The sequence below is a fragment of the Vigna unguiculata genome, chromosome 3 (genome assembly GCF_037176805.1).
Source record: "Vigna unguiculata cultivar grain cowpea cultivar isolate G323 ecotype 2 chromosome 3, ASM3717680v1, whole genome shotgun sequence".
NCBI classification, from domain to species: Eukaryota; Viridiplantae; Streptophyta; class Magnoliopsida; order Fabales; family Fabaceae; genus Vigna; species Vigna unguiculata.
This window is the reverse complement of record NC_140794.1, coordinates 27,587,444-27,659,532: the sequence shown is the minus strand read 5'-3', so window position 1 is coordinate 27,659,532 and position 72,089 is coordinate 27,587,444. Positions and strand designations below refer to the sequence as shown.

At 34.3% G+C, this 72,089-nt stretch overlaps 2 protein-coding genes and 1 pseudogene across 2 annotated transcripts; all 3 read left to right on the top strand.

Annotated features, from left to right (window-relative positions):
- Positions 1-988: 988 nt before the first annotated feature.
- Positions 989-4,309, top strand: LOC114176962 (phosphoglucomutase, putative / glucose phosphomutase). Its single transcript, XM_028062164.2, has 7 exons — positions 989-1,624; positions 1,812-2,075; positions 2,216-2,732; positions 2,830-3,029; positions 3,444-3,556; positions 3,659-3,799; positions 3,879-4,309. Exons 1-7 carry the CDS (start codon positions 1,004-1,006, stop codon positions 3,958-3,960), a joined length of 1,938 nt encoding a protein of 645 aa, XP_027917965.2. The 5' UTR covers positions 989-1,003; the 3' UTR covers positions 3,961-4,309.
- Positions 4,310-21,201: 16,892 nt separating this feature from the next.
- LOC114176291 (anthocyanidin 3-O-glucosyltransferase 5-like) lies at positions 21,202-23,180 on the top strand. The gene has a single exon (XM_028061275.2). It carries the CDS (start codon positions 21,479-21,481, stop codon positions 22,919-22,921), a length of 1,443 nt encoding a protein of 480 aa, XP_027917076.1. The 5' UTR covers positions 21,202-21,478; the 3' UTR covers positions 22,922-23,180.
- Positions 23,181-56,511: 33,331 nt separating this feature from the next.
- Positions 56,512-63,727, top strand: LOC146887659 (uncharacterized; annotated as a pseudogene).
- The last annotated feature ends 8,362 nt before the right edge of the window (positions 63,728-72,089 follow it).

The following is a 72,089-nucleotide window of genomic DNA, read 5'->3' as shown; positions in this document are numbered from 1 at the left end:
GCAATAATGACATATATAAAATAAATAAAGATTTGTATAGAAATGAGAAAACTTTTCAAATAAACTATTACATGACAGTAGTAAGATTAATCTCTAGGTAAATAAATTCAGAAAAATTATGTAATGAGACAGAAAATCTATAATTTATAGACTATATACTAATGAATAACTTAATTATACTTTATTATTTTACTTGTGGGGATCTACACCTCTTTTAACACAGGTCTTGAAATACATGACAATAGAATCGCTCAATCTCACCATCATCTTCTGAATATGACTGCTATAATTTCTTTCCCAAAAGCTTTTCTTTTCTATTTTTGTTCATGGTTTGTCTTGACAGATAAACATGGTGTGTGTGTGAACCAAAACTTACATTTAAAAACAAAATAAAACTGTCCACTATCAAGTAGATATTAATTATGGTTCTCAGAAACATGCAGAGACTCCTAATTTCTGGTGGTCCTTTCTAAGACTTCACACCAGATATAGCCGCAGGACTTTTACAACTTCAAAATCTACTACTGCTACTTATAGTTTCTGCTCATGGTATCTTGAGATTCATACCACACAGTCATTTCCTGTCTATTGAAGAATAGGAATTTTGTGCATAAACATTTGATTCCACAGTTTTTCATCAAATCAAAAACATGTAAAGAGAAAAATTCAGTTCTGGTGCTGTTAAATCCACTTACTGATAGTAATTTTTTTGAATTTCAGTTGACCCTAGCCACAAACTCGGTCAATTTTTTGTGTTTGAACCATGGAAGTGAGTAATGACAAATAACCATAAATTTCACGAACACGTTTTGGATACACAATAGCATATGCAGAATATACCAGGTTCTCAGTTTATTAAGAAAATATCACATGCAACTCAATCAATTAATGACACAAAAATTGGCATGAAGACAAAAACATGTACAAAAATCTTGGGAGTTTGTAAGTTTGTTAAAGATATTTCTTTGTTCCTGAGATATTGGATTTGTAAGGTTATGGTTTAATGCTACTGCGTTTACCTTATCTCCCGAAGCTTGATTTTTTTTATTCAGACAAATCAAGTGTGCCAAGAAAACAAACAATGGCTGCTTCTACTTCTCCAAACTTCTCAACACCTTTGCAAAAGAACACTCACAAAACAAAGTTTCCTTCATCAGCAGGGAAGAATATACTGCATAACAAAGTTGGGTTCCCATTTTCTGCGCCATTCAGTAAATCCGTAAGTGTGAAATCCATTGGCACTGCGAAGTATGATGAAGTTGTGGTGGATGAAGAGTTGGACAAGATTAGAAGGCTTCAGAATGGTTCAGATGTTAGAGGAGTGGCATTGGAAGGTGAGAAAGGAAGAAAAGTTGACCTTACTCCACCAGCCGTTGAGGCAATATCACAGAGTTTTGGGGAATGGGTAATCAAAGGTTTAGAGAAGGAACGAGGATACCCTGTAGAGAATGTGAGAGTGTCTCTTGGACGTGACCCTAGAATCACAGGGTCAAAACTTAGTGTTGCAGTTTTTTCAGGTCTTGGTCGTGCAGGTTGCATGGTGTTTGACATGGGACTAGCTACCACACCAGCTTGTTTCATGAGCACAATATTGTCTCCATTTTCCTATGATGCTTCAATCATGGTAGGTTACCAAAATTTGTAACAGCAACAATTTCTAGTTGGTTAATGCTTCTTTGTTTTGAGTCCTGATTCGGATTTTCTACAATCCATGAACTCAAATGAATGCTGCTTATGATACTAAACTTGAAGACTATTACTGAGGCTTATAACACAAATGCTTGAAATTAACTATGCATTTTGTGATGCAGATGACAGCTTCCCACTTGCCTTATACCAGAAATGGTCTGAAATTTTTTACAAAGAGAGGTGGATTGACTTCAACAGAGGTGGAGGAAATATGTGATAAAGCTGCTCGAAAGTATGCAAATAGGATGGCCAAAGTCTCAACTTTGCTTAGTGTTCTTCCAAAAAAAGTTGATTTTATGAGCACTTATGCAATGCACCTACGAGAAATCATCAAGGAGAGAATCAATCACCCTCTGTATCCTGACACTCCACTTCAGGGATTTCAGGTTTCACTGATTAATAGATAAATAGTCTTTATTTCTTTAACTCATTCTATCCTTCCTTATTTCACTACATTCAGCTCATAGAAGCTACAATGTAAGTATCTTTCACACTCTGATTGGAATGAAATTATCAAAATATGCAGATTATAGTTAATGCTGGAAATGGGTCAGGAGGATTCTTCACATGGGATGTGTTGGACAAACTTGGCGCAGAAACCTTTGGGTCTCTGCATCTGAATCCTGATGGGATGTTTCCGAATCACATTCCAAACCCAGAGGACAAAACTGCCATGGCACTCACCAGAGCAGCAGTGTTAGAAAGCAAAGCTAATCTTGGAATAGTTTTCGACACTGATGTGGATCGAAGTGGGGTGGTTGATAACCAAGGGAACCCCATAAATGGTGACAAACTCATTGCTCTCATGTCTGCCATTGTGTTAAGGGAACATCCAGGAACAACCATAGTCACCGATGCTCGTACAAGCATGGCACTCACCAGATTCATCACTGATAGAGGTGGTCACCATTGCCTCTACCGTGTAGGATACAGAAATGTCATTGACAAAGGAGTTCAACTTAACAGTGATGGAGTTCAAACTCATCTTATGATGGAAACATCTGGCCATGGTGCTCTCAAAGAAAACCATTTCCTTGATGATGGTGGGTTCAACTTGATAAGATCCGTGCATGTTTTAGTTTCATGGTTTTCATTTCCCATGTTGTTGTTCACCATGTTTCTTCTTCCTTTTTCGTCAAGGTGCTTACATGGTTGTGAAGATTATAATTGAAATGGTGCGGATGAAGCTCGCGGGATCAGATGAAGGGATTGGGAGTCTTATAAAAGATCTTGAAGAACCCTATGAATCAGTAGAGCTTAGGATAAATATTATCTCTGAACCACAACATGCTAAAGCTAAAGGATCAGAGGCCATTCAAACATTTAGAAACTACATTGAGGTATATTATATATGTTGGAAGAAAAATATTATCAGTATAATCTCTAATACACTACTTTGTTGGATATCTCTTTGCTGATTAAAGATAAAGCATATTTACAAGTAGATGTTAATCTTATCTTACAGATAAGGTTGAATTAAGTTTAAAATCTATATAATAGTTATGTAAACTCTATCTTAGTAAAGATTTGAGTTTAAAATCCACATCTTAAAGATACTTTAATCACTTTCTTTTTCTACTTTTGAAACATAGCAAATCATTGTTTCACTATAATCTCTCTTACACTAACTTTAAAAGTCTTGAACTTACAATAAAAATTGTAGTTTGTTCTTTGTTTTCAAAATCCATGTTTCATATTTGTATCACAAAGTGATGATCATGAATGCAAAATATAAAGAGTTTGTTTGTGTGCAGGAAGGGAGGCTCAGTGGGTGGGAATTAGACTCATGTGGTGATTGTTGGGTGAGTGAAGGGTGTCTTGTAGATACAAATGACGATCCAGCTCCCATTGATGCTCAAATGTACAGGTAGAAACAAGTTAAACAAAGTTCAAGCAGTTCAACAATTCTTATTTTATATATATCTTTATGATTTTCTAACCAAAACTAGTTTTGTTGTGGCGAATTCAGGGCAAAAGTGTCAAACGAGAGACATGGACAACATGGTTGGGTTCACATGAGGCAGAGTATTCACAATCCTAACATTGCTGTGAACATTCAATCATCTGTCCCAGGAGGTTGCTTGTCTATGGCACGAGCTTTCAGAGATGAGTATGTCATTTCACCACTTCAACAATGTTTTTAACAGCATTTGATTTGGTTAGTTAACTTTGCTTATGCAACATTGCAGGTTTCTCAAAGCAAGTGGAGTTTATACATTCCTTGACATCTCTCAAGTTGATAAATTTACTGAAAATGGCTCCATAGCCTGATTTTCTGTTAATGAAAAATGTTGGGAGTTCAGGATGAACAGCTTCATCAAAGCTCAAACTTTGTATCATTTCAACATGATATTAGTTTTGTAGTGAATTATTTTAACATAAACTTAAAGAATAAACGGAACAGAAAGAATATGTTGGACCATCAACCTCACCCCATATGTCCAAACACGTATATCTGAAGAAGCCTTTCTGGTTTAAGGATTATTATGGGCTTCAGAGACAAAAGTCCATCTTTGCTTGTGTTTTCCTGGAAGGGACTTATACAAGAATAAATCTATCTTGCCATGGTATGTAACTGTAATGTTCCTCACGCAATGAATGAAGAATCTTAGTTTTTAAATTTTATTTTCTTTTATGAGTTAGTGAATCACTCGAAGCACTAGAAAATCACATGAATGAGATAACAATAACAACACTTTTGAGCTTAGAAAATGAATAAAAAAATTGAGGAAGAAAAGCATTGATGGTAGAAAGTAGGCAGACAAGGAGAAGGTTGAAGGATCTAAATACCAAAAAGAGGAAAAATTCGAAAGGCGTAGCTACTCACAATAGACACAACCTTACCTCAATACACATAAATGATGGAAGCTCACAATAATCAAAGGAATGGATCCATATACCACACTTTTGCTCATACTTTGTTACCAAAAATGGACATTGTCGACATCCTTTCATCGTTTGGATCATGGAAACTCCCTTCCACCTAGTTTGAAAACTATCACAATTCAACTAATATGACAGATCTATTGATCTTGATGAACATGTGGACGTCTACATTACAAACTCATCCTCAATGTGGTAGGGTGTCGTCTTATGTCTAGTCTTTCAAACCTCATTCAAAGGCATCGCCTTGAACCGGTTCACATGGTTACTGATATACACCATTGATTGTTTTGACACATTGATTATGAATTTCGACTCACAGTTTGCCACAAGTAGGTTTTATCGTCTAACCTCCATTTTATTGGTGAGTATTTGATAAGAGAAGGAGGACTCATTGATCATTAGCATTACCAAGTTTTTATTTTAGTTTATCTTTTAATTTTATTTCATATTTCAAGTTTTATTAAATAAAAGTGGAAAAGATAAATTAATGGATTATATTCTGCAAATAAAGAGAAATCTCAGAGATTTGGAAAGATTATCAACAAAATAGGTGGAATATTAAATAGTGAATCATTATCAACAATATCAGCTATCCACAAGGTTAGTTACTCAAAGTACGAGTTAGAATAATTGAAGAATAATTCAAAGATATAGAATCTCCAAATATTGAAAGATATATATATATATATCAAGAAATATCTCTTAGAATTTATTCAAGGACCAAATCAAATATAAATTTTAGGCCTAGTCCAATTATGAAAGTCTATAAATTGAAGGTCTAGCATAGGCAAAACACACACTTAGAGAGAAAAAACTTTATTTCTCTACATTTGAAGGTAGAAGGGCATTTTGAAGGCTGGAGGCATTCAATTTCAACATCAGTCTTGTATTCAATATGTCTAGGAGCAGTTAACTCCCTCTTTCACGGGGACGATATTTAGACTTGTTCACTTTATTACTTATACGATTTGGTACATTTGTCAACACATAACAATCCTTATGGATGTTATAAAATTATTTGGCAACGTAACTTGTTAAGAAGTGGACTTTAAGTCTAATTCTATCTCATAAAATTGACTTGTAAGGTGAGGTTTATATCAACTTATATATTGTAAACTGGTTGCATCTCTAGTCAATATGAGACTTTCAAAACACCTCCTCACACTAAGCCATATACATTTCAAGTGTGAAACTAGGCATTAATGGGTGATCTAATAACGCCTGATAGGGAATGGAACAATCGACCTAACAAACAACAACTTTTTGTTAGGATAGGGTTTAACTCATGACTATGGTACCGTGTTAAGAAATGGACTTTAAACCTAACTCAACCTCACAAAACTAGCTTGTAAGATAAGGTTTTCATCCATTTATATAATAGTCTTATCTCTAGTTGATGTGAGACTTTCAATATAACTATAAACACAAGGAACCTAAACCTCTCAAAGTGGTTTTGAACCACATGGTCAATGCTCTATGTAAAAACGAAAGATGATTTGAATGTATGTCTTATTAAACATTGGAGATAGGTATATATACATAAATAAACCATCTAAATGAGGTATGTAATTACGCACAAAATAATTACAAAAGATTTAATAACCTTATTATAGGGATTTGATTAGCTTAATTTAGGAGATTAATTACTAATTAGGTTAATTGTAGAAGAATAATTTGAATTTTATCACACATCCAAAGTCGAAGCGAGATTCATGGACCCTTAAGCTAGTCCAAAAATCATAAAAAAGAATTTGACATAGGCCTTTGGTGAAGATATTAGCTATCTAGTGGTGGGAAGGTACATGAATAACTTGTGCCTAACTGTGTGCTACCTTTTCCCAAACAAAGTGAATATATCCATCTCAATATGTTTTGTACGCTAATGTTGCACAGGATTACCAAATAGATAAATGGCACTAACATTATCGTAGTACACCAAAGTGGCCTGAGGGAGAGGAAAATGAAGCTCCAAGAGAAGATTGTAGAGCCAACAAGATTGAGAAACAACGTTTGAAACACCTCTGTATTCAGTCTCTGCACTAGAATGAGAGAGAGTATGCTGAAGCTTTGAAAACCAAGAGATGAGGTTGTCACCAAGTGAATGTGAGATACTATATGTCTCGATCAACCTAAACTAACTCGATTCGACTTCAACTTAAGCAAACATGTCCAGATTTAGCCAACTCGACTACATTTTTTAATTTGGGCTGACTTCGTGCTGACTTCGTTCGATTTTTTGGTGTCGACCGACTTGGCTTTACCTTTTGTTCCGGGTCGACTCAACTTGACCTTTAGCCCAACCTAACTTGTTCCTGAGCCAATGTGGCTTGATTCTTCACCTCAAGTCAACTTCGACCCAAGCCAACTCGAGTCAATTCTTTGATCCAGGTTAACTTGGCTCAATCTTGGGGCTATGATGACTCGGGTATAACCTTCGATCCAAGTCGACATGCCTCAACCCTCGACGTTCAGGCCGACTTGCCTCGATCTTCAACTTAAGTAGACATGTTTCAACCTTTGACCTAGTCTTACTTGTCTTGACCTTCAACACGAGTCGACTCAACTTAATCCTATTAATCATATTAACTTCGCTCAATTATTTGGTTTGGACAAATTTGGCTCGAACTTTCAACCCAGAGAGATCCAGCTTGATTTTTGGTCCTAACTAACTCAATTCAACATAGATTTGATTGAACTAATCCTCAACCACCTTGCCTCAACTTAGATGTGTGCATCTTGATTTTAGATTTTCAAAATCAAAAATATGATTGAAAGATAAATCAAATATAAATCTAATTAAATGAATTGAGTTTAAAATTAAAAATATGAATTTGAAATAAGTCTTTTTAAACAAACTTAAAATAATATAAATTTAGATTATTACGGATTAAATTTCACACTAATTTTTTTGCCCACCTTACATGAATGAAACAATAATACAGATTCTATAAAAGTAATCCCATTGTATTTTTTCACGTGCATGAGGTTTCACGTGTTATTAGTGTTTAGTTTGGAAATTATTGTTGAAATTAAATTTCAGTGCCAACCAACACCATATAAAAGAGTTTTAATATGGTATATTCTTTTATAATTTCTAAACACTTAAAGTTTAAACTTACTAGTACACGTATTAGGATCTCGGACATAAATTATAATAACTATCACTAGTGGCACATGTAAAGTGATGTTATTTATTTTGGCAAACCAATATAATCTGTAGTTGGTGTCAACATTAAATAATTGATTAATTTTCTATTATGTTAATGGGTGTGTGATTCAGGGACATTCAAAGAGAAGAGAAATTGCATAAGTGTGTGGTGTTGTTGATACAAACTCCACTTGGAAACAGATTGCAATTTTCTCTGCCCTTATCGATGAAGTTTTGGTGGTTAAATTAATGTTACCTTTTTGATTAGTCGATTGAAATACTGATAAAAAATTATTTATTTATAGTAGTTGTTGCAAATATTATATTAAACCGGAGTCAGGTTTGACAATCTAAATTGAATTGGTGTGTGATCACGAACCATTACAATATTGATTTATATTTCTATTCTTACTGGGATTTGGTATCTCAAAGACTAGTGGCATGTAAATTGTTTTGCAAGCAAGTCAGTTTTAATATAGAAAAATCTATCAGTAAAAGACTCTAATGTTTAAATAAATAAGAAAACTAAGCATCCTTATTAGAATGTAATAAAAAGTATGAATAAGACTTAAGTTACTCATAAACATATATAATAAAAGAAAATGATATTTTTACAACTAAATAATTATTTCACAAATACTCATTATAGATAAAACTGCTGAGGTTTAATTGTGCATTTAAACTTCCTTTGTGGGCCGTACAATTACCATATTTTACCAATTTTCTAAATCTTTGTAAATAGAAAATAAGACTTTGGTTGCTTTAGTTTTCAGCTGTCTTATTTTATAAGTCGGATGTTAAGAACTTTTTCTTACATGTTTTATACAAAAATGGTTGAATTGGGTTGTTTCTTGTGATTTTTTTTTTTTTTTTGCTCTAATTCTCATGTAGCTAATGTTTTATTTACTAATTTCTCTAAGATTTTTTGTTGATGATCACGGGAAGCTAAACCTCATATTAGAGTGCCAAGTCCTAACTGAATTTGTTTAGTTCTGTTTATATATGAAATTCGATAGATACAAATTTACAATTAATGTTTCTGGGGGAGAACGAACACGTAAAATGATTATTAATTTTCTATCATTAGGCGAAAAGAGTCAGTTTTTATGTGCAGGTTCGTTGCTAGGAAGAGTAGGCACATTAAATAATTTGAATTTTCAGTTTTGTCTGATTAAATGGGAAGAAAATGTCAATTTTCATTGTCGAGGTTATGAGTTGCTATAAAATTTGTAATTTTAAAGTTTTTTCGTAATTTCTAATTGTGTGCTAATACAATGATACTTGAATTACATGTTGCACATGATTTCTTAAAAGGATTTTTCTTCCTTAAGGAAAAATGAAGAAAGCAATAAAAAAAAATTTAAATACACATTTGGTTTATATTTCCGTTATTTTTTCTAAATTTGGTGTTCATTTTCAGTTTGTGTTGAATTAGATTCTCATTTTCGTCAAATTTTGGTCAATTTGATCTTTTTTACTAACGGTGGTTAAATAGTTAACATTTTTTAACCGTGCACGTCACGTGTCAACTCTTGGTTTTTTTGAATTTTTTAAAATTTTTATTTTATCTTTTTAAATCTTTTTTAATTTTAAGAAAATTGACCATATGTGTCAAGTCATAATTGTGTCACGTGTTAAAGTCAGAATCACATGTCAGTTTGTGATTGTTTTATTTCTTTTCTTTCAATTTAATTCCTATATTTGTTATTTTTATTCAATTCAGTCCTTATATTCATAATTTTTGTTCAATTTAGTTCTAGTTTTTGTTAAAATGAGGTAATTTTATTCCTTTTAAATTGAGACCAAATTTATTTTTTTTATAAATATTATATATTTATTTTTAAATTAACATTATTATTAATTATTTTTTAAATTCAATTATGAATTATTAGATTTAATTATAAATCAAATATAATTCTTAGATTCAATTGTCAAGTAAACTATGATTATTTAAAATATTATTAAAATATAATTATTAAATATTTTAATTAAATATATTAACATATGTAAAATTGTTATTTAAATATAAAAAATTTAATATTTTTATTGGGTTTTAGATATTAAAATCTAAAATGTTAGTTTTATAAATAAATATTGGTATACTTTTCTAAAGTATTTCTAATAGTTTGTAATAATTTTAAATATATTTTAAAAGTATTAGTATTTTAGAATATAAATATTAGAAGAAAATATTTAATAATTATATTCTAATAATATTTTAAATAATTGTATTCTATTTAACAATTAAATTTAAGAATTATATTCAATTTATAATTAAATCTAATAATTTATAATTGATTTTCAAAAATTTATAAAAAATGCCAATTTTAGAAAAAAATATTGTATAATATTTATAAAAGATATTAAATTTAGTGTCAATTTAAAAGGGACAAATTTGATTCATTTTAACTAAAATTAGAACTAAAACAAATAAAAATAATGAAAATAAGAACTTAATTGAACAAAATAACGAATATACCACAAACTAACACGTGGCACAATTATGACTTGACACGTGGATAATTTTTCTAAAATAAAAAAAATTTATAAAAATAATATAAAAATTTATTAAAAAAATTAATAAAAATAATATAAAAAATTCAAAAAACCAAGAATTGACATGTGTCATGCACTTTTAAAAAATGTTAAAACTATTTAACCATCGTTAGTTAAAACGACCAAATTGACCAAAATTTGATGAGAATGAGGACATAATTGAACGTAAAACGAAAATGATGACCAAATTGAACATAAACAACAAAAATAGGAATCAAATATATATTTAAGCCTAAATAAGTAACGAAAAACTCATTATATTTCAAAACAACAAAGAACACAAGTATATATAAAAGAAAACAAAAATGACTAGAAACAAAGCAACACTAGAAACAAAAACAAAAAAAATGCAAAAAGGTAAGACAAGACTCCAACAAACACTAAATGATACAAAACACTTCATGATAGATGAAGACAGTAGACAATAGATAACACAAAAAACAATTAACTTAGATGATACTCCGCTTTATCAACTCCTCTCAAATTAGAAAAATATATTCAACATTCCCAATATGGAACATAAATCTTTGAAAGTAACAGCTTGGTGAAAGTGTCAACTATCTAAAGGGCCAAAGAAATAGGAAGGAGTTTAGTTAAGTTGTTTTTGATCTTCTCTTAAACAATGTGACAAATGGTACTTTAATTGCATCTTGCACATGAGTTATTGGAAGGACCTTTCTTCCACAAGCAAAAATGAGAAACAACAAGAAGAAAAGAAAGCAAAGAAAACTGAAAAAAAAAAAAAAAACTCATCCTATTCAAAACAACAAAGGATACAAATATATAGAAAAGAAAAAAAACAGAAATGACTAGAAATAAAAAAGCAAAACTAAAAATAGAAACTGATAAAAATAAAGCCCAAAAGATAAGATGAGACTCTAGTGAATGTTAGACTATATAAAACACTAAATGCTAGATGAATACACTAAAAGTTAGACTATACAAAACACGAGACAATAGATGAAGACATTATATGCTAAACGATACTTGACTTTATAGTGTGCCATTATATATTTTCAAATGGGTTCTTAACAAAAAATAATGTAATTTTTTTTAATTTTATTAGTGAAATAAAGTTGTCAAAACAAATCATCCTGCCCGGCTCAGCCTGACCCACCAAGGTTGGTCATTTAGTGAGCCAACTCAACCCAACTCACTTATTGATGAGTCCAAAAAAATTTGAACCCAACTCAATCCACCACAGGTTTGCGGGTTAAACGATTAGCTCGCTTAATTAAAAAAAAATGCAATTTTGTTTCTTCAATCCAAAAAGCTAGATCACAATTGTAATCAAAATCTAAATAAACTTTAATATAATCCAAATTACTAAAGACAGGTTGCAACAAATTGCTACATTTGGGAAGCATGGACCATAGAGGCATTCCCATCCACAAGGGCTTCGATAACCTGAAGGAGGCCTTGCCAATAACAAATTCAGCACTACATGGACGTTAGAAAAGAAGTGTCAAACTAATGCCTAACCACATGACCCTCATCAAGGAAACAACATTGGACCCAACAAACTTCTTGGCGAGGCAAAAATTTTGGGTTGGAGAATCTAGTAAGAAAATTCAAGTGCTCCCGAATTGTAGAGCTAAGGAAGGCGTGGAGGAAGGAAATAGGAGGCTTCTCAGGACAGTGTTTCATTCAGTCTGTAAATCTTTATCTGATGAGAATATACAAAATTGTAATAAATTGTTTTGGTCTAAAAAATGCTTCTCGGGTGGTTCTGAGTATGTTAGAATCTAGGAATTAGCAAAAGAACCAGGTGTTAGATTCTTAGGCGAAGAGGAATAAATCATAAAGGAATTATAAAACATAGAGACTAGAGATAGGAACCAGGGGAAAAGAAGTAAAGGGGAAAATACAATTGCAAATGAAGATAATTAGTATAAATATTAGAGGATTAGGAGGGGATATAAATAGAAATATTTAAAAGGAATCATAGACAATGACGCGGTAGAGATGGTATGCATTCAAAAGACTAAGCTACATGATTTGCAATCGTTTAGTTGTTATAACTTATGGGGAGATAAAAATATAGACTAGGTGAACAAAAAGACAGGGGGAAACTTATAGGGGTCCTAACAATGTGGCATAAGGACAAATTCAAGTGCGTACGACAAGTTAAAAGGAACATGTTCATAGGTGTGTTGGGTGAGTATTATAATATTGTTAATGGTAATCCAATCCATGTGGCTATATTTAATGTGTACTCATCTTGGGTGTGAAATTAATGAAAAAGAAAGTATATGGGAAGAGTTAGTTAAAATAAAGGTCGGGGAAGAATGTAAGCAATGGTGTATTTTGGTAGATTTTAATGCGGTGAGAAAAAAATAGTGAAAAAAGGGGTTTAAATTCAAGAGGCGGTACTACAACAAGAGAAGTGAAAGGGTTTAATAATTTCATTGAATCTGTGAAAATGTTGGATGTACCCTTAATTGGAGGAAAGTATACTTGGTATAGGGATAATGGTACAACTAAGAACACAATCGATAGGGTGATGGTCTGATAGAAAATAATACATCAAGGGAAGACAAGTATTTGATCATTGTGCTTTATTGTTAAAACTGGTTTCAATTGATTGAGGGCCTAGGCCTTTTAAAACCTTAAATATATGGAATTCCAATCCAACCCTAAAGCAGGTGGTAAGAGGTTCATGGGAGTCATACATTGGGAAAGGGAACCCAAGGGTATAGTGGTGAAAGAGAAGTTAAAAAAAGCTTAAGTCTGATTTAAAATCATGGAATAGAGATGTTTTTGGATTAATAGGAATAAAGAAACAAAACCTTATATTAGAGATAAGAGACTTAGACAAGAAAGATGACGAAAGCAGTTTAGAAAAAGATGATAAGTTAAAGTGAATGAACCAGTAAATTAAAATTGCTTTTAGAAAAGGAAAGTTCATTGTTAAATCAAAAGACAAGGATTAAACGGCTAAAACAATGGGACACAATAAGTACTTCCATTAGATGGAGGAGGATTAAGAATGAATTAAATGTGGTGGATATGAATGGTATGTGGTGTGAGAATCCATTTAAGATAAGAGAGGAGGTAAGGCAAGTCTTTGAAAAATGATTTACTACAGCTAATAAACTTTTAGAAAGGGATGCTTTGATACTTGGAATTAGAAGGAAGATGAGGATGATGTTTTTTCAGTTAGGTTTGCCTATAATAAGTTGCAAGGAAACTTTGAAGTGGAAGAGGATAAATTGTTTAAAATGTTGTGGAATACAAGGGTAATCTTGAACACATAATTATTAGGATGGAGGATATTCTTGGATAAGCTACCAACAAAGGTTAAATTAATTGTAAGGGGGTTCAACTACAACATAGTCTATGTGAGTTGTGCTTAGCATGTGAAGAGAGTGTAAAACATTTATTCTTTTCTTGTAAAGTATCTCAAAAAGTGTGGGACATGTGTGATAGTTGGTTGGGGATGAGCTTAGTGCATCATGTTAAAGCTAGGGTCAATTTTCAACACTTCCATATTGCGTACCTTAATAGTAGGAAAAATACTATGTAGAGAGGTATGTGGTTAGTAATTGTTGGGAAAATTTGGAAACATAGGAATGGGGCAATCTTCAAGCAAAGGAAAGTTGATCTTGAAGATATATTTAGTCTTGCTCAAGTGACAACTTGGGCATGGATAAAGCATAAAATCTTTTCTGTAAAGTTCTCATATAGTGACTAGTATCCTTCCCTCTCTATGTGCTTAAAATATCTTTGATATGATAATTTCTATGTTTTTAAGTTTGTTAGGTGAGTAAGTGCAGGATTTCTTTAGAGGAAGGGACCAAGGTTCACAAGAAGTGGGATGACTTTATTTTGAACTTAATTTGAAACTCTTATTGTGTTGTTTGGAAACATTGGAGAATAGAAAACTGGTGTGCACATACAACTATATTTCTATTGAACTGTGGATCACAAAGCTATATTTTGATATGTTTTGTCTCTACAGTGCATATGATTGTGATCATTTCAAAATATGTTGGTTATCCCTGTTTTTGTTTTGGCCATGATGTCAAACTTTTGTATCTATTTGTATCTATATGTACAAGTTCTGTATCTTTTGTAAAGGGTTAGAACATCTCATCAAGTATCCTACTTTAATTATTATTTATTCTTTGCCGATAAAAAAATATTTATTTATTGATAATACTAATTTTCTTGTGGCGCAAAATAGGTCGTTTAATATATATATATATATATATATATATATATATATATATATATATTATATATATTTTGAAGAATAAGTTACAAATTTAATTTTATAACTTATTTCAATTTGTAAACAAATATATGAATAATCAATAATATTTCTACAAAATTTAAATTAATTTGTAATTGAATGTTTGACCTCAGACATTTAAATGAGGAAATATAAATACTTGCACCATATTGAAATTAGTGTAAAACTTATTTATTGTGTAAGGCATAAACAATGTATGCTTTTTTATACATAAAACATTTAGTTAAGAATATAAAGTCATTCTATTTTCACTTAGCCTCGAACACATTAAGTTTTTACACTACAAAAATAATTATTTTTAGTGGAGGTTATATTTGGCGTTTATGGGGGTTTTAACCCCCACTAATGGCTTTACCAGGGGTTTGTAATTCCCCTAGAAGAGCCAGCGTGGCTAACAGATTACTGGGGGTTTTTAACAACCCCTGGAAAAGCACAACTTACTTGGGGTTTTTAAACCCCCACTACTGCCTGGGGTTTTTGAAAACCCCCACTACTACCTGAAGTTTTTGAAACCCCCACTACCGCTTGAGGGTTTTTGAAACCCCCACTACTGCTTGAGGTTTTTTGAAACCCCCGGTAATGTCTGGGGTTTAAAACCCCAACATTGTCTGGGGTATATAAATATATTAAATTATATTTTAAAATTATTTAGTTTGATTTTATTAATTGTTGATTTCTAATCAGACTTATTTAAATATGATAATAAGAAGTAAACGTGTTTTACAAACTCATTAAATTTGACGCCCAAGAAGCAAAGTGATCAAACTATTTACAATTATAATACAGAGAAAAAAAGGAACAAATCTGAAAAAGATAATGAAACATTCATATAATATTCAACTTTAGGTACTTTGGCCACATAAACTAAATAGCCATGCCACGTTAAAATAAAAAGGCAAAGATTATTAACTAGACATAGTTACTACAGACAACATAAAGTAATAATATAACTAGTATGGTCATAAAATCCAACAACAATTATCTCTCCCAAGTCTTCCACGAAATTATGCATTGTGATCTCAGAAACACTTTGCTGAAAAGAAAACTAGAAGTAAATGAACAAGAAATTTAAAATTAGAAAATAAATAAATTGTAAAAAGAAATAGGTATATAAGCTGATAACAAGCATACCTTAAGTGCAGGTAAATGTAAATGTAGAATTGAGAAAGTCATCAACCTCGTTAGTTAATTTTGTTGTCTAGTATCAAAACAACATGTAATTTGGCAATTAGTAATGATTTTTCTAATTTTATTTTTAGCAAGCTGCAAAGAACTTTGCCACCACTCTATAGATGTGGAAGTTGGTCTAGTCTGTGACAGAATGCAAGACTTACCTATCATTAACAAACCTCCACTTTTCAATGTCCAATCCAATGCATCCCTACCAACATAAAAGAAGATAAAGATTTCAAGAACAAAAGAGAGAGTTGCAAAAGCATGTTTGTAACAACAAGGAAAAACAAGTTAGACAGTGTTTCAACCCCCAATAGATCCATAAATAGTTTAAAGAATCTAATTGGAGAAATACTTGGTAGTCTTTCCCTATATATTTAAATAATCTGATTGGAGAAATACTTCGTAGTTTAAAGATGCATTAGCCATAGTCACACAATTTATATAAAATGAACTCTCTATACCTTAATATTTTTCCAACCAAGGTCATTGTTCAACCTAAGATGAACATAGTACTGAAATGCTGTTATATTTGTGACTGTATTTGATACTTACTTGTCTCTCACCATCCCAACCAGTTGAATTGGCCAAATCTACCATTCTTGTATACTTCATTTTGAAGTCTTACATGAGATGGATCTATATCATAGAAAATATTTTACATTGGAGAGTACTTTTTGGAAGCAAAAGAACTTTTATGTAAAGGAAAAAGTTATATGTGTATGTGGTGTGCACAAAAAGAACTTCATAAAAGGTAGATGTAAAATATATTGTCTCCCCCTCCTAATGTGATATAATTTGCCAAAATTAATTAATAAGTGCCTTTATCTGAACCATAATTCACCTTAATTTTGGTTAATTGTAGACAAACATGAGAATTGGAAAACAATTTTATCACAGTAACTCGTAATTTTGAAGTTGTAATAATATTCAGTGAGAAAAATAGAAATTTAACCAATATTCAGTTTCATGAACAATAATTTAAAAGGTAGAATACCATATTTATTCTATAGCTATTGTTAACCTTCTTAATCTTGACATTTATCATATGCTCAGGTGGTAAGTCCTCAGCAGTGGACTTCTCCCCTGCATCCTAAAATAATATTTCCAAAAACTATAAAGATTGCATATTTAAAATCACAAATAAAGAAGATAGTTATTATTGTGAAGAAAGAGAGCATACCTTGGTGATCCCTTAGAGCAATAACTGCATAGGTGAACCAAATTCATATGATGCATTGAGCCAATAGTGTTTACTTCAGTGATGAATTCCTTGTCTACCTGAGGCAAAACCTTGTCAAGTTTCTTCAATACCACTATAGCGCCATCACCCAGGCTTCTTATATAGACTCCAAAATCCACCTGCAAAACGTGACCTTTAGTAACAATAAACACAAAATCAAAACTCTCATGTAACTGTAACTTTTTTTGCAATGAAAATTTATATAGAACATACGTACATGTTCCTAACAGCTTTGAAAAGTTGCATGTCCTAATCTACAAATCATGGTATGTGAAATTCATTGGAGTGTGTGAGACCGTGAGAATCCAAAATCAATCTAAAATCAGCAACTTTAAAAGTAAAATTTTCATCCAACAGAATGTTACTCCCTTTCATATCACAGTGTGTGATACTTGAGTTATGAAGAAATACTAATGCAATTGTAGTTTCAACGGCAATATTCAATCTAGTTTCACATCATGACACACAATATCACACATTCAATCAAAACACGTTAGAGCATACTAATGAAAACAATCAAAATTGTTATTTACTAAATCCAAGTAAAATGTTCAATAAAAAATCACAAAGTTAAATCCAATCAAAAATTGCATCAATAAAATAAAATCATAAACACCACGAAATGATAGGAATGAATTAGAATATTTGTACAATGGTACCAAATTCAAACCACCACGAATCAAATTCTCTAACCTCTGTAGAAGGATAAAACGAAAAGCATACCTTCGTCGTCGTCGGTAGCGGTGAGGGTTTTTGTTTCTTTCCCCAGCCGTGAGAAAGCTAGATTGAAGGCTTGGAGTGCGTGAGCATCCGATGGCGGAAGACGACCCGAACCAGGGCATGCACGCAATAGCGAACTCGTGGTGAGGCGCAACAAAGAGATGCTCACGACGACTCGTGGTGAATACGAACCTAGACAGGGGCAAGGTCAATGGCGATGACGGAGCTCGTGAATGGTTGGTGGAACGCACCTAGGGTTGAGTGGCTGAGGGTGAATCCATGAAGAGTAGACAATCGCCGACGTCTATAAAGTGCGAAAATGGAATTGTGCATCTGTATGGTGAGGATGCATCCTATTTTAACTAATTGAAGAAAGGATGAAAGAAAAATATGAATAAGCGAGAAGTCAAAATAATGTCCTCTACTTATTTTAACTGGGGTTTAAGAAAAAAACCCTGATAGTTATCGGAGGTTTAGAAAACCTCAAGCACATATGATTTTTCCTTGAGGTTATCATAGCCTCTCTTAAATAACCCCTAGTAAAATTAAATTTTCTTGTAGTGTTACATAAAAGAAATTAAGGATTTCGGCTACATTCAGTTTTTTTTTTTATAATAAAAAATGTGAGTAAATATATACAACAATATTTCTCAAATTATTTATTATGCTTTATTCGTACGTAATGTATTGGTGCAATGTTTATTTGATTGACCTTGCAACTCTTACAAGGGAAGTCCAACCCTCCTTTTTTTTTTAGTTCTGAACGAGCATTTGAAGGAAATCTGCAGAAAAATATGAAGTGAAAAGAGATTACTCCATCAAACATAAGGAAATTGAATCCCAAGATTACACATAACAACAATCACATATCTTGCATATAAAAGTTTAAGTGTAATAAGTTTTTTGTTGATGGTGTTTAACATTTGTATTCTTAAAACCTTACGAGAATTCTTATTATATTATCTATTGTGATTAGTAATTAAGCTTAATTACAACTTATATATATATATATATATATATATATATATATATATATATATATATTAAAATATAATATTTTGAAATTTATACATCAAATTACTCCATCTAAAATAAAATATTTGAATATTTCGGTAGGATATAAAAAATTAAATAATTTGAATATTTATGTTCAGTGATTTGATATATAAATTATAAAAAAAATATTTTCACATAAATATAAAGTTGAAATTAAACTTAATTATGTTGGTAGGGGGAGCTACTTCACCTATGAATGAAGAATGGTTTTGATGATGTCTACTGGATTAGAATAGAACATAGATTTGGTCCAGTTAGGTTATGCATTAGGCTAATAGTTTTTCTTTATCAGATGTAAATTAGGCCTGCTTTATGCTGCAATGGACCATTACACTCTTGCTTGTGCAAACATGAATGGCTAGTTGTTTAACTAATTGATTAGCTGTGAGTATTACACTAAGGCAATGAAAATACACTCACGATAATCGATTAGGTAAATTGTTAATCCATTAATGACAGTAGAGAAAGCTGTATAAAAGCTGGTTTTAAAATCTGTTTTAAGTATGGAGAAAATTGATAGATTACAACAGTTTCCTTCTGAGAGAGAGCCTTCTAAGAGTCACAGAGATATTGAGCATTCTAGAAGATCATTCAAGTGCAGATCCAAGAAGATTGATAGTTGATTCTACCATGACGGGTCTTGCTTGAATCAAGGAGCATATTGTCAAATCTGCACAACATAGGTGTATTCGTTTCTTGATTTTGTTTATTGTATTTCTGATTACAATTGTTTCAGTGTGTGAAGTGTAGGCCTAGGTGCAATTGTGTGGATGCATTGCTCCTAAGGGGAGTTCTTGATTGGCAAATCAAGTTCTTGGGTTTTAGGGTCTAGAATTATATAGGTGTGCTTGTAATTCTTTGATCTTATCTGTGTTAGTGGAATCCTCCTAAGTGAGTTACTTAGGATAAGACTGGATGTAGATTCATCCTTAATCGAACCAGTATAAATTGTTGTGTTTTGTTTCTTTCTCTTCTCTCATAATCTTTCTTGATTGAATTAAAACAGTCTATTAACCCAGAACTGTGAAATTGATTAATTGAGCTTTAAAACCTAAAGATTTATTCAAGATTCATCTTAAACCAGATAAAAGCCTATTAATCAATTCAGATACCTTTGTGGTTAAGATAATTAGACAGATCTATTTTTAACAAATTACTAATTTGATTTCAAATTGAAAAAAACAAGATTGGATTATTTAAAAAAAAAGAACTAAATTAAATAAAAAATAAAAAAAAAATAAATTGAATATTTTTAAAAAATTGAAAGACTAAATTATAAAAATAATAATAAAAGGACTAAAATAACCAAAACAACAAATTAAATGAATAGATCACTAATTAAATCCTTTATTATTCGTCTATTCCTGGAGGAAAAGTCGTATACTCTATTTTACTTCTTTCTTCCACGTTATCTATAGCTTTCATTCCCTAGATTTTTATTTGGAATTTTTTTTTAGTATTAAATGTTGATCCATTCGATATATCTTTTCAAAATTTAATCTTTTTGTCCATTTCCACCTTTCACAACATATTTTCATCGACCAATTTCCTTGGGACCCTATACATCTTTCCCAAATCCTGCAACCACCAATAGTCATCACTGAATTCAACAATGTTCTTTCACAGATTTTGCTCTATGCTGTTAATCTTCATTTCCGTTTACCCAACATTGAAAAGTTTTATGTCCTTCAGAGATTATTGATTATAATAATCAAATTAAAATAATTAAAAATAACAGGAACTCTAATAAAAATATATAGAGTTTGTATTCAAATTTGTTCTGACAAGGTTTTGTCCAATAATCTCTGAATTGAAAGGTGTAATTATCAAGTACAAGGATTTTCGATCTTATATGGATCTCAGCTAGGACTTGACGACAACGATAAAAGAAGAAGTCCCAACCTTCCACCTTAGAGACTATTAGGAGAGTTCACTAAGAACAAAATTTAAACATGGAAAATGATTTTTATTTGAACATTTCCAACTGAATTATTAGAGGGTTGAGGTGATTCTCCAATTGAAAAAGACAAACGAGCACGCTACTTAGTTTCGATATCCATCAAACGTTCTTATAAATAACTAACAAAAATTATTTTGACTCACAACCACCAATTCAACACTATACTAGAAGTGAAAAATAAAACAAATAATAAATAAAACCTCCAAAGTAAATGTTATTGGAATGTTTGATCACTTCTCTAATAAAACGACTATTTCATAACCATCTTATTTTTAAATAACTAAACAACCATTTTATTTAAGACATATATATTCAGATGATAATAACAAATATAAATAAAATAGTTGTATAATATATCAAAGTAGTAAAAAGCATATAATAGTTCCGCTAGAATCCCAGTTACGTGGTTGTTCTTCCAAGTCCAAGTCTCCGTAAACCCTCTCCTCCACACAACTTGAAAATCTCCGTTTTCCATATTGTCCCCTTTCGTAGAAAAATGAGAAAACTAGAAAAATCGAAATTTATTCTTTTCAACTAAAGTCGAATAGAGGACGAAAACAAATATATTGACTCAGACCAATAATAGTTCACTGAGCTCTCTATATAGCTATCAATAACTCTGGTTCATCACGTCTCATTCCAAAATTTCTAATGCATTCCGTGAATGATATCACCAAATTCATATAACTTCTACTTCGCTTGCTTCATCATCTCAACATCTTTCTCCTTCATATTCTAGTTTCAGTAAAACCCACGCACACACCTTAAACCGTTCCTTCTCATAATAGCATCATGGAGACGCCAAAACTCACGCACGTGGTTCTCGTTTCAAGTCCAGGTCTGGGCCATCTCATTCCCGCCGTTGAGCTCGCCAAGCATTTTGTCCTTCTCTACAACTTCAAAGTCACGGTTATCGCTGTCACTTCCCAAACTTCACGCGCCGAAACGCAGATCCTCGACTCTGTTCTCACACCGTCCCTCTGCCACCTCATTGATATTCCTTCACCAGACATCACTGCCTTCGTTGCCCAAAACGATGCCGTCGTCACTCGCCTCTGCGTCGTCATGCGCGAAGCCAGACCCGCCATCCGCTCAGTTCTTTCCGAAATTACCCCTCGCCCTTCCGCAGTCATCGTTGATCTTTTCAGCACCGAGACCATACCCATAGCAAGAGAACTCAATATCCTCGGCTACGTCTTCATTGCTTCACACGCTTGGATGCTCGCCTTGCTTCTCTACTCGCCGGTGCTGGATGAACTGGTAGAGGGACAATACGTCGACCAAACGGAACCCATCAAAATCCCGGGCTGCAAACCGGTTCGACCGGAGGACGTGTTGGACCCCATGCTGGACCGGAACGACAGACAGTATACAGAGTATCTTAAATTAGCAAACGGGGTCCTGCAAAGCGACGGTGTTTTGGTGAACACGTGGGAGGAGCTTCAACGTGAAGAGCTTGAAGTGCTGAGGGAGGGAGGTTCGCTGAGCGAAGCCCTAAATATGAAGATTCCCATATACGCTGTGGGACCTCTCGTGAGAGAGCCCTTGTTAGAAACCAATTCTTCAACTGAGTTGCTGGTGAGGTGGCTCGATCAACAACCGAGTAAATCCGTGGTTTACGTGTCGTTTGGCAGCGGAGGAACGGTGTCGTCTGAACAAATGAAGGAGCTGGCTTGGGGGTTGGAACTGAGTGAACAGAGATTTGTTTGGGTGGTGCGCCCGCCCACAGAAGGAGTTGCGGACGCGGCGTTTTTCACCACCGGGAGTAGCGGGATTGATGAGGTGGGGAAGTATTTGCCGGAAGGGTTTGTTTCGAGGACTAGCGAAGTGGGCCTGCTGGTTCTGGAGTGGGCCCAACAAGTAACTATACTAGGTCATCGTTCAATTGGAGGTTTTCTTTCACACTGTGGGTGGGGCTCCACGCTGGAAAGTGTAACAAACGGTGTTCCGTTGATCGCGTGGCCGTTGTACGCGGAGCAAAGGATGAATGCGGCGCTGGTGGCGGAGGGGCTGGGCTTGGCGGTTCGGCCCAGGGTGTTGCCGACGAAGAAGGTGGTGCGTAGGGAGGAGATAGCAGAAATGGTGAGGGAGGTTATTGAGGGAGTGGAAGGTGTGAAGGGCAATCGCGTGAGAGAGAGAGTGAAAGAGCTGCAGAAAAGTGCAATGAAGGCTGTGTCGAAGGGTGGGTCGTCCTATGTTGCACTGTCTCAACTCGCGAATAGAATTGCGGGTTGAAGAGATGTTTATGGAGCCATTATTCTATACTGTGTTGTAATAGTTGAAAATATGATAATTAATGGCTTATGTTGTGTGTGAGAAGAAGTAGTGTTAATTAATTAATATTTTGACTAAATAATCTGTTTTGAGGAAGTTCTTTTTCACTCACTCCCTTGTCTTGCTTACAAGGCTCGATTGGAATCTCATGCAAAGAACGTAAGAGATTGTTATAGTTGAAAGAAGCCAAGGTTCCCTGCAGCTTATGGTTTATAGCCAATCTCACAGTATATCTTCTCTTCTTCCTTTTTAACCTCTCTCATTAGTATTTGTATAAATATTATTTTACTAAACTATGTTAATCATCAACTGAAATTTGCTTTTTTATCATTTGTTAATTAAACCTGAAAAATAAACTAACTGAATTTGTGCACTTTTCTACTTCTTTTTTTTAGTTGTTGTTTTCCTTTTCCATAATTATAGGAAAAAGAATCTAATTGCACTCTTTGTTATTATGTAATTAAACTTATTGTTACTGTGAAATTTCTCTTTTCGTAATTATATAATACTTTATATTTTCATGTTATACCAAATGATAATGTAATATATGCAGATAAAAAAGATTACTTTGTTTTGTAAGAATATAGTTTATAAAATCTGTATACTGCACAGGAATCTGAGACGGGACATTGAGTTGAAAAACCATTTAAGAAACACAGAATGAAAAGCATCCACTTTTGGAAGTGCCTTTGTATTTTATTTCTCAGCTCTTAAAAAATAATATTCTTCCAGTAGTAGGATATGTCTGTATACACTAAATAGTTGCAAACTAACTTATATTTTCCAACTTTTGTAGTTCTTCTTCCTATAGTAGGACATTGTTCATTGGTAATGTCTATAATCTAAATAGGTGAAAATGCCATTGTAGTTTTCCTTCAAATAATAGGATAAGCTATGCAGGAAATGTAATGTACCCTTATTATATAAAATGTTATTCATATGTCATTTTATATTAACAAAAATATGTTAAATATTTAATCACAGATTGTTACAAGATGTTTACGACCATACATATTAATTTATTTTCTTATTATTTCGTATAACAAGTAAAAGTCAATATCAGTTAATGAGTACCTTGAATTTACGTTGTATATGCATATCACTTTAAAATCATAAAACTAATTTATTAGCGTCAGCGTTTGTAGATAATTTTGAGTAGCCCACGATTAAATTCACACTAATTCATTATCAATTTTTAAATTATTTTTTTATTCAAGCAATTTAATAATATATTTTTATTTTAAAATTTATTTAATTTAGTGATGTTTTAACTTATACTAAATAAAATTTATTTTTAACATTAATTTATTTTACATTTTTTAGCCCACATTCATTAAAAAGAATTTTTTCTACAACATTTCTATGTTAAAATATATAATACAAATTATATATATATATATATATATATATATATATATATATATATATATATATATATATAATGGATGAAAAAAATGAATGTGAATGAAAAAGATAAATATAAATGAAATAGTTCGGTGTAAATGAAGAAAAATAGGAGAAGAATGTGAATATGGGATATGAGAAAAAGTGTGAGAATGAACAAGATGAGGAAAAAAGTGTGGATGAAAGAAATGTACCTAAATGAAAGAAATGAATGTAATTGAAGAAGATAAGTTAGATGATGAATAAAATGAGTGTGGACCAAAGAAATAAGTTCGAGATTTATAAATGTGAATAAAAGAAAAAAAAACAACATAAAATGAAAGAGAAAAAAAAATGTGAGTAGAAAGATTTTTCATCTTTAAATTTGGACTTTTACATTAAAATTAATCTACATTTATTACCATAAAGGAAAAAAATATTGATGTTACATAAATTAGCATGAATTAAAGTGACATTAACTTTAATAAATATTAACACTAAAAGTTAATAATATTATGGTCAACTTGACTAACTCTATAATCTTATGTATTTTTAATATTTATTTTAATTAGTGTTAGTTAAATTGCCAATAATTTAACATTGTCATAAATATTTATACTTATTAATATATATATATATATATATATATATATATATATATATATATATATATATATATATATATATAGTTAGCGATGTTATAGAATTAGTCACGCGAAATCTACCGGTATCTAATGTTAAGGGGGCTTTATTAACATCAACTAAACAAATATTAATCCAACACTAAATATTTATTTATTAAAAAATAAAAATGATTACTTTTCTTTAATTTTTTAAAGAAAATAAAGTCTTGCGTAGAATTAGTGTGGGTTTAACCAATTCTAATAACATTGCCATTTGACCAATTATAATACTTAGAAGTTAATTTTATATTTTCTTGTAATGAATTAAAGTGAATAAGAAAAATACTCTTAAATTATTGAAACTTTTGATTAGATAACTAAATTATAGAAATATGATTAAATAAGTGTTCTCATTATATTTTCCAAATCAGCATTTCAAACTTGTGTATACGTGGCGTTGTATATATGACTGATGTATTCTTAGAATAAATTAATAGCACTAATTTAGTTTACCCTAATTCTCATTGCAGTAATATGAATATAACTCATCTACCTGAACCCGCATAATTAAAATTGCACAATTATAATGTTTAAGAAACCAAAATCGTGACTATAAGTAGGACAAAATATAAATTAAAAGTATAATGTAGGTTTTACCATCTTAATTACCTTTGTGATTTCAATTTTTATGCCTTATATTATAATCATACCATATAAATCGTTCACCCACTTCTAAATTTAAATAATCTTTTAGAAAGTGGTAGATTAGTGATGATTGATGCTCATATTCGTGTTTCCAATAAGTCGTGGGAGGAATGAGATCTTCTTTTCTTATGGACTTATTCAAGGTAAACATCGATTAGATTATGAAAGATTCAAGAGAAAGTTTACATAGAGAGATTCTCTATCTCTCAAATTAGTGAGAGTTTAAAAATAACAATAATACTAGTAAACGTATTTGAGATTCAGTGAGTATTTTCTTTAATAGACTTAATTATATGATAAGTTATTGATAAATTTAAGAATTTTGTTTGGATATATTTTTGTGATTTATTAAGTACTCAGTATATTTAATTTTTTCAATTAAATTCCCACTTTTTTTTTAATTGAGTGATTTGGTTATTAAGTGTACGATGTGATTATTATTTTGTTATATCACTTGTTCATGTTGTAAGGCCCAATTATTCTGCCCTAGCATTTTAAGGACTGCCTTGTTACTGTTGGGCTTAAAGGTTGGCCTAGAGGATAAAATTGTTCCTAGTTGTCCTAATTCACACTTTCACTCTTGCAGAAGAATTAGCCGTCACCTTTACGCCTCTCGTACAGAACGCTCTGCTAGGGTTTGCTCTAAACCTTCTTCGAGTTAACTCAAACCCAACTCCTACTCCACGTAAGTCTTTTCTCAGCTCATGTTTTCCCTTTTCTGGGCCTATGACCACTGTTTACCGTTAGGGTTTGATAATAACCTGTCCTTGTTTCTGTTTTACCGTTCATTTCAGCTCTTTGGCCATCCTTAGGAACGTCGTGTTCATTGTGTGCGTGTCGGAGCGTTCAGCTAGCTTGTTTTCCAGGTACGAGAAGGTAGGGTTTGCCCTTTTCTTTTGAGTAATATTGTTTGTGCCTCTGTTTTGCCGTTTGGATATGTTTGGTGTGTTATATGAACTGGGGTATGATAGTCTTGTGCCATTTGTGATCTGTTAAGTGTAAATGCATGAGAGAACAGAGGTGAGCTCTGGTTTTCTCGCCCAAGCGAGCCTGTCTCGCCTAGGCGAGATCAACAGAGGCTCGCCCAAGACGTTTCACGAGAGCGGTCGCTCAGGCGACCCACGTTGCTCCTGAGCGAGCATCTTGCCCAAGCGAGAGGGGTCTCGCCTAAGCGAGATCCCACGTGAACTACTGTTCCCCTTTTTTGAGCCCTCACCTAGGTGAAGGGGGCTCGCCTGAGCGAGACCCTTCAGCTTGAGCGAGGTGTTGGGCGAGACAGTGCGATGTGTGGGTGCTTTCTTGACCTTGTATGGATAATGCTTGCTTGGTTTTAAGTGTTGTGTTGAAAGTATGAGATAAATGAGTATGTATATGAGTGGTGTAAGTCATGAGATGTGAATAATGGGTTGATATGAGTTTAGCATGAGATTCTAAATGAAATGGTTGGTATTAAAGAGACATGATAATGAGATGAGTTGGAAATCCTTTATGCATGGATGGCTTATGATGAGTTGGAATGAGTTGGACCTGGAACATGAAAGGCGTTGGCTTTCAAGGTTGGTATGATGAATGTATACATGCATGGTGAATGTTTTTGGCTATGTGATCATGTTTGGTCTGTGTCAGTGCATAATTCCTTGGGGTCTCTAGGTGAGACTTTCAGGGTCGCGCTTCAGTGGTCGGGACGTAATTTCATGACCCCTATTAGTGGGTGTCCATGGTGGTGCACCATCTGTATAACTAGGTAAGGATTCAAGGTAAGGTTGCATCCTAACACTCTAAGAAGTCAGTTAGTCTCACCTAGAGCGGACTGACTCCTGTGGTGAGGGTAGCAGGAGGCCTAAAATTCATTAAGGGCTAACCTTGTGGTGAGGGAAATTGATTCATCGTAACACTTGTAACACATAGCTCGGGGGTGAGCAGAGGTATCCACCACAAGTGCAAGCATCCGCTGAATCTGACCAGGTTATATGTATCCGGATGAGTCAAGTCGTGTCTTAGTGTATTGTCTGAGGAGTCATAACATGCTTGATTGATATGTGTATATGAGATTGTGGAAATATATCTGATTGTATGAATGAAGTCTTTTGTCCTCTAGCTTACCCTACTTTTATTGTTGTGTGTTTTGCTGTGTGGTACTCTCTCTTGCGATGATCATCAACTTGTTGATGTGAGCATATGCAAGGAACACCCGCGGACAACAGGGAGGTGATGGTTCCGCTGCATAATCAGCATAGGCTGGATTTTAGTTTCTTTGGACTTTCTTTAGGGCTTTGTCCCATGTACTCGATATGCTTTATTACTCTACCTGTATTTGCTAGACTTTTCAACTGTTTTCTTTTGGCATCGTGGTGTGCCTGGTTTTGTAGGGGTTGGGTTAAAGACCCCAAGACTGCGCTGTTGTACTATTTATGTGTGGCGTTTCTTTTAATTACGTTTATTAATTAAATGGGACGTTACACATGTACATGTCATCGCGTGTTATTTTGTTATTTTATTATCTTCTAATTTTATAATTTTTAAACTTTTACTTTTTAAAATTTTTTAAATTTATAATTGTATAATTTTATATTTTTATAGTTTTAATATTTTAATTCAAAAGTATAATTATAAATTATGATATATTTTCAATATTTAATTCAAATCATAATTTTATAATTATACAACTTTGAATTAAAATAATAAAATTATACAATTATAAATTTATAAAATTTAATAATTTAAAATTTATAAGTTATCAAATTTTAAAATAATAAAATAATAAAATGAAATACGGTGACAATTCAATAGATGATATGGCAATATAATAATCATGTTAGTCACTTAACAGCACATTACCAAATAAACAAAAAATAAAATAAAATTAACGGAGCGGAAGACTCAAGTGAAAAAATTAAATAAATTGAGTACTTAATAGACCATACAAATATTTCAAAAACTTAATTGAAATCAATTGAAAGTTTTCAAATTTATCAAAAATTTAAAATAGAATTAAAGATTGTTAATATTGATATATATTTTTATAAGTTTTTGAACCCTAGTTATAAATAGGCTTAAATATACATTTGGTCCCTATTTTTGTTAATTTTATTCAATTTGATCCCTATTTTCGTTTTATGTTCAATTAGATCTTCATTTTCGTCAAATTGTGGTCAATTTGGTCCTTTTCACTAACGGTGTTTAAATAGTTAACGTTTTTTAACAGTACATGCCACGTGTCAACTCCTGGTTTTTTTGATTTTTTTTTTAATTTTTTTTTTAATTTTTTTGAATTTTTTTTAATTTCAAAAAAAGTGTCCACGTGTCAAGTCACAATTGTGCCACGTGTCAGTTTCTGCTAGTATTATTTTTTTTGTTCAATTTAGTCCCTATATTCGTTATTTTTGTTCAATTCAGTCCCTATATTCGTTATTTTTGTTTAATTTAGTCCCAAATTTTGTTAAAATATAACAATTTAATTTTTAAAATTGACATTATTATTACATATTTTTTAAATTTAATTATAAATTATAATATTTAATTATTAATTGAATATAATTTTTAGATTCAATTGTTAAATAGAATATAATTATTTAAATATAATTAAAATATAATTATTAAAATTTTAAAAATGTATATTAACATTTGTAAAATTTACATTTAAATTTAAAATATTTAATATTTTTATTGCATTTTAGATATTAAAATGTAAAATATTTTATATGTAAATGTTAATTTTACAAATATTAGTTTATTTTTCTAAAATATTTTGAATATTTAAAACATTTTTATATATCAATTTTAAAAATATTTTAGAATATAAATATTAGAAAAAAAATTAATAATTATATTCTTATAGTATTTTAAATAATTATATTCTATTTAGAAATTAAATATAAGAATTTATTCAATTTATAATTAAATTTAATAATTTATAATTGAATTTAAAAAATAATAAATTTAAAGGTCAATTTTAGAAAAGATATTAATATAATTTGTATAAAAGATATTAAATTTAGTGTCAATTTGAAAAGGACAAAATTGATTTATTTTAATAAAAATTGGGACTAAATTGAACAAAAATAACGAATATAGGGACTAAATTGAACAAAAAAAATAATACTATCACAAACTGACACGTGGCACTAGCATTGACACGTGGCACAATCGTGACTTGACACGTGGACCATTTTTTTGAAATTAAAAAAATTAAAAAAAATTAAAAAAAAATTAAAAAAATTAAAAAAAATTAAAAAAAATTAAAAAAATTAAAAAAATTAAAAAAAATCAACAAAATAGGGACCAAATATATATTTAAGCCTCATAAATAATGCTTGACTACCGACTTTTTATTTTTATTCTAACACCCAACCACCACTCATTGAATACCCAAAAAAATTATTAAGTTTCAATATCCATAATAGTTGGAATATATGTTAAATTTGTAGGTGGGTAGGTATTCAAATTCCTCGAACTAGAAATTCGAGAAGTTATTTCAAATAAGCAGGTGGATGGATGGTTAGATAATTTTGTGAATGAACGAGTAGGATTACTAATTTATTCAATCTTTTACCATTTTCAATTTTATTAATTTGTTGAGAAATTAGGGTAGTTTGTTTTTAATGATCGTAATAATAATTGTGAGGAAAGTATCATTATGATCATTGATGACGAGTTTTGAAGATTAAAAAGTGTTAGGTATTTTGGATGTGAAATTGTCAATGCTTTGTTTTGCCCAACATATGTGACCCTATGAAGAGATGTTTTAGAAAAGGTGCATAATTTCACGTTTAGAATAATAATTTTCCTTATTTAAATGGTTTTCCTTTTGCAAATTTGCTCTTATGCTTTTTTTTCATTGTACTTGAGCTTTTGTGTTTCCTTTCACTCTCACTTTCAAAAGCATTTTATTTTGGTATAATTACTCATTTGATATCCCAACTTTTTGGTTAAGTTTAATTTAGTATCCATATTTTTGGTTTGTTCAATTTAGTACCTCAATTATCTAAAGAGATTCAATTTGGTCCTCTCTGTTAAGTTGGAGTTAACACCGTGTCCATACAGGACACTGTCAAGCTATGAAATTTTTAATTTTTTAAAAAAAAAATATTTTTTTTTCAAAAAATTTAAAAACTACCACGTGACAACTTACAATCATGACATGTGACAATGGTAATAGTTGTTTTCAAGTCCTAGTTCAATTTAGTATCCTAATTTTTAAAATGATCTAATTTCGTCCTTTCCAATTTGAGACCAAATTAGTAACTAAGTTTAATTATAACTTATATATACATGTTAAAATAATTGTTTTGAATTTATACATCAAATCACTACACCTAAATATTCAAATTATTTCATTTTTTACGTGTAAAAAAATTTCATGTGTAAAAAATTACAAAGGTTAAAATGTAAAAAGTAAAATAATTTAAGTATTTAGGTGAAATGATTTGATGTATATATTAGAAAAATTTATTGTAATATGTATATATAAGTTGTAATTAAGCTTATTTACTAATTTGGTCTCAAATGGAAGATGACGAAATTGGATCATTTTAAAAAATTGGTTACTAAATTGAACCAAAAATTTAAATAGAAAACTAAATTGAAAACAACTATTACCATTGTCACGTGTCATGATTGTAAGCTGTCACGTAACATGATTATCAACTGACATGTGACAGTTTTTAAATTTAAAAAAAATTAAAAAAAGAATAATTTAAAAAAAAAAAAATTTTATGGTTTGACACGTGTCCTGTTAACTCCAACTTAAGGAGATGACCAAATTAAATCTCTTTATATAATTAGAGTACTAAATTGAACAAACCAAAAATATAGATACCAAATTAAACTTAACCAAAAAGTTGGGATAACAAATCAGGAATTATACTTTTTATTTTCTTCGTTCATGTTCTTTAGTCATTTTCTCTGCTGTTAGGTATAACTTTCTCTTCCACTTTGTCGTCTACTTTTTGTTTTCTGATTCTTCTGATGGTGGTCCTTTAGTTCACAGGAAAGACACCAACGTTGGTGAAAAATCTTTGACAGTTATACTTCCTTTTATACAGAAGGAGATTGATGGAGGAAATGTTTCCTCTACCCATTTTCGCAATTGTAATGGCAATTACATGGCCAATGGTGGAAAGAGTCATTATAAAGACCAATCAAAGTACAAGAAACACTCTTACCCCCCAAAACCAATTAAATGGTTGGCTAAGTATGGCGACAAAAGTTAATAGAGTCGTGTCTTTTTCATTGTATAAGAAGAAACGAGGAGTTTTATTTATTCACGTCTTCTTTACTTATTACATTTATAATTATATAGTTGGTGGAAACATATTATTATTTAGACACTAGTTTGAGTAGCGATTGTAACACCCCAGATGGATATTACTAGATACAATATAAATTATGAATTTTCTTTTGGAAATCCAATATTATATAAAGTTCCCAAGCGCGGAAAAGAAATTAAAACTTTTATCACGATAATCGAATTATAGTCCTTCATCTTTATTATAAGTTCATAATAGAGAAAACATCATAAAGTCTATTACAAAAATGCATGAAATGAAGATATGGAAAAATCTCCCATCGGAAGTCCCTGCTCCGTCTCTATACTTCAACATTCTCACCTGAAATCACATCTGCTCCCACGTGACAAGTCACGTGATCATCGCCAAACACAAAACACACAAACAAGAAAGGGTGAGCTGAAAAAAAAATAATATAAACTATAAGATAATAAGAATTGGCCCTCACCCAATCTAACTTAGTTAATTTTAGTTTAATGATCTTTTTATCACAATATACTTCCAATCTCATAACCTATATGTGAAAGATTCAACCACAACCTTGGTCCTTAGGGATTATCATGCTCCTACGAACCTACCCGCTCGTGGTCCAACTCTACGGACCTCCCCGCCCGTAGTCCAACTCTACGAACCTGCCCGCTCGTAGTCCAACATGCGTGAACACCTACTATGAACATCCCCGCTCATAGTAGCCTCAAGTGTCAGCACGGAACATACGAACCTCCCCGCTCGTATCCCCACACAAGAGTACAAAAGATACGGACCTCCCCGCCCGCATCAATCACGCATCTCACATCTCCGTTACGAACCTCCCCGCTCGTAACCAATCCAGCATATCCCTGACCAAGCTATCAAGAAAAGAAAACGTCCATGCAAGTCCATATGCAAAGGACCCTTGTCCCTGCGCTTCCGCCTGGCGCTTCCCCCATGAACCGCTAGGCGAACAGTTCCAGACCGCCTGGCGGTGTCCCTCTGCCGCCGGGTGCCACCCTACCAGTGACCCTCCCTGTTCGTGGCTTATCGCCTGGCGGAGATCCTCCTACTGCCAGGCGCCACACCAGTAAAAACAATCTTTTACTGGTTTAGACACTTCCAAGGGTTTCCAACCACATCCAGTCATACAATCATACATCCAGATCCTCAAATTCAAGTACATATAACACTTCAAGTCATCGAATCATCAAACATCAACCAAGGCAAGCACTCATGTGTTTACGTTTTGGAGTTTAAGCACACATTGATTAATTCCCTTGTTATGCAGGCGACACTCACAACCAGTATTTCAATAATACCATTACTCCACCTCTTTACGGAAACACTATTTTCATATCACATAATTCCAACACCACAGGTTATTAAGAATACACAACATCAACCTACACACATTCTTCCTAAATACTATTATGTCACCTTAACAGTTAAATAACAAACACTCCATCTAGACACAATCTCATACCAGCAATCAAGACACACATGAAACCATACCAAGTCTGTCATACAGGAATACTCATTTCAAGATTTCTCATGTCTCCATAACTATAGTTCATGCATCAACCCAAACCATTTTATAACTCTTACATCATTCAATCACCCTCCTTTTTTTTTATACTAACAGTCGTTCACCGTGCCCATAGCTCTACTCTTTTTCCCCCTGAGAACATCAACCCACTGAGCAGGCCAAACCACTACTGGCAGTTTGGTATCGCCTGGCGGCATATAGAGTACCGCCGGGCAGCGCATCAGGAACCTGGAAACCTCCAGATTTCCTCGCGTCTGCAGAACCCTATTATCCCTAAATTTCCAATTCAATTTCTCATCGCAGATTTAACCACATGCGTTCATTAAATTAGCACGCACAGATCATTTTATGCACTCTAATTGAGACTTCCAATAATACATTGTTACTTCCTCTACATTCCGATTAGTAATCAAACATATCCCATAGTATTCATGCATTGGTACCCAACCCCAAAATTTTATCACATTCACACCCACATTTACATCATCATCCAGTCACGCCAAAGAGACTATTACCAATATAGTATAATTCCAAAAGTCCAAACATATCATAAATACGTCAAAACGCAACAAATCACACAACTCTAGTGCACGTCGCCTGGCGGTTCCCTATTGCCGCCAGGCGATTCGTCATAGAGCCCAGAAAATTGATCAGAGATGGATCTGTCGCCTGCGGAGCATTCTTAGCCGCCAGGCGGTTTATGGGCAGATGTCCAGAATTTACAAAAATTCACGTGAAAGTGATAGAAACGCAACTGTCAAGCCATAGAATCATTCTAGAACAGTAAAAATACAAATAACAACCATGAACAGCTCCCCTTACCCGATTTTTCCTTGCTCCAATTGCAATTTAATGATTTGTGCTTGTTGTCCAAAGCCTCCTCTAAGGGTATCTTCTTCAACTCCCTTCAACCTTCACTCTCTCCCTTTAGACCACGAAAATTCTAGTCCCCTCTCTGTTCCTCTTGGCTATTACACTCTCAACTCTTTGTTTTCTCACACACTCTCTTCTCTCTCACCAGTTCAGCCCAAATTAAATAAAAATAAACATAAAACGAAATTAATTTATATTTTAAATGTTAATGGCCATTTACTCTTGATTATTGTACCTAACTGACGCCTCTCTGATTTCTTAAGGAATTTCTATAGTTTTATAGAGTTTCCATTACTTAACAAAACATAAAAAAAATATAGAGGGTCTATTTTCTCCAACCCAAGGCTCGAACCCACATGCTTCCAACCCCTCAACCACATGCAAACCAAACAAACCAATCACATTATTCATGTCAATTTACCCATTTGTATGAACCTAAATCATGCTTTCACATTCACAATATAATTGCAAAATAAAACAAAATTAAATAAATCTACTAATGACATGCTCAGGACTTGAACCCAAGTCCCTTCAACATAATTAAGTGCTCTAAACCACTTAGGTTCACATTGTTTCTTGTTTAAGATTTATTAAAGAACTCTCCTAAGGTAGTCTCAACCCCTCATTTCTTATATTCTATTAATAATTAATTTTTTATGAATTTCCTAGATCTCATAGTGGTAAGAAGTAAAAAGGTAACAACTACATTCGTGCCTTCTAGAATAATTGAGGGATCAGACATCTTTGTCTAAGGAGAAAGTTAAGATTGTTTTTAATGATCTTTGAATGACAACATAATTTGTGACTATATTCGTGTTTTAATTGGTGTTAGCAAAATTGTTGAGATAACAATTATGAATAAATTTAGATAATGTGGTGCATTCATCTATTTGAATAATTATTTTCATTTTTATTCAAAACACAAGACAAAATAAGGAAGTAGGAATAAAAATCATAAAAATAATTTAAATAACTAGATGAATTCGTATACATCTAATTATGCATATTTATAGATGCATATTGTAAGGCCCTATTCTTTTGTACTCCCTTTTTACAAAAAGGGCTGCCCAAATCTGATGGGCCAAAGAGTTGGCCCAAAGGATAAAACTAAAACTAGGTTGCCCTAACGCTTCCACTTTCATTCATTCACAGATTCGCAATCGTCTCTCTCTACTGTACCACTAGAGCTCTGCTAGGGTTAACTTTCTCGTCTCGAACCAGTCCGCTCAAGGCTTCAGTACTACTTTCTGCTCCATGTAAGTGATTCTAAACCTACTGCCCTTACTCCCTAAAGCCCTTTTTCGTATTCCATCGTTTAGGGTTCGAAAATATTCTTATTTTCCTACTGATTCGTTGTTCCGCCAGTTTACAAGTCCATCGCTCGAGCTGCTGTGCTCCGTGGTCCCGTGTCGAAGCCTCGTGTAACCCCTTTCAGGTATGGGAAGTTAGGGTTTCTGCAAAATAGTTGTTATCATGATTGTTTGGGTATGATTCACGTGATTTATAGTTCTGGATGTTTCCCTAAGTGTGTGAAATGTATTATTGCATGTATTTGGCGTTCTTTTCCGTTCTTGGATGTTTGGTCTATGATTAATTGGATTACTGTATGAAGGCATGATGGGATTGGGCATATATGATGAAGGGAGGCTTACATGTGATGAATGGTGAGTTTGGCATGAACTTATGTTGAATGTACATGAGGGGTTGGATACGTATGTGGCCACAAAACTGTCATGAACTACGGAGAGCATTGATGATTGGTAATTCAGTGGCATGATATTGATATGAGGGGAGATGTTTTCTCATGAATGGTAACACGAGTTGGTATGGGTTTGACATGTGATATATGAGGGTTGTTTATGGATGTTGGTATGAATTTCTTATGCATGGTGTATATGTTTATTTCTTGGCTGATTATACATGTTGGTAAATGGTCAATACGTAATCCCTTGGAATCCCTAGGTGGGACTTCAGGGTCATACTTCAGTGGTCAGAACGTAATTCCATGGCCCTTGTTAGTGGGTGTCTATGGTGGTGCCCCATCTGTATGGTATGGTAAGGATTCAAGGTAAGGGTGCATCCTGACACTCTAAGGGGTTAGTTAGTCTCATTTAGAGCGGACTGACTCCTGTGGTGAGAGTAGCAGGAGGCCTATAATTCATTAAGGGCTAACGTTGTGGTGAGGGAAATTGATTCATTGTAACACTTGTAACAAATAGCTCGGGGGTGAGCAGAGGTATCCACCACAAGTGCGAGCATCCGCTGAATCCAACCAGATTGTATATATCTGGATGAGTCGAGTTGTGTCTTAGTGTATTGTTTGAGAAGTCATAAGATGCTTGGTTGATATGTGTGTATGGTATGGCGAATATATATTTGATTGTATGGATGTAATCTTTTATGCTCTAGCTTAACCTACTTTTATTTGTTGTGTGTTCTGTTGTGTGGTACTTTCTTTTGCGATGATCATCAACTTGTTGATGTGAGCAGATGTAAGGAACACCCGCGAACAACAAGGAGGTGATGGTTTCACTGCATGATCTGCATGGGCTGGATCTTAGTTTCTTTAGGGCTTTGTCCCATGTATCTCGATATGCTTTATTTCTCTACCTGTATTTGTTAGACTTTTAAACTGTCTTCTTTCGGCATCGTGGTGTGCCTAGTTTGTAGGGGTTGCGTTAAGGACCCCAAAACTGCTATATCGTACTATTTGTGTGTGGCGTTTCTTTTAATTACGTTTATTGATTAAATGGGACGTACATTTATGGTATTAGAGCGGTCATTCCTTAGGTTTGTGGACTTGGATTGTCCGCTTAGCTTTCTTTGTGTGTCTATGAGTGTTTAGTTAAAATCCTGTCTTACCAAGGCTAACAAAGTGATTTTCTATGTTCTAGTGAGCTATGGCACCTCACCGTAGGAACACTCAATCCTCCCAGGGCCATGCACCGAACATCGTAAGAGCTATGAAGCCATGGTAGCGGCTATGATGCAGCAGAGTACTGCGATGATGCAGTAGCATGAGGCATCTATGCAGCGAGAGGCGGCGTCGCTTGAGCAGCAACAGGTAGTGATGCAGCAAATGGAGGTTGCAAGAGTAGCTGCTGAGGATGCTCATCGGCAACATATGGAGGCCCTCCGCCAGCTGGTGGAGAACAGGGCGGCTGCCCCTGTGTTTGGTCCTAAACCACGACCTGTAGTCAGGGAGTGGAGCTTGGAAGACTTTCTGAAGTATCACCTGGCGAAGTTTGACGGCAAGACTAGTCCTGACGCCGCAGACCAATGGCTGAAGGACCTGGAGCGCATCTATGATGCAAAGATGTGCTCCGCGGAGAACAAATTGGCGTTCTTTGTGTATATGCTCACGGGAGAGGCAGAACATTGGTGGATCAGCACCAAATCCATCCTTGAGGAGAGAGAGGAGCCAGTGACGTGGGAGGCATTCAGGGAGAGATTCCTCTCCGAGTACTTTCCAAACAGTATTCGGTACGTCAAGGAGGTGAAGTTCCTCCAGTTGACCCAGGGAGGGAAGACTGTGACAGAGTATGTTGAGAGATTCAAGCACCTCAGCCGTTTCTACACCCTGCCACTTGATGAGAAGTGGCGATGCAGGAAGTTCGAGAATGGACTTCGCGGTGATATTTGCTTGACGGTGGCTCCTTTGTCAATCAAAGACTTTACCGCTCTGGTGGAGAAGTCTAGGGTGATGGAGAAGATGAAACGTGAGGTGGAAAGCCAGCGCCCACAGCAGCCACAACCGTCTCAGAGGATTGGCGGACCATCTGGGTCCAAGCCCAGACATGAGGAGCGGAGGACACCGTATGACAGACCTCACCACCAGTCTCAGGGGTCTAGGAGTTTCTCTCCTCAGCAGGGTCGGGTGTAGTGTTACATTTGTGGAGGTCCTCACTTGAGGAGTGCTTGCCCATGCATGGAGGGTTACCGTAGGTGCAACAACTGTGGCAAGGAAGGCCACTTTGGGAAGGATTGTCCCAACCTTGCTAGAGCAGCAACACGTCCTCCAATTCAGACTCCTCACCAGCACCAGCAGAGAGACAGAAACAATAGGCCTCAGGCGACAGACAGAGTGTATGCCATGACAAGAGCGAAAGCGGCAGGCTCAAGTAACCTTGTTATGGGTCGATGTGTGATTACGGGTGAATCTTTGTGTGTGTTGTATGATTCTGGAGCGACACACTCCTTTGTGTCAATTGCTTGTGTGGAACATCTGGGTCTGCAGGTGCGCGAGCTACAATGTGAGCTTGCGGTGTCTATTCCGGCGTCGGGTTTGGTCAGGACGTCGTCCTTATGTGCTAGGTGTCTAGTGGAGGTAGAGGGACGCATATACAAGGTGAATTTGATCTGCTTATCTCTACAGGAGTTGGAGGTGATCTTGGGGATGGATTGGCTATCTGCCAATCGCATTCTTATAGATTGTCGAGAGAAGAAGCTGCTTTTTCCCAACTCAGAGGAACCTGAGTTGTTATCATCTCAAGGGGTTGTGAATGAACTACGAGGGGGTGCACAATGTTACATAATCTTCACACATCTAGAGGTAGAGAAAGAGTAGGGGACGCCAGTTATACCGATTGTGCAAGAATTTGAGGATGTGTTCCCAGAAGAAGTGCCAGGGTTACCTCCCCACAGAGAGGTGGAGTTCTTTATCGATCTAGTGCCGGGGACGGGTCCGGTATCAATGGCTCCATACTGCATGGCTCCGGCGGAGTTGGTTGAAGTTAAGAAACAAATTGAGGAGCTAACGGCGAAGCAGTTTATACGATCCAACACTTCACCTTGGGAAGCACCAATGCTGTTAGTGAAGAAGAAGGATGAGAGTTCATGTCTGTGTGTGGACTACAGACAGTTGAACAAAATGACAATCAAGAATAAGTACCATCTCCCGAGAATCGACGACTTGATGGATCAGCTACATGGGTCATTAGTGTTCTTGAAGATTGATCTGCGGTCGAGATACCATCAGATTTTGATAAAGGCTGATGATGTAGAGAAAACGGCCTTTAGGTCCAGATATGGTCACTACGAGTATGTGGTTATGCCTTTTGGTGTGACCCACGCTCCGGCGGTGTTTATGGACTACATGAACAGGATCTTCTGGCCCTTCCTAGATAAGTTTGTCGTAGTCTTCATAGACGACATCCTTATCTATTCTAAGACTCAGGAGGAGCATGCTGAACACCTGAGATTAGTGCTTGGCGTTATGAGGGAAAAGCAGTTGTATGCTAAGCTATCTAAATGCGAGTTCTGGATGGACGAAGTGCAGTTTCTGGGCCATGTGATATCTGCACAAAGCATTGTAGTGGATCCAACGAAGATTGAGGCGGTGGTTAAGTGGGAAAGTCCTAAGTCTGCCATAGAGATCAGGAGCTTTGTGGGGGTTAGCAGGCTACTATAGGAGATTTATAGAGGGATTCTCCAAGATAGCGGCACCTCTGACTTTGCTTACTCGGAAGGACCAACCTTTCACTTGGACGGACAAGTGTGAGAAGAATTTTCAGGAGCTAAAGAGAAGGTTGACGAGTGCTCCTATATTGGTAATTTTGCATGTGGAGAAACCGTTTGAAGTCTACTGTGACGCATCTCATCTTGGGCTCGGTTGTGTTCTGATGCAAGAGAAGAAGGCGGTGGCGAACGCTTCGAGACAACTTAAGGTGCATGAGCGTAACTATCCCATTCATGACCTGGAGTTGGCAGCGATAGTATTTGCCTTAAAGATCTGAAGGCACTATCTCTATCGTGCTCAGTTCTGTGTGTTCAGCGATCATAAGAGCCTCAAGTATTTGTTTGACCAGAAAGAGCTGAGCATAAGGCAGAGGAGATGGATGGAATTCTTGAAAGACTACAATTTTGAGCTGCTATATCATCCGGGGAAGGCCAATGTTGTAGCAGATGCCTTGAGTAGGAAGATGGTACACACTGCGCATCTTATGATTAAGGAAGTGAAGCTATTCGAGAAATTCTGAGACATGAAGCTATAGGTAGAGTTGAGATCTGAGTCCATTAGATGTAGTACCCTTACTATATCTAGTGACTTTTTGGACTCAGTCAGAGAGAGGCAGTTGTTGGATGCCAGTCTAAACCGAGTCAGAGAACAACTTGGGTCGGATGAGGTTAGAGACTTTGCCTTGGGTAATGATGGTATACTGAGATTTCAGGGTAGAATCTGTGTACCTACTGATGCAGAAGTGAAGAAGTTGATCCTTGAGGAAAGACACAAAAGTCGTCTTAGCTTGCATCCTAGCATGAATAAGATGTATCAGGACCTCAAGGATACCTTCTGGTGGCAGGGGATGAAGAAGGATGTGGCCCTTTTTGTATCAGCCTGTCTGACCTGTCAGAAGGCGAAGGTGGAGCACCAGAGGCCTAGTGGGATTCTACAGCCTTTGGAGATAGATACCAGTGTGGAAATGGGACAACATCTCCATGGATTTTGTGACCCATCTGCCATGGACTTTTAGAGGACATGACACCATTTGGGTGATAGTGGATCGATTGACCAAGAGTGTCCACTTCTTGGCGATGAACTTGAGGATGTCCATGGCCAAGTTGGCCCAACTATACGTTAAGGAGATCGTGAGATTGCATGGAGTACCTTCGAGCATAGTTTTCGACAGAGACCCACGATTTAAATCCCGGTTCTGGCAAACCTTACAAGAGGCTTTGGGGACCAAGTTGACTATGAGCTCAGCCTACCATTCCCAGACTGATGGCCAATCAGAAAGGACCATTCAGTCACTTGAGGACTTGCTGCGGACGTGTATATTGGATCACCTAGGGGCTTGGGATGAGGTGTTACCCTTGATCGAGTTTACCTACAACAACAACTTTCATGCGAGCATTGGCAAATGGCGCCATATGAGGCTCTTTATGGCAGGAGGTGCAGGACTCCTCTCTGTTGGTATCAGGATGGAGAAGCGGTATTGGTTGGACCAGAATTGTTAGAGAACACCATTGAGAAAGTGAGGATGGTGAGGAACAAAATGCAGGGTTCTTAGAGTAGGTAGAAGGCCTATGCAGATCGTAGGAGGAGGCCCTTGGAGTTCACAGTCGGCGATCATGTGTTCTTGAGGGTGACCCAAACCACGGGCGTGGGAAGGGCTCTCCGCTCAAGGAAGCTTTCACCCTAGTTTCTTGGTCCCTACCAGATCACGAGGAGGAGTGGGTCGGTGGCTTACGAGATAGCCTTGCCTCCTTAGTTGACAAACCTCCATTCGGTGTTCCACGTCTCGCAGCTGAGGAAGTATGTGTTTGACCCGACTCACGTGTTAGAAGCTGAAGATATACAGATCAGAGAGGACCTCACTGTGGAAGTACCACCCATCGCGTTAAAGGACAGTAAAGTTGAGCAACGTCGAGGGAAGACGGTCAGTCTTGTCAAAATCATTTGAGATCGGAGGACGGGTGACTCTACTTGGGAGTTGGAGGAGGACATGAGAAAATCACATCCACATCTGTTTACCTGGTGAGTCTTTATTTTCGAGGTCAAAATTTTGTTGTTGAGGAGAATGTAAGGCCCTATTCTTTTGTACCCCCTTTTTACAAAAAGGACTGCCCAAATCTGATGGGCCAAGGAGCTCGCGCAAAGGATAAAGCTGAAACCAGGTTTCCCTAATGCTTCCACTTTCATTCATTCACAGATTCGCATCCGTCTCTCTCTACTGTACCACTAGAGCTCTGCTAGGGTTTGCTTTCCCGTCTCGAACCAGTCCGCTCAAGGCTTCAGTACTACTTTCTGCTCCATGTAAGTGATTCTAAACCTACTTCTCTTACTCCCTAAAGCCCTTTTTCGTATTCCACCGTTTAGGGTTCGAAAATAATCTTATTTTCCTACTGTTCCACTTATCCGCCTGTTTACAAGTCCATCGCTCAAGCTGCTGTGCTCCGTGGTCCCGTGTCGAAGCCTCGTGTAACCTTTTTCAGGTATGGGAAGTTAGGGTTTCTGCAAAATAGTTGTTGTCATGATTGTTTGGGTATGATTCACGTGATTTATAGTTCTAGATGTTTCCCTGAGTGTGTGAAATGTATTATTGCATGTGTTTGGGCTGGTTTCGTCTGTTATGCGAGTGAACAATGGGCGAGGACTGATAATCTCGCCCAGGCGAGCTTGCCTCGCCCAGGCGAGATGAGCAGGGGTTCGCCCAGGCATTCTCGCGCGAGGGGTCGCCCAGGCGACTAGGTCATTTTGGGTGAGCGAGCTTCTCGCCCAGGCGAGGAGGGTCTCGCCGAAGCGAGACCGTGCAGAGGCCACTGTTCCAGGATTTCACGTTCTCGCCTGAGCGAGAGACTCTCTCGCCTGAGCGAGGAGCTGGGCGAGAATGCGATCCAGTTTGGCGTTCTTTTCCGTTCTTGGATGTTTGGCCTGTGATTAATTGGATTACTGTATGATGGCATGATGGGATTGAGTATATATGATGAAGGGAGGCTTACATGTGATGAATGGTGAGTTTGGCATGAACTTATGTTGAATGTACATGAGGGGTTAGATACGTATGTGGTTACAAAACTGTCATGAACTACGAAGAGCATTGATGATTGGTAATTCAGTGGCATGATATTGATATGAGGGGAGACGTTTTCTCATGATTGGTAACACAAGTTGGTATGGGTTTGACATGTGATACATGAGGGTTGTTTATGGATGTTGGTATGAATTTCCTATGCATGGTGTATATGTTTATTTCTTGGCTGATTATATCTGTTGGTAAGTGGTCAGTACGTAATCCCTTGGAATCCCTAGGTGGGACTTCAGGGTCGTGCTTCAGTGGGCGGGACGTAATTGCATGGCCCTTGTTAGTGGGTGTCTATGGTGGTGCCCCATCTGTATGGTCTGGTAAGGATTCAAGGTAAGGGTGCATCCTGACACTCTAAGGGGTTAGTTAGTCTCATTTAGAGTGGATTGAATCCTGTGGTGAGAGTAGCAGGAGGCCTATAATTCATTAAGGGCTAACGTTGTGGTGAGGGAAATCGATTCATTGTAACACTTGTAACAAATAGCTCGGGGGTGAGCAAAGGTATCCACCACAAGTGCGAGCATCCGCTGAATTCGACCAAATTGTATGTATCTGGATGAGTCGAGTCGTCTCTTAGTGTATTGTTTGAGAAGTCATAACATGCTTGGTTGATATGTGTGTATGGTATGGCGAATATATATTTGATTGTATGGATGTAATCTTTTATGCTCTAGCTTACCCTACTCTTATTTGTTGTGTGTTCTGCTGTGTGGTACTTTCTTTTGCGATGATCATCAACTTGTTGATGTGAGCAAATGCGAGGAACACCCGCGGACAACAGGGAGGTGATGGTTCCGCTGCATGATCTGCATGGGCTGGATCTTAGTTTCTTTAGGGCTTTGTCCCATGTATCTCGATATGCTTTATTTCTCTACCTGTATTTGTTAGACTTTTAAATTGTCTTCTTTCGGCATCGTGGTGTGCCTAGTTTGTAGGGGTTGGGTTAAGGACCCCAAAACTGCTATATCGTACTATTTGTGTGTGGCGTTTCTTTTAATTACGTTTATTAATTAAATGGGACGTTACACATATTATCTTAAACTATTTAAGTTCTTACTAAATAAAGGATTTGAATTAGTTTTGTACTAGTTAGCCACAATAAATATGTTTTACCGTGATTTCAATATGCTGCAAGTATTTACATTTCCTCATTTTAAATGTCTAGGCTTAATAATGTTTTGCTCCGAATAAATTTGGGAGCATTTAATTTTTGTGATTCGTTGAGTAGTCAAAATTTTTAAATTTTTCAATTGAATCATTCCAATCAAGTGTCACGGTTAACTTTCTTGTCACACAGTTAGTTATTTACATTGTCACCTTTCATAAATGTCACCACATATTATTTTAGATTTAATTACTTGGAACATACCCAGTTTGGTTCCAAAATTTTAAAATGGTACCCACTTTTAAGTTTGTCTCAATTTAGTACCCAAATTCGTAATGTGCATCAATGTAGTACCTTCCGTTAAGTTTTCGCAAACGCAGTTAAGTACCTTGCCACATGCAGCCTCTGGTTTTTTGAATTTTTTTTGAATTTTTGAATTTTTTTTGAATTTTTTTTTTAAAAATTGCCACCTGTCAAATCCTTGATCTGCACATGGCATTGTTAGTGACACATGGCAAGGTATCACACCTGCCAAGGTATAACCAAGGTACTGCCAAGTGTCATTGTCTTGATTTCAACTTAGTCCCCATATATGTCTATTTGTTTCAATTTAGTACCCATATATGTTTATTTGTTTCAATTTAGTAGCCGCTCTATTTGTTTCAATTTTGTCCAAATATTTATTTTACAAAATAGAGAAATATTGTGTCTCCCTTAAGACCAAATTTATTATTTATATAAATATTATATTTATATTTGTTATTAAAAATGACTTATAAAATTAAGTATTGAAATTTATATTAAAGTTAATAGTAAAAGTCATGAATAACAAATTTACCAAAAGAGATACAATATTTATATTAAGTATCAATATAACATTTATATAAATAATAAATTTTGTCTTAAAAGAGATACAATATTTCTCTATTTTAAAAAAAAAATATATTTGAAAAAAAAATTCAAATAAATAGAGCAGAGACTAAATTGAAACAAATAAACATATATGAGTACTAAATTGAAACAAATATACACATGTGTGGACTAAATTAAAATCAAGACAATGATACTTGGTTGCCACGTGGTGGTACCTTGCCATGTGTCACTCACAATGCCACGTGTCACATCAAGGATTTGACACGTGACAATTCAAAAAAAGAATTTAAAAATTCAAAAAAAAATTTAAAATTTTTTAAAAATTTTTTAAAAAAATAAAAAAAGAGAGGCTGACACGTAGCAAGGTACTTAACGGCATTTGCAAAAACTTAACAAAGGGTACTACATTGATGCACATTACGAATTTGGGTACTAAATTGAGACAAACTTAAAAGTGAGTACCATTTTGAAATTTTGGAACCAAACTGACTATGTTTCGAGTAATTAAGCCTATTATTTTATTACAAGAGATTGTGATGACGAAATCTTTTCAAATATTTATGGTATTTAACGAAAATTATTTTAAATTTAATGAAGTTATAAAATTATAAATTTAAAATGGTTTAGTTATGTCTTTGGTTTCCATTTTCGTTCAAAAATCTCAATTTAGTCCTTCTGTTTTTAGAAGTCTCAATTAGATCTCCAATTTTGTTAAAATGTATCATAGATGCCCCTTTTTGTTAAGTTGTGGTAAACATCGTTAAGTGAAGAGTGACCTAGCATGGTTGGGAGTGTTGAAACAGTGAGAAGGATTATAAACATCAAAGTAGTAGTATGTCACAAACAAATAAAAATATGATTTAATATTAAAAAATAATTTTTGAAATTAGGGTTTATGAACGTAAAATAGATTGGGGATTTTGCTGTGTAAGCATCGATGAGTAAGCACTGATTCATAATTTAAAATCTTATTATTTTGGGATAAAGATTTTTGCACTTTTTTTTACCTACTTACTTTTTCCACCACTTTAATTATCTTTAGATTATCACATGACATCACTAAAAGAATACAAAATAAATAATTGAAGAGTGATTAAAATAGTAAATTAAAAATGAATTAAAAAAAGTAAGTTAAAATATCATTATCCATATTTTGGAATGAACTTTTACAAAATTAAACTTTTAGTCAAAACGAGTCTTTTTTTTTCTCTATAGTATGACAGTGCAATTAGTAATAAGTGGTGTAGAAAGAAAAAGCATATTATATATCTTACTTGGATTGGCTATAATCTTAGGTACGTATTATAGATAGATATTTGTTGCCTTTTGTAACAAGTTTATGTTAATTTGAAATAGAAGCTAAATGTTTTACGATAGAATTTCTCTTTAGATTTTAGCTGATTTTTTTATTTTATTTTTTATCTTTGAATTATTAATTGATGGATGAAAATTTTCATCAATTTATCAATCTTGATTATGACATCCTTTTCACCACGTTTTCTATCTTTCAATTCTTTGATGGAAATTTTCGACAATAATATTTATTAATTGTAAAATATTTTCTTTAATTTAATTTCCCTGAAATTTAAAGTTATTTTTATCATAAAATTCATTTTAAAACAAACAAATAAACCTCTTTTTTTTAATATCACTTGTTGAGATAGTACACCACATACATACCTTAGAGCAAGTGTTACATGATATACATTTAAGTGACATCTTCCTAAATATATAAACCACGAAAGATAACAGCAGAAGTCAAAGCGAAAATTCTAAATATTCGAAAAATAAAAAACAATTAGTAAAGATTGGTACAAAGTTTCTTAGCTGTCATTCTTAAAGTATTTGGTAACATTCGCAAAGGTTATTATTCTCTGAAATAAATTAAACGAGGCCCACAGAAAACGTGTGTGCAGAATTTGGTTCGCATCGAAGGTGTTCGAGAAAAAAACTCGTGTATGAGCTGTTCATTGCTTCTCACTTGACCATAGAAACTGTGCGGGCATTACGATCCGGGCCCTAGCATGGGCTCCATAAGCACAAGCCATTTTTGCTAAGGATCCAGTTGTCATGCCCTATTTACAAAATGTGGCTCCATTTCCAATGTGGCAGAAGAAGTCATTGAATTCAATGACCCATAGATTCTTGTTCAACTGCAGCAGCAATGGCAATTTCCAATTGCAGACTCAAAAAATTTCCCTTGCACAACAAAATATTTGTCACCAGTAATAACCCTTGGCTGGCATATGCCAAAAAGACAATTTGAGGTAATAAATTCATAACGGTATTGTCATGGTCACTAAAGAGTATTATTAACAAATCCTGGCCATGCACTTAATTTTATTCATGGGAGCAGCAGTTGGGGTCTAGGAATTCAATTTTTATATCATATATAACGTAGGAGTAGGTTCAGTAGGGTATATAATTTTCGCAATTCAACTGAGACAGTTGGAGGAAAGAAACACACAATGAAGTGCAACATTAGCATAATAAACAAAACGTCAGTGTCAAACATCAGATCTATTACTTCTGAACGAGACTTAAAAAACCAAACTTTCACGGGCTTGCTTCACAGATTCCACTTCCCATCATCATTATTTTAATATTTAACCGTTCCAATTGAATTCTCAGTGCATGGTTTTACCTACATTTCCTGATCTTGCCGCTTGACTTTGATATTCACATTAAAAAACCAGTACTGTCTAATCAGCATATGGTAATAGTAGGTTGGTATAGGTGTTGAGAGAGAAATGGTGGTGATTAAATTAAGTCCCCGAGTTCCATATATGCTGCAATTAGAACATTCCCGTGTAAGTATCTGTTGAAATTAAGTTAGAAGCTAGGTAGCTAGATAGGCCTATATACATTTCTTTGAATGTAAAACCACATGTTGAATGGAAGAAATGAATGATGAATGATGATGTTGATGATGATGATGATGAAGAAGAAGAAGATGAAGAAAGGGTATGATTGCAAAGTTGTATGAATGTGACCCTCATTGGTTCACATTTATAGAGCCTTTATTTGGGCAGTTGATAATATTTATAGAATAATGTTCCCAGCTAACTTTTATATGTTTGGTGGGACCTTGATTTTGGTTATAAAGGGTTATGGGCTTCCACATAAAGTACCAAAATGCTCCCTCAGGACATGCAGAAGGCAGCATCCTAAATGGAGAAGGTGTGGGGGTCATGCTTATAGTAATTAGTCCACCAAGTAGCATTATCATCATCTCATAAAGCAAAGAGTAGGGTGTTGGAAACAATAAACTATGTTGTTGTTTTTTGTAAGATGGACAAAGTGAGAGATAAGGTAGTTGCACTGCCATCACTACCTCTTTAACTCACACATTTATGTTGCTGCTCTACAATGCCTCCAAACATTCATTTCATGGGGAAACCCCATTTACCCTTGTAAAGAGGAGTGAGAAGTGGGAATAAACTAAGAAACACTGCTTGTTCAACAGTGTATTTATAAAGGATTTACGATAAATATCTCTGCTTCCTTCCATTCCCCCTCTTCTCTCTAGCCATTCCAAGGAACTTTCCGTCGCCACTCTCACCTACAAACCATCAACCTCTTTTGTCCATATGCAAATGTGTATGTTTAGAGACCATGCATGGTCCTGTGTGGAGCGTTCTCAAAAATTAATGGTCCCGTGTTTTCCCCAACACACGAGGATGTTTGTAGCTTCATTCATCTACTGAACCGAGGCCAGTGATGTATTTTCCTTAGAAACAGTGCCTCATTTATGAAATACATTAACTCTAGTTATACTTTTTTATCAGGTAACCCCAGTTTCCTGTACAAGACTCCACTTGGTATATATGAATTAAAAAACAAAATTACTTCGTTTATTTAATGTTATCAACAAGTTGTGTAATTTTCCTAGAATTACCCTTAATATTTTCTTGTGGATATTATTATAGAAACCATTTAGGGAATTTGAAACTACTTTATAACTACGAATATTTTTGTCAGCAATGCAAAAAATTAAAAATAAAAAACTATTAATTAATTTTTATAAAAAAAATAAATAGCAAAACCTCTAAGGAACATTGAGTTTTGGTGAGAGGAGGGTAACACAAAATTTTGTGCCAATTAATATTCATTAGATTGAGTTTTGGGGTCTCTGAACCTTGTGAAAGCGTGTTGAAACATTAGGACAGGCATCCTGTTTGAGAAAACTGGGTGCATTTAAGTCTTGAACCGATGGGAACTTCTAGGAATAATCTATCAAACAAACAACTCCTACTTTCACCCAATAATTAATGCCTACACTCTCTATCATCTTTTACCCGATACACCACTTCTTTTACCTTCTCCATCACAAAGGATTAATTCTTAAACACTTTTTTAATGTTTCAACATTAGATATCTTATAATTGTGTTTGTTTTTCCCAAATAATTGTATATATTCAATAAAAAAGTCGTTTCATTTAATTACTTAAGGAATTTAAAAGTATATATCTATATATATTCATTGTTGTGCAATTATGGAGTTAGCCCTATTGTTTTTCCTTTGAGGCAAAGAAAGCGAACCGTGCCTAACAATAATTGGACAATGAGCGTAGTAAATGCAGTGTCAGTGATCTGACCCATTTGCTAATCACAATATTACACGTATAAAAATGGGGAAGAAAATAAGTTATTTCTCTCTGTTAAAAAAAAAAAAACAGTAATATTATTTGAATCATCGAAGATGGAGAAACGGATTGACCTTTCCTAGATACAAGATCTTAAGATCTTCCCAGCACTTATTTCAGAACGACCTTAAACACAATGATTAAACGATGAGTGAAAAAGCAAAATTATTAACTACTCTTGAGCTAATATTTGTGAGACGCTAATGATTCTTAAAATCCATGGTAACCTTAATTGGTGAGTTTGAATGTTTGAAATTCCGCAGAAAAGTTGAGTCTGAGACAGAGAATCAATGGCGTAGCAGCGTGCAGCAGAAGCCGTGACTGTAATATTAGCGTACTTTGTACTTATTAGTTAGGTAGCTGCGTTATGTGCATCACATTGGTTACAGATTCAGTGATCGAGAGTCATAGTAGTTAATATGGTGTGGCCATAATAACCTTCAGCGAGATATATACCAGAAGAAGAAGAGTAGATCTTGCCAATTAATTCACACAGTGATTTTTCAGTTTTGCAGAGATGGATACAGAAAAAAGAAGGAAAATCATTACTTGTAAAGAAACGAGAGCATTAACACTAGCCTCTTCATTTTTTCTTCCACCCTTCACCCAACTCCTATACCCTTTTGCCAGTGCACAAACTCACACTCACTCACACTCACACACCTCATTAAACACCCTTCTGAAAAGGCTAAAGCTATGCTCTCATTCTTCCCAAATCCAAAACGTAAGATAAATGCTAAAAACAAAAAAAAAAAATGATGCAATGTAACATAGGGATTACATTGATAACTTAACTAGCATGCGTTAATTAAACACTAGCATTCAAAACTAAACCTCCTACCATGGATGATGCAATTGATGAAAACTACTAGTTGTGAAGAGGGTTTGGCCCGGTGTGAATTATTCTTTTGTCGTCACCGTAGATGTTAGTGCGGTGTGGATCACGCTCAACCACCTTGGTTTTTTGTTGAGTGTGGTAGCTCCTGCTGCTGCTGCTGCTACTGCTACTTCTTGAGGGTGTGTGAAACAAGGTTCTGCTGAAGCTACGTTGCTTAAGTACATGCGTGGTTCTGGTTCTTGTTGTGGCTGAGGTTGTGGTTGTGGTTGTGGACGAGGTTGTGGTGGTTTTGCTTTCCTTGTCCATGGAGAAAAACAAGCTTATTAGAGAAAAAACTAGGATGACCCACAAGACGAAAATTGCGAGTCTGGCCCAAGAAAGCCTTCTTTCTCTTGTCCTTTCTCTTTCTCTGAAACCTATCATTGCAGTTGCTGTGGATGTGTCACTCACACGCAGAGAGTGTAGCAGCTTCAGAACACCCACAAGGCCACCATGAAAGTGCACAAAAAAAGATGTCTCCTTGACCCGCAGCACAGTGTGTGTTAGTAGAAGAAACAAACAGAACAACAACAAAGTGAAGTGAGGATTTTGGACGATTCGGAGAGGGGAAAAGAGGTGGAGAGTAGAAAAAGAGAGTCAACAAAATAAACAACACATAAATAAATAAATAAAGAAAAAAACATGTAAACAAAAAACATAAAAGTTTGGGTTATTTCCTTGTCTTATGGGTCTAGTCACATGATCTTGACCCTTGATTCCTGGAAGCTTCTTATAATTCTTATATTTCACTATCTCAGTCCTTTTTCTTTGGACTTCGCACCTACCGCTACAAACGGATGTCATGTTGGACTTTATTTTAAACCGCTGCAGATTCTTTTCAAAAATACAAGGCTTAACCGTGACTATCCTCCACGTTTCATCAAATATTTTTTATTAGATCTTTCACTTTTAAAAAGATTGTATCTTTTTATCAAATACCATCATGTATACTTTAACCTAAAACACTTTCCACAACACCCGTTTTACAACAATTTTCAAGCATGTCTTTAACTATCTTAAACGGCTTTTAAATAGGTTAGTAAGTCAATGTTTTTTACAAGATTTGAGACTTCAAACGAGTCAACAAAAGTAAAATTGAAAATGAAGATAATAATAAACATTTGTTCAGTTTAACCGGCCAACTTTTTAAGATTAAAAACTCCTTTTAATAACATCAAACTTTAGCTTTTAAAATTTAGTATAGATTATTGAAAATTCGTAACCTAATATATAACTAGATAGAGTAATTTTAACCTATTCATACCCCCCCATTTATGGCCGGCTGGTTTGGCTTTGTATCTGTACTTTGGCAAGTTATTAACTTTTTTTTACATGCACATAATTTTTTTACTCGTCTGTAGTTACTCGGTAACATAGAGTGTAGAACAAGATATATAAGATGCTAGAACAAAGAACAAGTTAGCAAATTTACTCTGATACATTTATTGACCAAACACACACGACTTTTATAGAACCAAAGTATAACATAAATAGCTAATTGACCACATTTATAGCTGAATGTGATCCTTAAAAATAAGGAAATACTCGACGAATTATTTTCTATAAACCTGGAAATAGATAACATAATATACTGAACTTTTAAATAAACATTCTCAAACCTAACATTCCCTCCCTTAAACCAATGCTTCTATACTAGTTACACCAAGCAAGCCTCGCAATTTCTCAAACTGCTCCAACTTAAGTGCCTTTGTCATAATATCTGCAATTTGATCTTGAGAGGTGCAAAAATTGAGTTGAACTTCTCCATTGTTGACTAAATCTCTAAGAAAATGAAACCTTACATCAATATGTATACTCTTGCCATGAAACACCGGATGTTTGGAAAACTGTATAGTAGAATTGCTATCACACATAATTTCAACTCCAATTTCATGTCTAACTTCAATCTGCTTAAGTATTCTTCCACGCCAAAAGCATTGGCACACACAAAGGGTTGCTGCCATGTATTCAGCCTCAGTTGTAAACAATGCAACCACACTTTGTTTTTTCGATGTCCAAGACATTGCTCTTGTACCCAACATAAAGACAAAGCTAGATGTGCTCTTTCGATCCTCCAAATCACCAGCATAGTCATTGTTTGTGAAGGCTAGTAATTTTAGACTACCAACCCTTTTCTATACCAAATCCCGAAATCCATTATGCCTTTTACATACCTTAGAATTCTTTTTGCAGCAAGCCAATGTGTTGTGGTGGGTTTGGTCATAAATCGGCTTATCAAACTTATTGTATACATCAGATCAGGTCTTGTTACAGTTAAGTACATCAGACAACTTACTAACTATTTATATAATGTTTCCTCAATTTGCTCCCCTTTTGTTTTTGTTGATAGTCTAGTGCTTAACACCATTGGATTTTTCACTACATTGTTGTCCAACATGCGAAACCTGGATAACACCTCTCGTTCATATATCCTTTGACAGATAAATATACCATTGTGATTCTACTGCACTTCAATACCAAGAAAATGACTCATCCTGCCCAAATCGATCATAGCAATTTGCAACATCATAGACTGTTTAAATTCATCACACATCACCTTATCATTACCGATAAATATATAAGAATCTTGTTGCCCCGTGACTTGATAAACAATGTATGCTCACTAGAACATTTTTCAAATTGCTCTTGTATAAAGTAAGCTTCAATTTTACGATACCAAGCCTGTGGTGCATGTTTGAGCCCATATAGTGACTTTTTAAGCCGATATACCTTCACTTCTTCCCCTTTTCTAACAAAACCTTTCAGTTATTGGACATAAATGACTTCCTCGAGCTCCCCGTGTAAGAATCCACTTTTTACATCCAATTGAAACACTTCCCAACTATAGTGTTCAACTATGGCTAAGATTACTCAGACTGTATCAAGTCGAGCCACTAGTGCAAATATCGTAGTGTAATCTATTCCATGTCTTTGTGCGTAGCCTTTAGCGACAAGCCTCACTTTATATTTCTCCACTTGTCCCTTTTCATTAAGCTTTGTCTTGAATACCCATTTGACTCCAATGGGTGTAACACCAAGAGGTAATGTAATGAGTTCCCATGTGCGCATGTGTGATTCTTCTCTATTGCTTCTATCTCACTTGCCATAGCCTCCCTCCAATGCTTGCTCAACACAGCCTCTCTGAAAGTAACTGGATCACTATCAGCCATCATCAACATTGCATTCAAGCAATTTTTTTCACCAAAACCAACTTCATAGTCTTCCAACCATCTGTGAGGTCTCCTCACATTTACAACCCTTGTTGGAGATGTATTAGATGGACTAGCCTCGGTGCTATTTTCTTCTTCATCATCCATAGGTGTAGTTACTGCTAAATGAAAATTTTTGGAAACGTCATCTTCATCCACATAGTGTAAGTGTTATTGTTGTGTCTGCTCTGATTGACTCAAATTCCAGCACTCTTCCTCCTCAAATACAACATATATACTGATGATGATGGATTTGGATATTGGATCATAGAGTTTCCAAGCCTTTGACTCATCACTAACCCCCAAGAAAATGCAGGGTCTACTTTTGTTAGTTAGCTTGGTACGCTTCTGGTCTGGTATATGTGCATGAGCAAGACATCCAAAATTTTTAAAATTTCCTACTACAGGCTTCTTACCACTCCAGGCCTCCTCTAGAGTCATATTCTTCACTACTGTAGTTGGACTCCTATTTTGAATGTGTATACACCACTTCACAACATCAGGCCAGAACATCTTAGGAACCTATTTTCCATGTAAAACAACCCGAATAACATTCATAATAGTCTTATTCTTCCTTTCCACCACACCATTTTGTTGGGGAGTGTAAGAGGCAGTCAACTGTTGACATATTCCTTGTGAGTGACAAAATTCTTCAAATTCTTTTTACAAGAATTCTCCTCCACAATCTGTCTTGAGATAAGATATGTGTGCCCTTATCTCTTTCTCAACTCTAGCTTTAAACCTTTTAAATATGTCAAAAGCTTCTGATTTCTCATGTAAAAAATACACCCATGTCTTAGAGTAAAGTCAACAATAAAGTTCAAAAGATACCTTTTACCGTATGTGAAGCTGGCTGAATAGGACCACAAATGTCTAAGTGAATCAGCTGAAGTGGTCTACATGCCCTCCATGTGTTGTGGTTCGAAAAAGGATTTCTATTTGTTTCCTAGTCAGGTATATAGGACAGGTTCTGTTTTGGAAATCCAATGTTGGCAGTCCAACCACCATCTCCTTACAGGCCGACAAGTTCATGTCCTTATAATTGAGATGTCCATATCTACAGTGACACAAATAAGTCTCCTTTTTTGATATGTTTGTATGCAAGCATGCTAGTGGTTTGGGCATTAAAGTAACTGTCATGTAAAATATCCTATTTGCACTCATATTGGTGCGCATAATTAGTTCTTTGGTGGAGTTGAGAACTTTGCATATGTCATCAGAAATTTGAATAGTGAGCCCTTTCTCTTGTAACTGACCTATGTTGAGTAAATTATTTTTCAACTCCGGAAAATAATAGATGTCTGTCAAAACCTGAGATACGCCATTGATTTTTCATTTTAATATGTCCTTTAGCCTCCACTGTCATATGCATATCATTCCCAAGTCCAAACTACGTAATTAAATTTCAGAGTGAGTGAACGTAGAATCTTACTCATCATAGTGCTTTGCTCTAGCACCTCTCCATTTGATTTCATCTTACTCACCACGATCATAGTGCGACTAAAAATTATCCACTTTCTCCCATCTTTCACGATGAGTAATTCAAATTCTCGTCGTAGTGTTTGAAGTTGTGCACGCTTAACTCTTGTAGAGCCTTTACACGTTTGCCTCATAGAATCCCAAATTGCTTTGGATGTGCTTTTATTAAGTATAGTTTCCAGAATTTCTCTATCAATAGATTGAAAGAGAAAATTCTTGACTTTCAAGTCTTTAAGCTTTGTCTCATGTGCCTCCTCGATAACCTTCTTTTGGGTTTCTTCATCTGATCCAAAACTCAAGACAAGCGTGGTTATACCATCTTCTACTAACTCCCACAACTCCTTGCTCCGAAGAAAATTTTTCGTAGTCATGGACCAAAAATCGTAATGGCCATCAAACCTTGGAATGGAAGGTTGCACAAACTGTTGCTCTAGATTACACATGATGAGATGCGCATAGACAATACTTAGTGTTTCACTCGGTTAATAATGAGATCACACACCTCCCCTCTCTCTTTACTACACTCTCACTATTTTTGGTTTATCAGGCCCCTTGTGGGGCTCTGATACCAATTGTAGAACAAGATATATAAGATGCTAAAACAAAGAATATGTGAGCAAATTTACTGCAATACATTTATTGACAAATGAATACAACTTTTATAGAGCCAAAGTACAGCAGAAATGGCTAACTGACCACATTTATAGCTGAACGTGATTCCTAAAAATAAGGAAATACTCGACTAATTATTTCCTAAAAATCTGGAAACAGATAATAGAATATACTGAAATTTTAAATAAACATTTTCAAACCTAACATAGAGTTAAATCTTTTTTGACAAATAACCTTTTTCAAGAAAATTTGTATGCAAAATTAGTTATACGAGTGTAAAATTACACTACCTACTTTCGGGCTACTATCAAACCACCTAGTAATGTCCAGCCTCACACTTCAAATATAGATGTCTCGATGAAGGGTTGTATTGGAGATCCCACATCGACTTTAGATAAAGATGAATTTGCATTAGGTACAAACCTTATCTTAAAAGTCAATTTTGTAAGGCTGAGTTAGACTTAGATTTTAGTTCTTAAGATTGTTGAATATTCCACATCAACTAGTGATAAGGCAAATTCACACACACACACACACAAATATATATATGAATATATATATATATATATATATATATATATATATATATATATATATATATATATATATATATATATATGTGTATATATATATATATATATGTATATGTATATATATAGGTGGGTGTAGACCTCACCTTACAAGTTGCTTTTGTAAGGTTGAGTTGGACTTAAAGTCCACTTCTTATGATGGTATCAGAGTCATCCGAACCCTATCCTAACGATTTTCTTGTTTGTTGGGCCTATAATATCACCCGCTATCGGACCACCCATTAATGTCTAGTCTCATGCTCGATATGTATATGCCTCAAGGTGAGGGTGTGTGTTGAAGATTCCACATCAACTAGTGATAAGGCAAATTTACAGTATATAAGTGGGTACAAACCTTAACTTATAAGTCGATTTTGTAATATTGAGATTGACGAATACTTATTATGGGAGGGGACGAATTTTGAGACTGATGTAACAAGGCAACTATGGCTTCGTATTCATCTTTAGAAAAACCAAAGGTATAAGCAGAGTTATTATTTTGTGCATGAGGAAATTCAATGACAATGAAAGGTTTAGTATTGACAACATTAGCAAAAGATTTGGAATTGTGCGTGTAGGTATTAAATCCTAGTGGAATGTCGTGTTTTATCCAACAATTTTTAGAGGTGTGATTTACTATTTTGCAATGATCATAGTATTTTGTGTTGTGTCTAGTAGATTTCTTTGAACATCCTTTGTCTCAAGAAGTAGATGAAGCACCACAATTTGGGAGAGGGCTTTTGTTGGATAGTCTTGAAAGTTAAAATTTACGAGAGAAAGGGTCATTGAATTCATATTCTTTTTGAAGAATTAAGGAACTGATTTTTGCAAGATTTGTCATAGGTTTCATAAGTGATGAGGCCATCGGCGCCGTTAATCGGCGGGAAACTGCTCCAATCGATGGTGAGTCGTCGATTCGACCTCCTGACGTTGATTCCTTCGGTGGAATCAATTGTAATGCAGCGGAAGACTCTCGTTCTCACACGAAACTCTCTCACTCACAGTGTTTGTGGCAACCCGACAAGATGAACTCTCATCTAGGGTTAGGGTTTGAGCTGAAGAATGGGGAGTGATCTCAACCAATCTGTTTAACATTCATCTAAGCTGTGTTACAATAAGGTTGGCTTGCCTTTTATAGCTAAAGGCAACCGGGAAAGGAGAAGAAGAAGAAATGTCGTCTAACAGATTTTCCTAACGGCAAAGATGTGAGGTTAACCCTAAGTGATTGGTGAGGAAAACGTGATGGTGGAGGAAAGGAAACCTAGCAAAGAGGCGCAAAGAAAATGGAAACACTAGCAGCGCTCCAAAAGAGGAAGCAAGCAGGTAGGGTTCGCGTGATGGTGTTGTTGATCTACGAAAGGGAACCCTAGTCGCTATGAAGAAAGAATGGGTTGCGTGCAGATCATTGGAGGTGTGCGAAGAAACCCTAGCAGAGGAAAGCTCTCGCGTGTGTAGTCTAGAGGAATGGGCTCTGCTGGATGAAATGGAATGTTGGCTGTTGTGAAGGAATTGGATGCGTGAGGTATGGGATTAATTGGGCTCGGGCCCAATTAAAAGAGAAGGTGCGTGATGAATCCTTGAATCACTCCTGGCCACAGAAGTGGGATCTATAATGTTGGTTGCAAGCATGAAAGGAATTGCGGGAAGCATTTGGGCAGCGTGCAGGTGTGCGGACGAAACAAGCCCGTGTGGCATCAATTTGGAAAGAGATTTTGGGCTGCAATTCTGGAGTGGCCCAACGCAGCGTGGTTTCAAGATGCCACTTTCAAGAAAAATGTTGTTCATGTTGGTGTGTTGAATTGGGCCGCAGGCCTGATATCAATGGGCAACTTAGAAATAAAAGGTTGCATTTAACAAACAAACCCAATTAGAACAAGTTTTATTTAATTAAAAATGAAAGAAAATAAAAGAAAATAAAAGAAATGGGCCTAGGCGTTGGCCCAATACTACAAGCCTTATTGGGATCACATCAATAAGTGTAACATCCTTATTTTTAATAAACTGTATTATTTATTTAAAAAAAAAACTTAGAAAGCCTTCTATTTTTTTACTAATGTTTCGTATTTTATTATGATGTAGTTTAAACATTAAAAATATATTTTATCATGATGTACTTTTTACTTATTAAAAATAACAATAAGAAGGAAACAAAACTAATAAAATATGTAAATATGTATATATATATATATATATATATATATATATATATATTAAATATGTCTAAAGATAAAGATATATTTTTCCCAAATTATCTTCTATCATAAAGATAAATAAAACTGCAAGGTACAATTTTTTTGTTGCTCTCTTCTTGGTTTAGCCAAACTTCTTCACTTTTTTAACCTTTTCTTGTCATTTTCATGCAATGCTTGGCTTGGACTTTCGTGATTTTGATAATTTCTTATTCTTGGATTTATCTTTAAGGTGTCATGAAGCTTTAAGCAATTTATTTCCACACCTCCATGAGCTCAACTTAGCTGCAACTGCACTAACACACCTCAAAATATCCAAAGAACATTTATGCAACTAAAAAGCTATTTTTAACATGTTTTTGTATCTCATGCTCAATAAACCCAATTATAGGAAAACTCAATTAAATCAATCTTTAAGCGCACAAATTCAATTAAATACCCATAATTAAACATTAAATGAGGGCAAAAATGCGCACTCATCAAATGGACCATTAACTAGAGACAAGCCTCTAACTATAGCGTCAATCTTCAAACAAGTAGAAAAAATTGCCTTCATTTCAAGAAAAAACAAAAATTAGGACACCTATTTAAAATCATAATACCTTCCTTTTTAAATTGTAAACATCTTGGTAACCCTTCATCTCAAATGGAATCAAAAATTTCTTGATAGGGACAAAAAACACTTAAAACTTGTGGTAATTCACACAATAAGCAATAATAAAATTGTGTTGTCACACCTAACGAAAAAAAGAAATGGGCTTTAAGTGAAGAGAATAAGCAACAACAAGAAACAAAATGAAAAAGAACAGTAGGATATGCACATCAAACCTCCTAAACGAAAATGAAAATATCACACAGAAATCCAAGAAATATTACTACCCTTAAAAATGGGTTCAAATACCATACAACTAGTTTACATTTCGACAAATTTGACACTCATGGCTAATTTGTGAGGAGAAATTATTACCTGATCAATAACTACTACATTATGTGATTTCAACTAATCTCTAAGTGATACGTAACTGAACATTTCTTAATTATACACTTAGGATTTTTTGGTGAAGGTTATGTACCATAAAGGTGCGTTGAGAAGTGGCAGAACAAAGTAGTGATATATACTACACAAAAATTGCATATTACTAACGAGCTCAATCCAGTCAGTAATAACATAATTTCATTGGTAAATCAAGTATACCGATGAACTATCGATAGAAAAAAGGCATTGATAAAGTGGTTACTAGTAAACTTTACCAACGAGAGATAAAATTCATTGGTAATTACCGACACACACAAATTTGTCAATAAGTGCCCAATGATAAATATCCGCCAATAATCACTGACAAATTATGATTTTTGGTAACATCCATCAGTAAAATACATTATTGGGTAAAGGGGCAAATAAGTTTGGCATAAGAAAGTGTTAGACAAAATAGGAAAAATAAATTTTGCACAAGAAAGAGGGGTAAAAAAAGGAGAAAAATAAATTTTGCACAAGATATTGCCAAAATTATCAATTGAGTGTTTATTTTATAATAATATCATAAGTATCGGTCAAAAAGATAATATTTCTTTTTAATGAAACATTAATTATTTGTGTTGGTTATGCACACATAAAAATATTTCACATGTTATTAATATTTATAATCAACTCGCGTCGATTGGACTGATGCACATTATTACTATTTAATTCATAATATTATTTTAGTGTCCTCATTTGTATTTTTTTAACGATGTTAATTAATTGTTATTAAATTTTTACTTTTTTGTTCTTAAACGTTGATTTAATGTCCATTTAGCTGATTCTAAATTTGTTATTTAGTAGTGTCCCCATTCTTAAAAGATGCTCATTTATTAAGTTGTCAAAATGGGTTGAAATCCGCAAGCCAACTCGGTTCACCACAAATTCGGGTTGGATTGAAATTTTTTTACAAATTTCAATGCGGGTTGATTTTTGATCCGGCTCACCTAGAACCCGGCTCACCCAGGTTGAACCCGTGATGAGCCGGATTGGCTTACCAACCCGCAAATAAAAGGTCAGACAAGTATTTTTTTTAAGTTGGACTTTGTATTTGGGTCATATTAGGTTATTTTTTTTATTCAATACATAGATAATTTATATTTTTGTGATTTTGGTTTGTATTTGGATTGTATTAAAGTTTATTTAGATTTTAATTAGAATTATACTAAAGTTTTGACTAAAAAATTAAAAAAATTGTACGCTTTTTTTAATTAAGTGAGTCTGTGAGCTAACCTGTTTAACCCACCAACCCATGGTGGGCCGGGTCGGGTTGAAATTTTTTTGGCTCGCTAATTAGTGAGTCGGGTTGGGTTAGCTCACTGAATAATCAACCCGTGATGAGTCAAGCCAGGTCGAACCGAATTACCTATTTTGACAAGTCTATCATTTATAGCAACTAATCAACGTGATTCTTATAGTGACTTTTTAATGTAAACTAATAAATAATAGTAATAATAACTATTGGTAGAAACAAAATAAATATGTTTCTACAAAATCATACTTTTAATAAAAGAAAAAAATCAAAAACTAAATGCTTAACTTGTACAATTTTAAAATTTATCTTACAATGGTTTTAGATAGAAAATTTTACAAATGAAATAAAATTAAAATACATTGAATTTAAATTATTTGACTTAAATCAATATTTTTTAAATATTTATTTGGTACGATTATTCAAATCTATTAAATTTTAATGTTTTTTACTTGGATGAAATATTTTCATTATTGTTAAATACAGAAATTTGCTTGAACATTATTAATGAAAAGATATAAGATTTCTTCAACTAGTTTCAATAAAAGTGACAAGCACAAAAGATATTCTCTATGTCTTTTCCATTGGTGAATTTTAGATCAATTTACATTGATCAAAGTTGTGTTCACTATACTAATCATAATTATTTTATCGATATTAATGAAATTATTTTTTTTACATTGTTGATCATATTTTTTTACTGGATTTTCAATTAAAATATTTATTCTATTAACACTTGTTAAAAATAATTTTAAATAAAATATTTTCCATATTGTGTTTGTATTTAGTGTAGGGGACAAGAATATGCACTAAAAAATATAACATAAAATTTCTTGTTGTTGGTAATGTGTAAATAGAATAGAACATCTCAATAGTTCTTTTATAAATATAGTTTATTTTTTACTAATAAAATATAATATAAGAATGATTTGACTCTGGGTCAAGTAATAAAGTACTATACATCTTCAAATCGAGTAGACTGTTTTGAAGAAACAGACAAAAAACCATAAATGAAATATTTAAAGATAGAGAGTTGGTGATTCAAGATATTTGCAATTGTATATATGGAAATGCTTTGCCATTTAATTTGGTAAGAAGCTCCTTATTTACCCAAATGTTGAAATCTGTTGGGGGAATATGGAAAGGGTTTAAAGACTCCAACTTATCATGAAGTTAGAGTATCTTATCTGAAAAAAGCGGTTGAAAATATTCAAGCTATTTTGGAGAAATATAAGGTTGAATGAGAAGAATGGGGATGTACTTTGATGTGTGATGGTTGGATAAATAAAAAAGGGATTGTCTCTTACCAACTTTTTAGTTAATAGTCTAAGCGAAACAATGTTCTTAAAATCTATTGATACTAGTAATGTGATCAAGGATGTTAAACAAATGTTTGAACTTATATTTTGTTTGAAGAAATTATGGAGGATAATGTCGTGCAAGTTATGACAGATGGTACTTCTAATTTTGTGACAGTTGGAAAGAAGTTAGAGGAGAAGAGAACTAAACTATTTCGGTCTCCTTGTGCAGCTCATTGCCTTGACTTAATTCTTGAAGACATTGGTGAACTTTCAGTATTTCACAATACGATTGTAAATGCCAAAAAAGTCACAACTTTCATTTATAGACACACATGGGGTCCTAAATTAATATAGAAAATATTCTAAAGGAAAAGAATTAGCTTGACCAACAGTCACAAAATTTGCAAATACTTTTCTAACCATTCAATGTATAACACAATAGAAAAATGATCTTTGAGGTATGTTTGTTTCAAAAGAATGGACAACTAGTAAACATGCTAGTAAGACTGGAGGTAAACAAGTAGCGAGCATTGTTTTATCTGATGATAGATTTTGGAAATCTATCCAATATTGCTTGAAGTGTGTCACTCCACTTGTGAAAATACTAAGGCTTGTGGATGGAGAATCAAAACCTGCAATGCCATATATTTATGAAGTTATGGATAGAGCTAAATAGCAAATAATTGCAAATTTCAAGAATGAAGAATCTTGTTATAAAAAGTTGTGGAAAATAATTGATACTCATTGGAATTTGTAGTTACATAGACCTCTTCATGCTGCTGCTTAATACCTCAATCCTAAGTAAGTAACTAAAACACTATACTTTTTTAGATTACAATTTCCTAATGATAGATTTTAATACCTACTTTTTATTTTTATATCAGATTTCATTATGAAAAAAACTTCAATCTGAATGAAGAGGTTTCATATGGTTTGTATCATACCATAGAAAAAATGATCCCAGATAGAAGGATTAGATTTTAACTTGATCAATAACTTGATAGATTTAAGAAAGCCTAAGGATTATTTGGAAGAAGCATGACGATTAACATTAAGGATAAGAAGCAACCTAGTATATTATTTTTTTTTTGAAGATTTTATTAAAAGCTTAATTTCACAATTATAAATGTTAGTTTTTTATTTGACATTGCAGCTCTTTGGTGGGAAAGTTATGGTGTTAAGGGTAAAGAGTTACAAAACCTAGCAATAAGGATTTTAAGTCTCACTTGTAGTGCTACTGGTTGTGAAAGAAATTGGAGCATATTTGATCAAGTCCATACCAGAAAAAGAAACTGCTTGGAACAACAAAGATTAAATGCTCTTGTCTTTGTTAAATACAATCTTTAACTTGAGATGAGACAAAAGGATAAAAAAGAGAAAAGAGATACTTATGATCCTATATGTCTATCTAATATTGAATCAGATGATGAGTGAATTGCTGAAAAAGAGGATCCTTGTCTACCAAACGATGTTTCATGGATGGACATACTTGAATCTTTTACTCTTGAAGAGGGAGCTCCAAGCAAGAAAAGGAATAGGGGTCCAAGAAACTTAAACAAAAAGGGAAAATCCATTACAACAACAAATGATGATGAAATTAAAGGGATGATTGAAGAAGTTGAGGAAGAGGATGAAGATGAAGATGAAGATGAGTTGCCACATAATGTTATATTAGATGAAGAAGATGATCTAAGTAACATTGATCTTGGAGATGATGAATGAAAGAATAAAATTAAGATCTAATATTTAAATTGGAGATCTTGACTTAATTATAATATATGATAATTTTAATGTTTTTTTCATATCACTTATTTTTACTTAAATATATTATATTTTATTTATCGTGTACTATTCATACTAAAATTTGATTTATGATTAAAAGACTTTACAAAATCATTTGATATGAATTTCGATTCGATAATTATGTTAGTAAGGAGTTTTTGGAATAACAGGAAGATAAAAAAGACTCTTACACATAAGAAAAAACCAGATCATAACTTTAAATATTATAGACTTAAACCTTCTTGGCTAGAAAAAAAATTAATCAATAACTTTCACCCATATCAGATTTCTCAATTGTGTGGGACTGCCGGTATTATCAACCGCTGTCTCCGGAATAATTTCAAAACAAGCCATAGGAAAAGAAATCTCAGCTATCGATTGAGAAATCAATATTTGTATATAAAATTCCATGTTGTTAAATTGGTAAAAATAATGGTTTATAATTTATCGGCTTTAACTGTAGCCAATTGCATTAAAAATATATTTACTGCATTTACTCTATTAGATTACAAATGAACATTTTAACAAAATATTTATTTGTAATCAATATAAAATTCCAATTTGTCTATCAACATTCAAGTTCTATAAGCTTAGTTAAATGTATATATTTTAACATTCTATAAGCTAACAGTCTAGTCATTACTCTAATGAAAAGATGATTGTGTTTTTATCATAACAAAAAAATAACTAAGTTTCGATAAAATAATATTTTCATCCATGTAATAAGATATCATTCAACAATCATATTGTTGGGTATTGGGCTCCCTTCCTATGTGGAGAAAAGGCCCAAAATTTGAGAAGTCCATGTCTCACTTAAACCTAGTGGAGAGGAGGCTATAAAATAAAGAGAGAGGCAGAACAATAGAGTCAGAATACACTGAAAGCCCTAACACATAGAGGGAGAGGTAGAGGGAAAATTCTGTTCACGTTTTTCATAGAGCTGTCGCAGTAAATTCGACGCTGCGGATTCGTTCACCGTTGGATCGGGCTGAAATTTTTACAGCAGGTTCGGAACTCATTGCTCTTCATTCTGACCGGTCGGATCTTTGATACGAGGTCTGAGTTGGGAGATATTAATTTCGCACTGCAGCAGTGATTTTTAGAGATTTTACTCTCTTGTTCTTCTCTATTTGAAAGCTTTGTTGCTTTGTTATTTGGTTGGGTGTTGGCACTAATTTGTGCTATTGATTAAGACTCTTTTGTACTCTTGTTGATCATAGTGAAGTTATTTCTTTGGTCTGGACGACTCGTGGTTTTTACCCTTGATTTGAGGGGTTTTCTATGTTAAAAATCTTGGTGCCTTTATTTGTGCTTTTGGTGGTTTATTATTGCTGCTCTTTGATTATTGCTCCTCATAGATTCTTGCAAGTTAGGGGAAATTATATCCGCTGCATTCTCTGGTATATTGTTTGTTATTGTTTTCCCCATCAGAGTGGCATCAGAGCTCTTGGTTGGGCTATATTTACTTGCTTGAATGATGGAGGCAAATGCAAAGATGGTTGCTTTGAATGGTACAAATTATCATTTGTGGAAGGGCAAGATGAAAGATTTATTATTTGTCAAGAAATTGCATCTTCCGGTCTTTGCTACACAGAAGCCAGATTCTATGTCTGAAGAAGAATGGGACTTTGAGCACCAACAGGTATGTGGTTTTATTCGGCAATATGTTGAAGATAATGTTTATAATCATATTGCTAATGAGACACATGCCAGAGCTTTGTGGGAGAAGATTGAGTCTTTGTATGCTTCTAAGTCGGGCAATAATAAATTGTATTTGTTAAATTGCTTGATGAATTTGAGGTACAGGGAGAATTCTTCTATTTCTGATCACTTAAATGAGTTTCAAGGGCTCCTAGATCAATTGTCAGGAATGGGCATAAAGTTTGATGACGAAGTAGGATTATGGTTGCTTAATACTCTACCAGAGTCTTGGGAGGTATTTCGGGTTTCAATTACAAACTCTGCCTCGAATGGTGTTGTTTCTTTTCAGATGGCAAAGAGCGGTGCTCTTAATGAAGAGATGAGAAGAAAGGCACATAGTTCTTCATCTCAGTCTGAGATGCTTGTTACAAAAGCTAGGGGGAGAAGTCAGAAAAAGGAACATAAAGGTGGTAGAGAGAAGAGTAGGAGCAAGTCCAAGTCAAGATACAAGAATTTAGAGTGCCATTTTTGTCATAAAACTGGGCACATTCAGAAATACTGTTTTAAGTGGAAAAAGGAGAACAAAGACAAGAAGGGCAAACAGAGAGAGAATGATCATGATGATGATGATCGTGTCACTACTGCTACAGATGGTGATCTTGTTCTTCTTCGTGACTTTGAGTCCGTTAATCTTGTATCTGATGAGAGCATGTGGATTATTGATAGTGGTGCTACACTGCATGTTACACCTAGGAAGGAGTTCTTCACATCTTACACTTCTGGTGATTTTGGAGTGTTGAAGATGGGTAATGATGGTGAGTCTAAAGTGATTGGTGTTGGTGATGTTTGCCTGCAAACCAACATGGGAGTGCAGTTGTTGCTTAAAGGAGTCAAACATGCTCCGGATGTCCGTTTTAATTTAATCTCTGTGCAGTTGCTTGATGATTGTGGTTATGACAATCACTTTGGTTCTAGTAAATGGAAGCTCACTAAAGGTAACTTGGTTATGGCCAGAGGGGAGAAACAATCTAAATTGTATTGGACTAAAGCTTTGGTTGCTAAAGACAGTGTGAATGCTATGTATATGGAGGCATCTTTGTGGCACCGGAGGCTTGGTCATATAAGTGAGAAAGGGCTTAACTGCTTAGCTAAAAAGGATGTGCTTATGGGATTGAGAAATGCAGAATTGGAGAAATGTTCTCATTGCATGGCTGGTAAACAAACCAGAGTATCTTTTAAGAAGCATCCACCCTCAAGGAAGTCAGAATTGCTTGAATTGGTGCATTCTGACGTTTGTGGCCCATTAAAGGTAAAGTCATTTAGTGGTGCACTTTACTTTGTTACTTTTATTGATGATTGTTCCAGGAAGCTATGGGTCTATGCTCTTCAGCGAAAAGGTCAAGTACTTGAAAAGTTCAAGGAATTTCATGCTATGGTTGAGAGGCAATCAGGCAAGAAGCTGAAATGCATCCGTAGTGATAATGATGGTGAGTACCGTGGACCTTTTGATGTTTATTGCAGGCAGCATGGTATTAGACACGAGAAGACTCCTCCTAAAACTCCTCAGTTGAATGGTCTAGCGGAGAGGATGAACAAGACCTTGGTTGAAAGGGTTACATGTATGCTTTCGGAAGCAAAGTTGCCTAAGCACTTTTGGGGAGAGGCATTGCTTGCAGCTGTGCATGTTATTAATCTCAGTCCCGCAGTTGCTTTGAATACTGAGGTGCCAGACAAAATTTGGTTTGGTAAGAATGTTAACTATGATCATTTGCGTGTCTTTGGTTGTAGGGCATTTGTTCATGTTCCTAAGGATGAAAGATCCAAGTTAGATAAAAAGACAAGGCAATGTATCTTTATTGGCTATGGTGAGGATGAATTTGGCTACAGGTTTTATGATCCTGTTGAGAAGAAGCTTGTTAGAAGCCGTGATGTACAATTCATGGAAGACCAGACCATTGAAGACATTGATAAGGTGGAGAAGATCACACCCGAGAAAGACAATAATCTCACTGATGGTAATCCGATGAGGTTGTCCGCTCACAATTTGGAGAATGTTGAAACGGAAGCTCAAGACAATGAGCAACATGGTGATGTTGATGATCAACAGTTTGGAAGTGGAGTAGAGGTTCCAATTGATGATGCTCAAGAGGAACATGATGATGATGACGATCTTGGTGATATACCTGAATCACCTCAAGTCCAACTCAGGAGGTCTAATAGACAAAAACAACCTTCTACAAGGTATTCCTGTGATGAGTACATAACATTGACTGACGGTGGAGAACCTGAGTGTTTTAAAGAGGCTTTGGATAGTGAAGAGAAGAAACAGTGGTTGGATGCAATGCAAGATGAGATGAAATCTTTGCATGATAATCACACTTACGACTTGGTGAAATTGCCTAAGGGCAAAAGGGCATTGGAAACTAGGTGGATTTTCAGGGTGAAACAAGATTCAAATTCTACGCTTCCAAGGTACAAGGCCAGATTAGTGGTGAAAGGTTTCAGACAGAAAAAGGGTGTTGATTTCAATGAGATTTTCTCACCTGTGGTGAAAATGTCATCCATCAGAACTGTGCTAAGTTTAGTTGCTACTCTTGATTTGGAGGTTGAGCAGATGGATGTGAAGACAACTTTCCTTCATGGTAATTTGGAGGAAGAGATATACATGAAGCAACCTGATGGTTTTCTTGTTAAAGGCAAGGAAGATTATGTGTGTAGACTAAGGAAGAGTCTATACGGTTTGAAGCAGGCTCCAAGGCAGTGGTATAAGAAGTTTGAGTCTTTTATGTGTGAGCAGGGTTACATGAAGACTACTTCTGATCATTGTGTCTTTGTTAAAAGGTTTTCTAATGATGACTTTATTATCCTGTTATTATATGTTGATGACATGCTTATTGTTGGGAAAGATATTTCCAGAATTGACAGGTTAAAGAAGACACTTGGCGAGTCTTTTGCCATGAAAGACTTGGGAGCTGCTAAAAGGATTCTTGGCATACATATCTCACGTGATAGGAGAGAAAAGAAGATTTATCTATCACAAGAGCAATACATTAGGAAGGTGTTGCAGAGATTCCAAATGGAAAATGCTAAAGCTGTGAGTACTCCTCTTGCTACTCATTTTAAACTGAGTGTTAAACAGAGTCCTTCAAATGAAGCTGAGAAGACCAATATGAGTAGAGTTCCTTATGCATCTGTGGTAGGCAGTTTGATGTATGCGATGGTGTGTACAAGACCAGATATTGCACATGCTGTTGGTACAGTTAGTCGATTTTTGTCAAACCCAGGTAGAGAGCATTGGAATGCTGTGAAATGGATTTTGAGGTATCTTCATGGTACAATTGATATGAAGCTTTGTTTTGGAGGTGATAAACCTACTTTGATGGGTTACTCAGACTCAGATATGGCTGGGGATATTGATTCCAGAAAGTCCACTTCGGGCTATTTGATAAAGTTTGCAGGAGGAGCTGTGGCTTGGCAATCAAGACTACAAAGGTGTGTAGCGTTGTCTACTACAGAGGCAGAGTTCATTGCTATTACTGAAGCATGCAAGGAGGTGTTATGGTTGAAGAAATTCTTGCAGGAGCTTGGTTTTAGGCAAGATAACTATTCATTGTTTGTTGATAGCCAAAGTGCTATCCATCTTGGTAAGAATCCAACTTTTCATTCTAGATCCAAACATATTGATGTGAGGTATCATTGGATACGTGATGCTTTGGATGCTAAGTTGTTGGAGTTGGAAAAAGTTCATACGGATGATAATGGTGCTGATATGATGACTAAAGCATTGCCAAGAGGAAAGTTTGAAGTTTGTTGTGAGATCGCCGGTTTGGCGGTTATCTCCACATAGTTGTGAGGGGGAGATTTGTTGGGTATTGGGCTCCCTTCCTATGTGGAGAAAAGGCCCAAAATTTGAGAAGTCCATGTCTCACTTAAACCTAGTGGAGAGGAGGCTATAAAATAAAGAGAGAGGGAGAACAATAGAGTCAGAATACACTGAAAGCCCTAACACATAGAGGGAGAGGTAGAGGGAAAATTCTGTTCACGTTTTTCATAGAGCTGTCGCAGTAAATTCGACGCTGCGGATTCGTTCACCGTTGGATCGGGCTGAAAATTTTACAGCAGGTTCGGAACTCATTGCTCTTCATTCTGACCGGTCGGATCTTTGATACGAGGTCTGAGTTGGGAGATATTAATTTCGCACTGCAGCAGTAATTTTTAGAGGTTTTCCTCTCTTGTTCTTCTCTATTTGAAAGCTTTGTTGCTTTGTTATTTGGTTGGGTGTTGGCACTAATTTGTGCTATTGATTAAGACTCTTTTGTACTCTTGTTGATCATAGTGAAGTTATTTCTTTGGTCTGGACGACTAGTGGTTTTTACCCTTGATTTGAGGGGTTTTCCACGTTACAAATCTTGGTGCCTTTATTTGTGCTTTTGGTGGTTTATTATTGCTGCTCTTTGATTATTGCTCCTCATAGATTCTTGCAAGTTAGGGAAAATTATATCCGCTGCATTCTCTGGTATATTGTTTGTTATTGTTTTCCCCATCACATATAGTTATCAAATTATCAAGAATCAAAATGTCGATGTTTTATTCAAGCTTCAGACGATGCATGATAAAAAATTTCACCAGTCAAAGAATCAACGTTCAAGACACAAATTCTTTTATGAATTTGTAAGATTGTCTACATCATATAGAATTTGAATTACAAATCTCAATTAAAATTACGATATAATAGACAAACCTTCTATGGGAATGTATGTTGAATTTGGTGTTGTCAAAACAACAATGATATTTCCTCGACATTATTAAGGTATTCTAAAGGTGGTCTTAGTACCAGTGGCAGAGCTTTTAAAGGACGGAGGGGTCATGGGCTCAATTTGTTTTTATTTTTTAAATTTATATATGAATTTTTTAAATTTTAAAAAAAATTTAAATTATATATAATATATATTGAAAGCTAATGAAAATTAAATTACATATTTTTTTTATAAAGTACATCATTTAATGTTAATAAATATTAAAATATAAAATCAAATATAATAAAAAATAAAATATTTATTAAGATTTTCTTTTATTTTTTTACATTGTTTTTTTTTTTAGTTTTTCACATGTTATACTCATATCTTAGTCTCACCTATTTTCTATTTCTTTTTTTAAAAGTTAAACACAAACTCAATATTTTTCTCTCATTTCTTATGTTCTCTTTCCCTTCTTGAAAAAAAATTTTCTTTTTGTCCCATTTGATAGTGAAATATTAGCTTAATATTGTTAGTATTATTATTTTTTATCTCATGAGCCTTTGTATGTTTACTTTTTATTAACATAAAAGAAAAAAGTAGTATCCTATATATTTTTTCATAACCAGTTTTCAATTGTGACTTAGTTATCAGAGTTTTCTTTTATTAGTTATATATTTGAATTTTCTATTAGATTGTGATAAACAATTTTTGAATTTCAAACTTAAAAAAAATAGGTAGATTAGTGAAGAATAAAAGAATATATATTTATTTTTTTAAAATAATAAAAGCAAAGCTATCCATGAAGATTAAAATAAAGACAAATTCAACCTCTTAACATAATTTGAAACATTATATTAATAAATTGATTGTTCAATTAGATGAGTCATTTCTTAAGTTCAAAGAATTACAAGTGATGAGTTTGATATTGGGACGTGATACAAGAATATGTATACTAATATGAGAATATCCAATGAGTAACAAAATGAAATTAGGAGAGCTTATTTAAAATGGTGTTAATATCAAATACAACTTTATAATTTTGAGTGTATTATTTTGACTATTCCAAAATTATTGGACAAGATCTGCCACTATTTAGTGCTATAACAGAATTTTGGGAGAGAAAATTGTTTAGTTTTGAACAACGTTGCGTATTATAGATAAAGGTTTTGGTGTGAAGGTTTTCATACTCCAAAGTATTGACAAAATGAGGAAAGAAAAAAAAAACATATAATCTCTAACGATTCTTAATTTGATGCTTATAAATATAAGGCATCTCATGCTAAAAATATTGATGTCATATATGACATTCTACATGAATTAATTATGCATCATGCAAAAAATATTAAAATCTTTTAAGTGCATGAATACAAGAATGTCTATTAGACAACTTACCTCTGGTTGTAAGTCTTTGACATGTATGAATTTAGCCTTTAGAATGAGGAACATTTGTATTTCACATCTTCTTTATGAGATCTTTCTAATAAAAACTTAAAAAATATCATTGCATAGCTAGGAGTTGCATCGTAAACTCTATTATAAGTGACATTATGTACTAGTTTTTTTTTTTTTTATCTCAAGTGGAGATGAAGAAAAAGGTAAAAGTAACTTTATGTACTCGTTATAAGCTAAAAGTTGCAAACAGAAAACTTCTAAAGAATACCCCTTTACAACTAAGAATATTTGTGAATATATAGAAAAAGCTTTCAAAAGAATTTTAAAAGGATTCAAACTTCCCCTTCTAGCGTTGACATTTTATTTTAATTGATATTATAATTAACCTTTTGGGGTTGGTTCTTTTCAAAATAAGAGGAAAAGATCTTCAAGTTACAATGAAGAATGAAAAAAAAAAGGCAATAAACAAACCAACTTTGTTTAGAGTTGAAAAGTTTGAATACTAGAAGCAAATGATGTTTTTTTTTAGT

Excerpts from the sequence above, each read along its gene's own strand:
- LOC114176962 (XM_028062164.2), top strand. The coding sequence starts at position 1,004 with ATGCTACTGCGTTTACCTTATCTCCCGAAGCTTGATTTTTTTTATTCA. Across the intron at positions 2,733-2,829 it reads AAACCATTTCCTTGATGATG|GTGCTTACATGGTTGTGAAG; the intron begins GTGGGTTCAACT and ends TTTTTCGTCAAG. Across the intron at positions 3,030-3,443 it reads CATTTAGAAACTACATTGAG|GAAGGGAGGCTCAGTGGGTG; the intron begins GTATATTATATA and ends GTTTGTGTGCAG.
- LOC114176291 (XM_028061275.2), top strand. The coding sequence starts at position 21,479 with ATGGAGACGCCAAAACTCACGCACGTGGTTCTCGTTTCAAGTCCAGGT.